Source organism: Saccostrea echinata, unplaced genomic scaffold (assembly GCF_033153115.1).
Source record: "Saccostrea echinata isolate AGI-Se365-2 ecotype Australia unplaced genomic scaffold, CSIRO_AGI_Sech_v1 ptg000001l, whole genome shotgun sequence".
Classification (NCBI taxonomy): Eukaryota; Metazoa; Mollusca; class Bivalvia; order Ostreida; family Ostreidae; genus Saccostrea; species Saccostrea echinata.
Window position 1 is genome coordinate 42,710,001 of NW_026889750.1, and position 53,221 is coordinate 42,763,221.

At 34.1% G+C, this 53,221-nt stretch overlaps 1 protein-coding gene across 1 annotated transcript; it reads left to right on the forward strand.

Moving 5' to 3' along the window:
* The first annotated feature begins 6,785 nt into the window (after window positions 1–6,785).
* LOC133192029 (chordin-like) lies at window positions 6,786–35,037 on the forward strand. Its single transcript, XM_061327868.1, has 11 exons — window positions 6,786–6,986; window positions 11,394–11,512; window positions 27,466–27,556; window positions 27,792–27,964; window positions 28,215–28,311; window positions 28,579–28,620; window positions 30,874–30,971; window positions 31,817–32,027; window positions 32,217–32,525; window positions 33,709–33,807; window positions 34,537–35,037. Exons 1-11 carry the CDS (start codon window positions 6,932–6,934, stop codon window positions 34,680–34,682), a joined length of 1,440 nt encoding a protein of 479 aa, XP_061183852.1. The 5' UTR covers window positions 6,786–6,931; the 3' UTR covers window positions 34,683–35,037.
* Window positions 35,038–53,221: the final 18,184 nt, after the last annotated feature.

Genomic DNA, 53,221 nt, shown 5'->3' on the forward strand with positions numbered 1-53,221 from the left:
GACAATTATCTATGTAGTTTTTGGAGACTATGTCTTCCAACAATCTGTCGGAAATCCCATGGGTACCAATTGCGCCCCTTAATTAGCAGACCTATTCTTTGTATTCTTATAAAGCAGATTTTATTCAAAATCTTATATACATGAGAAGAAGAAAACACTTGCTGTGGCATTCAACTCGACATTTAGATATATCGGCGACACATTATAGATTAACAATAATTATTTCCATTTATATGTCGACTCGATATATCCCAGTGACCTTGAAATATAAGATACCATAGAGTCTGACACATCTGTTTCATATTTGGATATTTTACTAGAAAGAGACATTAATGATAACCTCACAACCAAACTTTATGATAAAAGTGATAGTGATGACTTCAACTTTTCAATCGTCAACTTCCCTTACTTATGTAGCAATATACCCTTATCACCTGCACATTGGGCTTGTGTCTCTCAGTTGATTCGATACGCAAACGCATGCTATACGTACCAACAATTTCTTAAACGAGGCAACCTATTGACAAAAAAGTTGATGAAACAAGAATACCATCAGTCTCGTTTAAAGCTATCATTTCGCAAGTTCTGTAGTCGAAACAATGACAGCAAATACAATCTATCATTAAGTCAAATGCTGACTGCCCTTTTTCAAACTAATTGTTAGGCCATTATTTACACGCTGAATTTTAAACGGATTTTTCCGTTTTCTTGATCATGACGGTTTGACCAGTCGGCAGGGGATGCTCACTCCTCCATGGTACCTGATCCCATCTCTGATGTTTGCTCTGCTCCTGATTTGTATTATTTGAATGGACTTTTGAGCTTGAATACTGTTTGTTATCTCCATATTTTACTGAAAACTGATTGAGTCCTATAGTCCCATAGAGTGTTTTTTTTTAAATACTACTAATGATAACCTGTCGACATTTATCCATATCAATACTAGTATCTTGATGTTCCTCTCTCAATCAATTAATTAATTTGAAGTTTGCAAGCTGAAATATACTCTCGTTTTTTAGACCTTGATCTTTTTTTAATGATCCAAAATCTACGTTCTTTTTTAGCTCACCTGAACCGAAGGCTCAAATCAGCTTTTCTGCTCAAAATGGGTTTGTTGTCTATATATCGTCGTCGTTGTCATAAACTTTGTACAATTTCATTTTCTTCTCCAGAACCATGGGTCAATGTCAGCCAAACTTGGCAAAGAGAAGGGCATTCAAGTTTGTTAAAATGAAGGACCGAACCTTCTTCCAAGGGGAGATAATTTAGAAATAGTGAAAATTGGTTAAGGTCATTCTAAAATCTTCTTAAGAACCCTGGGGGTAAATTGGGCCTGAAATTACATAACTTTCGATACGATATATCCCGGTGAGCTTGAGATAAAAGATACTACAGAGTCTGACACATCTGTTTCATAGTTGGATATTTTACTTGAAAAAGACGTTAATGGTAATCTAGCGACCAAGCTTTATGATAAACCTGACGACTTTAACTTTTAAATCGTCAACTTCCCTTACTTATGCAGCAATATACCTTCATCACCTGCATACGGGGTTTATATCTCTCAGTTGATTCGATATGCAAGAGCATGCTCTACGTATGTACAATTTCTAAAACGAGGTAAATTATTGACAAACAAGTTAATGAAACAAGAATATCAGCAGTCTCGTTTAAAGTCATCATTTCATAAGTTCTATGGTCGATACAATGACCTTGTCAGCAAATGTAATTTATCACTGAGTCAAATGCTGACTGACGTTTTTCATACTAATTGTAGTCGCCCGCGTGGCGCAGTGGTTAGAGCGTCTGCTCTAGAGTCGCGAAGTAAGGAGTTGATCCTTACGTCGCGGGTTCGAATCCCACTGTGGGACGTGGAGACCGGTCCTTCGGATGAGACCGTATAAACCGAGGTCCCGTGTCGCAGTAGGTGCTGGCACGAAAAAGATCCCTCACTGCTCAATGGCCGTAAGTGCCGAGTATAGGACAAAATTTGCAGCTCTCCACCGGCAAGTGGTGGCGTCTCTATATGAGTGGAAAATTCTCGAGAGGGACGTTAAACAACAAACAAACAAACAAACATACTAATTGTTCGGCCATTATTTACACACTGAATTGTCGACGGATTTGTCCGTTATTTCCTGATCATGACAAGGAGCACACGGCGGGTGTGACCGGTCGGCAGGGGATGCTCACTCATCCATGGCACCTGATCCCACCTCTGATGTTTTGCTATTTTGTATTGTTTAATGGACTTCTGAGCTTAAATACTGTTCGTTATCTCCATATATTTCATTTCAAAGCACTATATCACAAATAACTGCCATTTCTATAATTCTCACCATCTGAAATCACTAAAACTGTAGATGTTCTCGACCAACATTTATGTAGTAAATTTGAAGTCTGTGCCCAAGATAACAAATAAGTATATTGTATGTAAATGCGTTAACAAATGAACGGACATGACGATTAAGACAGGGCGTCTGCATTCAAGACCTTTATTATTACTTTTTGTTGCAGATAATGATGACACCAGTAATGTTAACTTCCAGTAGTATATCATATGTCGGAGAAGCAGTAATTTTCTTACGAATATAATATCTGGTAAGTTTCTGAAAATTCCATGATTTTCCGGCATCGGTCATTTCTGGTAAAATAAAACTACAATGACACTATTAATAATCAGTAATAATGCTCTGTAATTTCCTTAAATTTTTATCTTTATCTGTAAAAGTCGCAATAATCACAAGAATTCGTATGATTCCGCTATATCACCGACTTTTTTTTCTCAATTAGTGACTCAACTTCAGTATAACTTGAGTTCACTGTACTGGTCCTGGTGACTAAAGTTCAGTACAACTTGAGTTTGACTGTACTGGTGCTAGTGACTACACTTCAGTATAACATGAGTGTGAGTGTACTGATTTAAGTGACTACATTTCAGTATAACTTGAGTTTGAGTGTACTGGTCTAAGTGACTACACCTCAGTATAACTTGAGCTTGACTGTACTGGTCCTTGTGAGTACACTTTAGTATAACTTGAGCTTGACTGTACTGGTCCTAGTGACTACACTTCAGTATAACTTTAGTTTGACTGTACTGGTCTTAGTTACTACACTTTAGTATAACTTGAGTTTGACTGTACTATTCTTAGTGACTATAGTTCAGTATAAATTGAGCTTGACTTTACTGGTCCTAGTGACTACACTTCAGTTTAACTTGAGGTTGACTGTACTGGTCTTAGTGACTACACTTTAGTATAACTTTCTTAATAAGTGACTACACTTCAGTATAAATTGTGCTTGACTGTACTGGTCCTAGTGACTACAGTTCAGTATAACTTGAGCTTGACTGTACTGGACGTAGTGACTACACTTAGTATAACTTGAGATTGACTGTACTGGTCCAAGTCATTACACTTCAGTATAACTTGAACTTGACTGTACTAGTCCCAGTGCCTACACTTCAATATAACTACCTAAATTAGTGACAACACTTCAGTATAACTTGAGCTTAACTGTACTTGTCCTAGTGACTACACCTCAGTATAACTTGAGTTTGACTGTACTGGTCCTTGTGATTACACTTCAGTTAACTTGAGCTTGACTGTACTGGATCTAGTGACTACACTTCAGTATAACTTGAGCTTGACTGTACTGGTCTTAGTGGCTACACTTCAGTATAACTTGAGCTTGACTGTACTGGTCTTAGTGACTACACTTCAGTTAACTTGAGCTTGACTGTACTGGTTCTAGTGACTACACTTCAGTTTAACTTGAGTTTGTCTCTACTGGTCCTAGTGACTACACTTTAGTATAAGTTGAGCTTGACTGTACTGGTCCTAGTGACTACAGTTCAGCATAACTTGAATTTGACGGTACTGGTCCTAGTGACTACACCTCAGTATAATTTGAGCTTGACTGTACTGGTTCTAGTGATTACGGTTCAGTATAACTTGAGCTTGACTGTACTGGTTCTAGTGACTACACTTCAGTATAACTTGAGTTTGACTGTACTGGTCCTAGTGACTACACCTCAGTATTATTTGAGTTTGACTGTACTGGTCCTAGTGACTACACTTCAGTTAACTTGAGCTTGACTGTACTGGTTCTAGTGACTACACTTCAGTATAACTTGAGTTTGACTCTACTGGTCCTAGTGACTACACTTCAGTATAACTTGAGCTTGACTGTACTTGACCTGGTGACTACGGTTCAGTATAACTTGAGCATGTCTGTACTGGTTCTCATGACTACACTTCAATATAACTTGAGATTGACTGTACTAGTTGTGTAACTATACTTCAATATAACTTGAGCTTGACTATACTGGTTCTAGGACTACACTTCAGTATATCTTGATCTTGTCTGTACTGGTTCTCGTGACTACACTTCAATATAACGAGCTTGACTGTACTGGTCCTAGTGACTACAGTTCAGTTTAACTTAAGCTTGACTGCACTGGTCTAAGTGACTACACCTCAGTATAACTTGTACTTAACTGCACTGGTCCTCGTGACTACACTTCAGTATAACTTGAGTTTGCCTGTACTGGTCCTAGTGACTACGCTTCAGTATAACTTGAGCTTGACTGCACTGGTCCTAGTGACTACACTTCAGTATAACTTAAGCTTGACTGTACTAGTCCTAGTGACTACACTTCAGTAAAACTTGAGTTTGACTGTACTGGTCCTAGTGACTACACTTCAGTATATCTTAAGCTTGACTGTACTAGTCCTAGTGACTACACTTCAGTATAACTTGAGTTTGACTGTACTGGTCCTATTGACTACTTTTCAGTATAACTTGAGCTTGACTGTACTAGTTCTAGTGACTACACTTCAATATAACTTGAGCTTGACTGTACTGGTCTTAGTGACTACACTTCAGTATAACTTGAGCTTGACTGTACTCGTCCTAGTGACTACAATTCAGTATAACTTAAGCTTGAATGTACTGGTCCTAGTGACTACACTTGAGTATAACTTGAGCTTGACTGTACTTGTCCTAGTGACTACACTTCAGTATAACTTGCGTGTGACAGTTTCTAGTGACTACACTTCAGTATAACTTGAGTTTGATTCTACTGATCCTAGTGACTACACTTCGATATATCTTAAGCTTGACTGTACTGGTCTTAGTGACTATTCAGTATAACTTGAGCTTCACTGTACTGGTCCTAGTGACTACACTTCAGTATAACTTGAGTTTGATTGTACTGGTCTTAGGTGACTACACTTCAGTATAACTTGAGCTTGACTGTACTGGTCCCAATGTCTTCACTTCAGTATGACTACACTTCAGTATATCTTAAGCTTGACTGTACTGGTCCTAGTAACTACACTTTATTATAACTTAAGCTTGACTGTACTGGTCCTAGTGACTATTTAGTATAACTAGAGCTTGATTGTACTGTTTCTCGTGACTACACTTCAGTATAACTAATAACTATCTATAATTCATATTCTGTACGCCAGAGATAAAAGGCATTAGTATAGAGATAGCCAAAATAATGTTTAGATGTAAGAAATTTTTAAAAATGCAAGAGATGGAAATTCGTTTAAGATGGAAAGTTTGGAGTTTGAATCCTGTGTAAATTAAAATTGAAGAATTGGAATTGGGCGACTTCCTCGAATAGGGAGTGAATGATGCAACGATACACCATGTATTTATCATTTGTTAGTATACTAGTACATAATTTATAAAAGCGAGATAATACCAAAAAAAAAACTCCTATACTACATAGCATTTTCAGTAGTTATCTTTCTTTGTCCATAAATTTCTTAAAAAGCTGAGAAGTGCACCCCTCTCCATTCCTCATCAAGTCAAGCAACGAAATGAATAAAATATCGTGATTAAAACCTTTAATATTTCTACAAAAATAAAGGTTTAGTAGTGACTTTTGTAAAATAACACAACGCAACAGTAACCCAAGAACACACATCCTGTTCTCTGAGTGTTTACTTTTTGAAAAATATCCAAATATCTTTCGCCTTCGAATTTTATCTTTTTGATCTTCTGATTTTTATTATTTTTTTTAAATATTTTCCCAACAGAAAAGAAAAATTAATAAATAAATCTAAAATGTGAAGAAAATAATCATATACTGTATTCACTTTAAAAATCCAACCATGTTTACTTCTTTATCTTTTAGTTCCCTTCTTGTAGGAAAAATATTTTTTCATTCCAATGCTGCTTACTCTAAATTATTACTTATTTTGTTTTTAAAACAAATGTCTATGCTAAATTTCGAAAGATAGTATTACAAAATCTCGTTAAGTTAAATGATTTCAGTATATTAGGATAATTGTATAAAACCCGTAACGCCGACATTTCCTTATATACATATTAAATAAGAAAAGATCCATTCGTGGGCGCCAGGCAATCGACGGGATGTTAAAAAATCACTTTATCATCACAGTTAGCTCGTAGATTTACTAGACAAATCGGTCTTTTATTTCTATACTGTTAAAGTTAGGACTAATACGATAGTTTAACGTTATTAAATGGAGTCCTAATAAACAAGTGCGCGTCAAATTTTTAAAAACAGACACAGCAATATAAAGACGCCAGCAAGAAAAAAATCTGTGTATGGCGAAGTTTGATTGGAAAATAAATGCCTTAATTTATCTTTGAAAATTTAGTTTGGGTATTGGGTTTTGGACCTCCCTAGGCGGGCAGTCACGTGACCAATGGTGATTGGCTCTTCTGAATTTCAATTATCTCAATATTAGAAGAAAAGTTTTTCAGGACTGTGTGATATATATATTCAATAGAGTATTTAGCGATTTAACTCCAGAAAACACTGCATATGACGGACTGTGTTCATAAGGTCCCCAGTATTTAGTTAACAGGTCCCGTTGGATACATAGGACATGCCTGACTTTTTCCATGTAGACCTAAACTGTATTTGTGGTTCTTTTGTTTAGATAACATGTGGAAAAGCTTAGCGGTTATAACAATTATCATTTGTGGAATAATTTCTACAGGTAAGGTATTTTTTTATATCTATAATGTAGCTTCCAATTTCAAAAGATATTATCAGTCTATGTAATGATCATATCGAATTTAAAGCTTTTACTTAAAGTGAAAAGAATCTTTCTTCTTCTGAAGTTTAACTGACGATTGCTATCTTAAACACAGCTCTTACTCTCAGCAAGTAAAACCTGCGAAGTCAATTGCTCTGTTGATGTGTTTTATGTAGGAATCATCAATTGAAATCGAATAGCTTAGATTTCTTATGGATATGATGATCAGAGAAACAGATAACACGGAGGTTTATTGGCTGAGTGGCTGAATAATACGATTGTTGGTTCCCTTCTATAGTAAACGAGGAGAGATTTTGATTTTTATTCTATAGATTTCAAGTGAAAGCATCTGTGGAAGGAAATTTTATCGGCTTTCAAAAGACAATGTACAGAAACATTATTCACGCACCTCTTAACTGGTTGTCACCCCTGAATGGTGATTATTTGGCATCCGTCAAAGTAACTCGTTTTTTTTTCTGGCTTTTCTTATCTGTGTCGACTTGAAATTAAAATTATACAAAAAATATTTGAAAAATATACTCTTCCGCTAACGAGCTTTCTCTTTCTTTTCTCAAACATTACATGTATGCGAATAACTTATGAACGCATAAAATCCTTTCTATTGCCCAAATAGAAGCTGATTTACTAGGTATTCTGAATACTTGTTTGCCTCTTTCGATCTCCTTATCAACAAAAAGAATTATATGGAAACTGCTAAAGCGTGTTTGACATAAGCTTTTTGCAATAATACATCGACAATATAATAAACGAACGCTTCGCACTTCTGAAAACACGCAGAATCTATTCAGATTATTTGATATATGGGGATTGGGGGGAAAGGCTAATTCAGGGAAGAAAAATGTCTTGAACAATAAAACAGTAATTTGGAATAGCATTACACTCCTGTCTAGTCTGGAGCAGAGAAGTAGCTTTTTACCTATTTTTTTACCTATATCGTCAGTCGTGTTTTTTGGTAATTAGCCGATCAGAAGATAGTCTGAGGTTCCTGCACGGTGTTTACGGACGCTATACACGGTGTATTCCCTATTGTCTGACGACAATTTAACTTGTCAATCGATCATTAGAGGTAATTTATCGGCTCCAAAAACCAAATTTACTTATCGCACTCATAATTATAACATTGCCACTTTATAGTTTAATTAGTGTGAGAAGATTCCGCAAAAATTTTAGTTTTATTTTGAAAGACTGCTATTCATTCAAGAAAACAGAGACTTTTCAAATTTTGAACACGTAGGAAGAAGGTATACATAGTATAATGTCATATTACTTTAAGAATAAAAATGTTTTATTATTTCAAAACGTTTTATATTCAGACTTTAATTTACTCAGATTTTACCCCCAATAAACTAAAATGTTGTTTTTTTGCAACAGTCCCATGAAGAATGTCATTGGTAGGTGGGCTTGTAATTCATTTCTAGACACCGAGAAATGATAAATAGATTGCAAGGACTCTATAACTATTTTCAAAGTCGCCAGTTTTTCGCCAAATAAAAACTAAATGTTTCTTTTCGTACATTAGTGCTATCTTTAACTTTAATTGGTCGATATTCTTCGAGGCATCAAATTAACTTTAATTTATTGCCTTTTATGACAATCTCAGTAACAAAGATATATTTACTACCAGTGAATAGTGATATACTTTGTGTAATGCATCCAGTTTGCTTCATGATAAAACCTTACAAGGAGTTTCTAAATCATTCCAGTCAGTCGCTGTTACTTGAAGAATTTATTTTTAAGTGCCCAGAAAATGTTTTCAAAACATCAAATCGTTATTTTCGGTAGTAAATATTTAAAATAAGTGAAAAGAAACAGACGAATTAAAAAAAAAAGTCATAAAAGAATTTCAAGTATGTACTCTGAAAATTTTCTCAACATGTAATTATTACAAAATCCTATTATATATGAAATAAAACGTCTATATAAGCAAAGGTTCATTTTAACAAAATATGTAGAAAAATATGACTGATAAATTATAATTCTTATAAAATTCCGTTCAGAATACATTGTTTTGTCTTCCTTTCTCGGTTAAATCTATTTATTTTTTCATCGCAGTGTTATATATTTCTTTTTGATGGCGCTTTTTCTAGTAATTGTTCTTTAGCGTAAATTGATTTTTCTAATTCGGTTGACACTCGATATATATAATTTTTATGAAATTTTCTGGTAAATACACATATTAACACTATGATGAATAATATTGCTTGTTTTCCCTTGACCTAGACGGATGGGCATTTTTTAATTGATTTACAATTGTATTCAATATTATCTAGTGGCAGTAGACCCTCAACAGGTAAACATTATCACCCCCATAATAAGTCTGTTTACCTGCTTATAAAATAATCAGAGTGCATGCCATGAAATGTCATGTTAATGCGATAAACCCATACTCGCGATGTTATCGATCAAGGCTCAGCCCAACATCTCGCTCAGAGAGCGCCCTCGTGACCAACAGACGAGAAGAAATTCACACCTGGCGACGTTTCCCTGGAGTCGCGTGCTTCCAATCGTCTGCCAAACCTTTTGAAATTGTCGTATTCTGTCCGCCATCCCTATCACTACTCCATGGCCCTTGCTGTCTCGAGTGGGGGACCGACTCTAATCAACGGACGATTGTTCCTTAGACAGATTACACACACAAAACAAAACCTTTTAATTTACTTGGGTTTAATTCCCTAACTCCTTCGCTCTTAAGCCCAGCCCTGTCTCAATTTGACGTAAAAACTTGCGTTTTATCAGTTCCGGCATCTGCCACTATAAGTCTAGAACAATTACCAAAAATGTTAATACATTATCTAAACAATGCAAACATAAAAAAAGAAAATAAAAAGGATCGACCAGGTGACCAGTGTTTTATTTACATAAATTGAAAAGATCATATTTTATCGGAATGGGCATCTAAGAGGCGACGTTTTCCTATCAGTAAGAACGATAAGTAATAGTAAGACTAGTCTTTGTCATTGATTGGCGCGATAACGAATCTTTTTGTTTAAGATTTGTGTCTCAATGAGGAGACTCTTGCTGACATTAGAAATATGTCCGAAATTTTACTCCTCTTATAGCTGGTGTATTTTAAATTCACTTTTTAAAGGGTATTTTACAAAATGTAACGAAGCGGACAACTATGAATTATTGCATACAGACAGGCGGATTTCCTAGGTCATTGGTTCTTTAAACTCATTCAATAATGTTACAATTCCCATTTTAAAAAATAATTTATGAAAAAGTCACGCCCAAATATATTTAATATAGATTAAATAGCAATCTTTTAACCAAAGATTGGAGTTATTTACTAAGATATAATCAAGCGAAACCGATAGGCCTAAGTCAAACTGACATTGAATATCATTTTAATTCAATGAAAGATTTAATAAATAAAATAAGTCGAAAAATAGAATTCAAAAAATGCTGATCAATTTACCGAAAATCCTATCAAATTCAATAACAGTCTTAAACATAGTATACTTCGGCCTCAGTAACACAATATGGGAAGGTCCAGTTTTCTGGAGGGCGGGGAATCACAGGGCTCTATATCTTAAACATCTAAGAGAATTTTACCCGTTTTTTCCTTTGTTCCCCACCCAACATAAAAATATTGACCTGAATTTTATTGGTAATTCTTGATAATTCATGCTCCCCTCGGTTTCTCCCTGTTCATCTTTTAAAAATAGAGAGCGAGCTTTTTCCCGGGAAAGGTTTCTATACGAGTGCACGCGACCTTGTGTATGTTGTAACCGGAAGGTGATGAGGTGCGTTGGAGTAAACCCTGCTGTTTATGTCGTAAACTTAACACATTATAACTTGTTATTACGGAGCAGGTTTTTTATTCAAGCCTTTGTTGTGTTAAGACACCGACTAACAGTCGGCAACACTAGTGTACAAAGTTCAAAAGTTTGTGTAAATGCATTCTGCCATTGCATTGATTGATCGTTCAAATTCTCGTCTGCTCTCACGCAGAGAGAGCTCGGCGCTGCTGGCGCCCCCACGCGCCGATCCGTTCAAATTTAGGTGATTATTTTTAAATTTATAAAATCAATTATAAAAATGTCCCTGTTACAGAATGACAAGCATCAAGAGTCTTGTGTAATTGATCTTCTCTGGAATCAATAAAGGAATTTAAAAACGAACATCAATTCGTAATTCAACACTTTAAAAGCCTGTCATTGTGAAAGCGCTTTTGAAATATGTTAACAAACGAAGTTTTACAACAGAACACAATACACCTACATGAAAATAAACAAAATAAACGGTATTCAATTTTTCAGAGACAAAACAGAATAGTTTTATTCAATTCATTTTATCAATAGGTGATATTAAATAATTAAGTTGAATTTCTTTTCTTTTTTCCAGAGGCCGCAAATTGCACAGTGGATAACAAGCATTTTTACAAAGAGGGCGACCATTGGAACCCTGTAAAGGATTCTCAAAAGATAGGCGCGGGTTGTGTGAACTGTACCTGCTTTCACGATGTAAGTTTCCTTCAGATGAACAGTCAATTTTATACCCAACTGACTTCATTCAAACGCCGATTACCCGTGCGTCTGCGCCATTATCCTCGATTTGGCGGGAAGCCGCCTCGTGTCGTCGTGAAATCGTGAGAAAGTCTGGCTCAATTCGGCGTTTGTTTGAGCGCCTCTTTCTCACAAAGAGACAGAGGATTATGACACAAATTTGTGATTTAGAAAACAAACAAATTTTATCGTGAATATAAAAATATCATAATTAAACCTGGCGATATGAAAAGTTGGTCTAAAGTCGCATGTCTGCACCGCTAAATATCTTAACTATATTTCTTTTTATGAAACCATTGAAAAATTAATGAAACGACATAGTTCATATTTACTAGTTTGTCTGAGAACAAAGTGTAAATAAATACTTGAAATCAAATTCATAAAAGGTTATGTGAAAGATCAAAAAAGCTTTCATCAACATTTATCTGTTCAAATTGACCATTTCATGAAAAGAAATGTGGAATTTTTATGTTTACAATTTTTCTTTTCTTTTCCCTCAAAAATAATATTAATTTTTTTCCCCCGAGATAATCAGCAAGATTTTTTTTTATCTCGATATGCAGAAAACAAGAAACAAAGAGACGCGTCATGAAATACTTTTTGATATAAATTACATTTATTGTGAAAACTTGTCTGTAACTTACTGTGAATACTTTCTGAAATCAGTGTAACTTATTGTAATTTCTTGCTCTTATCAATGAAAATTATTGTAATTATTTTCTGATATCAATGTAACTTATTGTAAATACTTGCTCTTATCAATGTAACTTATTGTACTTACTTGCTCTTGTCATCGTAACGTATTGTAATTACTTGCTCTTATCAATGTAACTTGTATTTTTTTCGGATATCAAGGTAACTAATTAAGGTCTTCCGACTTCCTTCGGAAGACCTTATTGTTTTCCGTCTGTTTTCTATTATTATTATTATTATTATTCTTTTTTTCATAGTTATGGCGATATCTCAGCTGTGAGTGAGCAGATTTCAGAGATTTTTTCGCGGAAGATGCATCATGTAAATATCTCCAGACGTGTTTTTCATTTTTTCAAAATTCACTTCTGTTCGCGATTTTTGGGGAAATTTGTATTTTTTAAATGGCATTTTGTCCAGAATTTTTCTCGACAACGGCTAAAGATATGAAATTGAAACTCAATGAATAAATAGAACATCAAATTCCAATATGGGGAACGACCTTTATTTTTCGTCGTCGGCACTTCCGGTCGCAAACGGAAGTGAATTCAAAAAGTTCAATTTTTCAACTTTTTTGTTTTTCAATATTTTGCTTTAGGATTTACAAGGTTTATAGAGTGTTTTACAAGAATTCTAAATATGTATTCAATATTTTGATGCGTGCATTTATTGCAAAGATATGACCGATCCAAACTTTGTCCCACTGTCTGGGGTTCGAATCCTTCTGGAGGTAGTTAATTTTTTTTTCTTTGTTTTTCTCTTTTTTTCAGTTGCTAATGGCTTCTCTCTCTTTAAAAACATGTATGGTAGTTTTTGCTGATTTTTAAAAGCTTTTTTTGTCAGAGATTCTGTAGAAAACCTTTCGACATATACTGAATATCTTTGCATCTATAATATGTCCTTCTAAAACTATTTTAAGGATTTCATTCTTGTCCCCAAAGCTTGACCCATTCAAAAGTTGTCACCCCTTTTGCAATAAAACCTTGTTATCGCTACTCCTCCGAAACCGTAAAGCGTAGAGATTCCAAGCCTTCAGCAGTGTCTTCGACTCATTTAATACTCTCTTCATTCTATCATTGCAAAAGCATTCTTTGGTCCCTTGTATGAGTTACTGCCCCTGAAAGTTTATGCTGCTTACATTTAATGAACCTTTTTTAAAACGGTGTATCCTAGAGACATGGGACCAACTGCATCGGCATGTTTGACTTTGACCTTGAAATATAGGTCAAGGTCAAAGTCATTTAAAAACATAAGAAATTCCTTATATATGTGTAAAATAAAGCAATTCACCAAATGACCTTGAACTTTGACCTTGACCTTTAGCCTTGACATTGGGTCAAATGAAAAGTAAGGACATGCATCCAGCTCCAGTATCAGGTAAAAACATAGAAAGTAAAGATTTCCTTGTTTTGTTTTTTTTTTTTTTTTTTTTTTTTTTTTTTTTTTTTGTTTTTTTTTTTTTTAAATGAACTTGACCTTTGATCTTGACCCAAAGGTCACAATCAGACTTAAAGATGTGAAAGTAGTTACAATTCTTAGTTTAAAAGAGGCATAAAATAAATAATTCATTCCCCCCCCCCCTTCTTAAAAAAAATCACATCAACAACAACGTAGAATATTTCTGTAAAATTCAAACCAGACCTCGGATCGACAACATACTTGGTACATATGTAGTATAGACCTCAGAGAAACTTTCTTGAGAGTTTTACGGTGAGTCTTATAAGTTTATAGAAGTCATGAAGTTTCACGGCAAGAACTGCAAGTTCTGTTGTGTATGAAATTAAAGTGCAGGTGAACGAAGAAATGATCTAAACCTTTTATCGGCTATTTCTTCAGATGTCGTTAGTAGCATTCGATTTTCCTGATATGGTACGACATTTTAATACGAAGCATTCTCTCTTTCTTTTACATTTGGAATTTATTTGATTTTTATTTAGAATTAATCAGTTTCCAGAAATAGCGATTTTCGGTATATTAAAAACAGTTCTCGCTTTCATTGTCGTGTTTCCCTTCTAAAAATGCATGTTGGGAGTTTAATTTGTGCTACACATATTTAATTTAACCCAAAGAAATGCTTATTTAAATGTTTCATATTTATTTCAGGATATTCAGTCAGAAATGTTAAAATCCGAACCCGATCTTTTAAGCTTACAACTAAGCTATTTTCCAAAAATTCAGCATGCTCACAATATCGATGAATCGGGCTACAGTCCATTAATACATTTTCATTAGGGAACAGTGTTAACGTTTTCTCACGCACACCCGTCCCTTTTTATTAAGGTCTTCCGACTTCCTTCGGAAGACCTTATTGTTTTCCGTCTGTTTTCTATTATTATTATTATTATTATTCTTTTTTTCATAGTTATGGCGATATCTCAGCTGTGAGTGAGCAGATTTCAGAGATTTTTTCGCGGAAGATGCATCATGTAAATATCTCCAGACGTGTTTTTCATTTTTTCAAAATTCACTTCTGTTCGCGATTTTTGGGGAAATTTGTATTTTTTAAATGGCATTTTGTCCAGAATTTTTCTCGACAACGGCTAAAGATATGAAATTGAAACTCAATGAATAAATAGAACATCAAATTCCAATATGGGGAACGACCTTTATTTTTCGTCGTCGGCACTTCCGGTCGCAAACGGAAGTGAATTCAAAAAGTTCAATTTTTCAACTTTTTTGTTTTTCAATATTTTGCTTTAGGATTTACAAGGTTTATAGAGTGTTTTACAAGAATTCTAAATATGTATTCAATATTTTGATGCGTGCATTTATTGCAAAGATATGACCGATCCAAACTTTGTCCCACTGTCTGGGGTTCGAATCCTTCTGGAGGTAGTTAATTTTTTTTTCTTTGTTTTTCTCTTTTTTTCAGTTGCTAATGGCTTCTCTCTCTTTAAAAACATGTATGGTAGTTTTTGCTGATTTTTAAAAGCTTTTTTTGTCAGAGATTCTGTAGAAAACCTTTCGACATATACTGAATATCTTTGCATCTATAATATGTCCTTCTAAAACTATTTTAAGGATTTCATTCTTGTCCCCAAAGCTTGACCCATTCAAAAGTTGTCACCCCTTTTGCAATAAAACCTTGTTATCGCTACTCCTCCGAAACCGTAAAGCGTAGAGATTCCAAGCCTTCAGCAGTGTCTTCGACTCATTTAATACTCTCTTCATTCTATCATTGCAAAAGCATTCTTTGGTCCCTTGTATGAGTTACTGCCCCTGAAAGTTTATGCTGCTTACATTTAATGAACCTTTTTTAAAACGGTGTATCCTAGAGACATGGGACCAACTGCATCGGCATGTTTGACTTTGACCTTGAAATATAGGTCAAGGTCAAAGTCATTTAAAAACATAAGAAATTCCTTATATATGTGTAAAATAAAGCAATTCACCAAATGACCTTGAACTTTGACCTTGACCTTTAGCCTTGACATTGGGTCAAATGAAAAGTAAGGACATGCATCCAGCTCCAGTATCAGGTAAAAACATAGAAAGTAAAGATTTCCTTGTTTTGTTTTTTTTTTTTTTTTTTTTTTTTTTTTTTTTTTGTTTTTTTTTTTTTTAAATGAACTTGACCTTTGATCTTGACCCAAAGGTCACAATCAGACTTAAAGATGTGAAAGTAGTTACAATTCTTAGTTTAAAAGAGGCATAAAATAAATAATTCATTCCCCCCCCCCCCTTCTTAAAAAAAATCACATCAACAACAACGTAGAATATTTCTGTAAAATTCAAACCAGACCTCGGATCGACAACATACTTGGTACATATGTAGTATAGACCTCAGAGAAACTTTCTTGAGAGTTTTACGGTGAGTCTTATAAGTTTATAGAAGTCATGAAGTTTCACGGCAAGAACTGCAAGTTCTGTTGTGTATGAAATTAAAGTGCAGGTGAACGAAGAAATGATCTAAACCTTTTATCGGCTATTTCTTCAGATGTCGTTAGTAGCATTCGATTTTCCTGATATGGTACGACATTTTAATACGAAGCATTCTCTCTTTCTTTTACATTTGGAATTTATTTGATTTTTATTTAGAATTAATCAGTTTCCAGAAATAGCGATTTTCGGTATATTAAAAACAGTTCTCGCTTTCATTGTCGTGTTTCCCTTCTAAAAATGCATGTTGGGAGTTTAATTTGTGCTACACATATTTAATTTAACCCAAAGAAATGCTTATTTAAATGTTTCATATTTATTTCAGGATATTCAGTCAGAAATGTTAAAATCCGAACCCGATCTTTTAAGCTTACAACTAAGCTATTTTCCAAAAATTCAGCATGCTCACAATATCGATGAATCGGGCTACAGTCCATTAATACATTTTCATTAGGGAACAGTGTTAACGTTTTCTCACGCACACCCGTCCCTTTTTATTAAGGTCTTCCGACTTCCTTCGGAAGACCTTATTGTTTTCCGTCTGTTTTCTATTATTATTATTATTATTATTCTTTTTTTCATAGTTATGGCGATATCTCAGCTGTGAGTGAGCAGATTTCAGAGATTTTTTCGCGGAAGATGCATCATGTAAATATCTCCAGACGTGTTTTTCATTTTTTCAAAATTCACTTCTGTTCGCGATTTTTGGGGAAATTTGTATTTTTTAAATGGCATTTTGTCCAGAATTTTTCTCGACAACGGCTAAAGATATGAAATTGAAACTCAATGAATAAATAGAACATCAAATTCCAATATGGGGAACGACCTTTATTTTTCGTCGTCGGCACTTCCGGTCGCAAACGGAAGTGAATTCAAAAAGTTCAATTTTTCAACTTTTTTGTTTTTCAATATTTTGCTTTAGGATTTACAAGGTTTATAGAGTGTTTTACAAGAATTCTAAATATGTATTCAATATTTTGATGCGTGCATTTATTGCAAAGATATGACCGATCCAAACTTTGTCCCACTGTCTGGGGTTCGAATCCTTCTGGAGGTAGTTAATTTTTTTTTCTTTGTTTTTCTCTTTTTTTCAGTTGCTAATGGCTTCTCTCTCTTTAAAAACATGTATGGTAGTTTTTGCTGATTTTTAAAAGCTTTTTTTGTCAGAGATTCTGTAGAAAACCTTTCGACATATACTGAATATCTTTGCATCTATAATATGTCCTTCTAAAACTATTTTAAGGATTTCATTCTTGTCCCCAAAGCTTGACCCATTCAAAAGTTGTCACCCCTTTTGCAATAAAACCTTGTTATCGCTACTCCTCCGAAACCGTAAAGCGTAGAGATTCCAAGCCTTCAGCAGTGTCTTCGACTCATTTAATACTCTCTTCATTCTATCATTGCAAAAGCATTCTTTGGTCCCTTGTATGAGTTACTGCCCCTGAAAGTTTATGCTGCTTACATTTAATGAACCTTTTTTAAAACGGTGTATCCTAGAGACATGGGACCAACTGCATCGGCATGTTTGACTTTGACCTTGAAATATAGGTCAAGGTCAAAGTCATTTAAAAACATAAGAAATTCCTTATATATGTGTAAAATAAAGCAATTCACCAAATGACCTTGAACTTTGACCTTGACCTTTAGCCTTGACATTGGGTCAAATGAAAAGTAAGGACATGCATCCAGCTCCAGTATCAGGTAAAAACATAGAAAGTAAAGATTTCCTTGTTTTGTTTTGTTTTTTTTTTTTTTTGTTTTTTTTTTTTTTGTTTTTTTTTTTTAAATGACCTTGACCTTTGATCTTGACCCAAAGGTCACAATCAGACTTAAAGATGTGAAAGTAGTTACAATTCTTAGTTTAAAAGAGGCATAAAATAAATAATTCATTCCCCCCCCCCCTTCTTAAAAAAAATCACATCAACAACAACGTAGAATATTTCTGTAAAATTCAAACCAGACCTCGGATCGACAACATACTTGGTACATATGTAGTATAGACCTCAGAGAAACTTTCTTGAGAGTTTTACGGTGAGTCTTATAAGTTTATAGAAGTCATGAAGTTTCACGGCAAGAACTACAAGTTCTGTTGTGTATGAAATTAAAGTGCAGGTGAACGAAGAAATGATCTAAACCTTTTATCGGCTATTTCTTCAGATGTCGTTAGTAGCATTCGATTTTCCTGATATGGTACGACATTTTAATACCAAGCATTCTCTCTTTCTTTTACATTTGGAATTTATTTGATTTTTATTTAGAATTAATCAGTTTCCAGAAATAGCGATTTTCGGTATATTAAAAACAGTTCTCGCTTTCATTGTCGTGTTTCCCTTCTAAAAATGCATGTTGGGAGTTTAATTTGTGCTACACATATTTAATTTAACCCAAAGAAATGCTTATTTAAATGTTTCATATTTATTTCAGGATATTCAGTCAGAAATGTTAAAATCCGAACCCGATCTTTTAAGCTTACAACTAAGCTATTTTCCAAAAATTCAGCATGCTCACAATATCGATGAATCGGGCTACAGTCCATTAATACATTTTCATTAGGGAACAGTGTTAACGTTTTCTCACGCACACCCGTCCCTTTTTATTAAGGTCTTCCGACTTCCTTCGGAAGACCTTATTGTTTTCCGTCTGTTTTCTATTATTATTATTATTATTATTCTTTTTTTCATAGTTATGGCGATATCTCAGCTGTGAGTGAGCAGATTTCAGAGATTTTTTCGCGGAAGATGCATCATGTAAATATCTCCAGACGTGTTTTTCATTTTTTCAAAATTCACTTCTGTTCGCGATTTTTGGGGAAATTTGTATTTTTTAAATGGCATTTTGTCCAGAATTTTTCTCGACAACGGCTAAAGATATGAAATTGAAACTCAATGAATAAATAGAACATCAAATTCCAATATGGGGAACGACCTTTATTTTTCGTCGTCGGCACTTCCGGTCGCAAACGGAAGTGAATTCAAAAAGTTCAATTTTTCAACTTTTTTGTTTTTCAATATTTTGCTTTAGGATTTACAAGGTTTATAGAGTGTTTTACAAGAATTCTAAATATGTATTCAATATTTTGATGCGTGCATTTATTGCAAAGATATGACCGATCCAAACTTTGTCCCACTGTCTGGGGTTCGAATCCTTCTGGAGGTAGTTAATTTTTTTTTCTTTGTTTTTCTCTTTTTTTCAGTTGCTAATGGCTTCTCTCTCTTTAAAAACATGTATGGTAGTTTTTGCTGATTTTTAAAAGCTTTTTTTGTCAGAGATTCTGTAGAAAACCTTTCGACATATACTGAATATCTTTGCATCTATAATATGTCCTTCTAAAACTATTTTAAGGATTTCATTCTTGTCCCCAAAGCTTGACCCATTCAAAAGTTGTCACCCCTTTTGCAATAAAACCTTGTTATCGCTACTCCTCCGAAACCGTAAAGCGTAGAGATTCCAAGCCTTCAGCAGTGTCTTCGACTCATTTAATACTCTCTTCATTCTATCATTGCAAAAGCATTCTTTGGTCCCTTGTATGAGTTACTGCCCCTGAAAGTTTATGCTGCTTACATTTAATGAACCTTTTTTAAAACGGTGTATCCTAGAGACATGGGACCAACTGCATCGGCATGTTTGACTTTGACCTTGAAATATAGGTCAAGGTCAAAGTCATTTAAAAACATAAGAAATTCCTTATATATGTGTAAAATAAAGCAATTCACCAAATGACCTTGAACTTTGACCTTGACCTTTAGCCTTGACATTGGGTCAAATGAAAAGTAAGGACATGCATCCAGCTCCAGTATCAGGTAAAAACATAGAAAGTAAAGATTTCCTTGTTTTGTTTTTTTTTTTTTTTTTTTTTTTTTTTTTTTTTTTTTTGTTTTTTTTTTTTTAAATGAACTTGACCTTTGATCTTGACCCAAAGGTCACAATCAGACTTAAAGATGTGAAAGTAGTTACAATTCTTAGTTTAAAAGAGGCATAAAATAAATAATTCATTCCCCCCCCCCCTTCTTAAAAAAAATCACATCAACAACAACGTAGAATATTTCTGTAAAATTCAAACCAGACCTCGGATCGACAACATACTTGGTACATATGTAGTATAGACCTCAGAGAAACTTTCTTGAGAGTTTTACGGTGAGTCTTATAAGTTTATAGAAGTCATGAAGTTTCACGGCAAGAACTGCAAGTTCTGTTGTGTATGAAATTAAAGTGCAGGTGAACGAAGAAATGATCTAAACCTTTTATCGGCTATTTCTTCAGATGTCGTTAGTAGCATTCGATTTTCCTGATATGGTACGACATTTTAATACGAAGCATTCTCTCTTTCTTTTACATTTGGAATTTATTTGATTTTTATTTAGAATTAATCAGTTTCCAGAAATAGCGATTTTCGGTATATTAAAAACAGTTCTCGCTTTCATTGTCGTGTTTCCCTTCTAAAAATGCATGTTGGGAGTTTAATTTGTGCTACACATATTTAATTTAACCCAAAGAAATGCTTATTTAAATGTTTCATATTTATTTCAGGATATTCAGTCAGAAATGTTAAAATCCGAACCCGATCTTTTAAGCTTACAACTAAGCTATTTTCCAAAAATTCAGCATGCTCACAATATCGATGAATCGGGCTACAGTCCATTAATACATTTTCATTAGGGAACAGTGTTAACGTTTTCTCACGCACACCCGTCCCTTTTTATTAAGGTCTTCCGACTTCCTTCGGAAGACCTTATTGTTTTCCGTCTGTTTTCTATTATTATTAAGGTCTTCCGTTTCAGACGGAAGACCTTATAGTGATTCTACTGTTTCTTTTTATTATTATTTTTTTTTTCCCCTTTTCTTGTCGGAGCGTTTTCTCAGAGATGGCTGGACGGATTTTCTTGAAATTTTCAGGGATGATAGAGAATGAAAATACCCCTAGGCGTTTTTTTCATTTTTTCAAAATTCACTTCCGGTCGTCAGATATGTCCGATTTCCGTTTTTTTCAAAAATATTTTGTCCCAGTCATATCTCAGAAAAGGTAAGAGATTAAGACACCAAACCTATACGGTTAATAGATCTTGAGGAGTAGGCAAAACCATTTGGGTTAAGAGCGTCAGCCGTCACTTCCGGTCGTCACAGGAAGTGATCAAAGAAATCGAAATTTTCAACTTTTCTTTTTTGATTTTTTTCTTTCATTACATTGTTGCATCTTATTTGTAGATTCGAAATATGTTAGTCTTACCGGAACCAAAAACGTCAACTTCCGGCTATAAGTGAAAAACTGCATAATTTGAGTATTTTACTTTCCCATAAATATTTTTTATACATAATGTATTTGAACTGATTTTTGAATATGTTATCAAGACTGCAAATGTCTAGAGTAACGTCAAATATCTTTGTAAAATTCACTTCCGGTCGCGCGTTTAAATGTCCGCAAAATGAGAACTTGTCCGAGTGAGATCTCAGAAACGGTAAGAGATTTAGACACCAAACTGATAAGAGTATTAAACCTTGAGAAGTAGACAAAACAATTTGGCTTAAGAGCGTCAGTCGTCACTTCCGGTCGTCACAGGAAGTGACCAAAGAAATAGAAAATTTCAAATTTTCTCTTTTGAAATAAGACTTGCATCATATAATTGTATCTTTTTCACAGTTACGAGATGTCTTGGTTCCACCGGAAACAAAAAACGACAACTTCCGGTTTTAAGAGAAAAACTACATAATAGGGGTTTTGAATTTTCCCCAACATATCGCTTATAGATAGAGTTCTTTAAATGATTTTTATATATGTTATTGAGACTGCAGTTGTCTAGATTGACATGAAATATCTTAATAAAATTCACTTCCGGTCGCGTGTTTTCTTGTCCACAAAATGAAAAGTTATTTCAGCGAGATCTCGGAAACGGCATGAAAGTAAAACACCAAACTTGTAGGAGTAATAAAACTTGGTGAGAAGGCAAAACACATAGGGTTAAAAGCGTCAGCCGTCATTTCCGGTCATCACAGGAAGTGATCAAAGAAATCGAAAATTTCAACTTTTCTTTTTAAAATTAAAATTTTCATCACTTTATTGCTTCCCTTTCGCTGTTTTAAAATATGTTAAATTCCACCGGAAAAAAACTTTAAACTTCCGGTTTTAAAAGATAAACTACGTTATTTCGTGGTTTAGCTTTCTCATAAATATCACTTATAGATAAGTAATTGAAATGTTTTTTTGTTTTTTTTTTTACATATGCTGTAGATACTGCAAAAGTCAAGAGAAAATTCAGAGATTTTTATTCAGTTCACTTCCGGTCGTGTGTTTTCTTGTCCTCAAAATTAGAATTTGTTCTCACAATTGTTCGGCAACAGTAAAAGACTGAACTCTAAAACTTTCAGGACTTATAGTCAGTCATCAGTTCATTTGCTTGGTGTAAAAATCGTGTGTCGTCATTACTTCCGGTCGTGAGAGGAAACGAAGCAAAAAAGTATTTTTTAAGTTATTTTGTTTCTACATAAGTTTTAGGCTAATACCGACGTTGGAAAAGACATGTTCATGCAAACAGGAAGTCGTATAACGGAAGACCTTCTCATTACTAGTAATGAGTTTCTAGTTATTATTATTATTCTTTTTTTCATAGTTATGGCGATATCTCAGCTGTGAGTGAGCAGATTTCAGAGATTTTTTCGCGGAAGATGCATCATGTAAATATCTCCAGACGTGTTTTTCATTTTTTCAAAATTCACTTCTGTTCGCGATTTTTGGGGAAATTTGTATTTTTTAAATGGCATTTTGTCCAGAATTTTTCTCGACAACGGCTAAAGATATGAAATTGAAACTCAATGAATAAATAGAACATCAAATTCCAATATGGGGAACGACCTTTATTTTTCGTCGTCGGCACTTCCGGTCGCAAACGGAAGTGAATTCAAAAAGTTCAATTTTTCAACTTTTTTGTTTTTCAATATTTTGCTTTAGGATTTACAAGGTTTATAGAGTGTTTTACAAGAATTCTAAATATGTATTCAATATTTTGATGCGTGCATTTATTGCAAAGATATGACCGATCCAAACTTTGTCCCACTGTCTGGGGTTCGAATCCTTCTGGAGGTAGTTAATTTTTTTTTCTTTGTTTTTCTCTTTTTTTCAGTTGCTAATGGCTTCTCTCTCTTTAAAAACATGTATGGTAGTTTTTGCTGATTTTTAAAAGCTTTTTTTGTCAGAGATTCTGTAGAAAACCTTTCGACATATACTGAATATCTTTGCATCTATAATATGTCCTTCTAAAACTATTTTAAGGATTTCATTCTTGTCCCCAAAGCTTGACCCATTCAAAAGTTGTCACCCCTTTTGCAATAAAACCTTGTTATCGCTACTCCTCCGAAACCGTAAAGCGTAGAGATTCCAAGCCTTCAGCAGTGTCTTCGACTCATTTAATACTCTCTTCATTCTATCATTGCAAAAGCATTCTTTGGTCCCTTGTATGAGTTACTGCCCCTGAAAGTTTATGCTGCTTACATTTAATGAACCTTTTTTAAAACGGTGTATCCTAGAGACATGGGACCAACTGCATCGGCATGTTTGACTTTGACCTTGAAATATAGGTCAAGGTCAAAGTCATTTAAAAACATAAGAAATTCCTTATATATGTGTAAAATAAAGCAATTCACCAAATGACCTTGAACTTTGACCTTGACCTTTAGCCTTGACATTGGGTCAAATGAAAAGTAAGGACATGCATCCAGCTCCAGTATCAGGTAAAAACATAGAAAGTAAAGATTTCCTTGTTTTGTTTTGTTTTTTTTTTTTTTTGTTTTTTTTTTTTTGTTTTTTTTTTTTAAATGACCTTGACCTTTGATCTTGACCCAAAGGTCACAATCAGACTTAAAGATGTGAAAGTAGTTACAATTCTTAGTTTAAAAGAGGCATAAAATAAATAATTCATTCCCCCCCCCCCCTTCTTAAAAAAAATCACATCAACAACAACGTAGAATATTTCTGTAAAATTCAAACCAGACCTCGGATCGACAACATACTTGGTACATATGTAGTATAGACCTCAGAGAAACTTTCTTGAGAGTTTTACGGTGAGTCTTATAAGTTTATAGAAGTCATGAAGTTTCACGGCAAGAACTACAAGTTCTGTTGTGTATGAAATTAAAGTGCAGGTGAACGAAGAAATGATCTAAACCTTTTATCGGCTATTTCTTCAGATGTCGTTAGTAGCATTCGATTTTCCTGATATGGTACGACATTTTAATACCAAGCATTCTCTCTTTCTTTTACATTTGGAATTTATTTGATTTTTATTTAGAATTAATCAGTTTCCAGAAATAGCGATTTTCGGTATATTAAAAACAGTTCTCGCTTTCATTGTCGTGTTTCCCTTCTAAAAATGCATGTTGGGAGTTTAATTTGTGCTACACATATTTAATTTAACCCAAAGAAATGCTTATTTAAATGTTTCATATTTATTTCAGGATATTCAGTCAGAAATGTTAAAATCCGAACCCGATCTTTTAAGCTTACAACTAAGCTATTTTCCAAAAATTCAGCATGCTCACAATATCGATGAATCGGGCTACAGTCCATTAATACATTTTCATTAGGGAACAGTGTTAACGTTTTCTCACGCACACCCGTCCCTTGTTATTTTATATACTCCTTGCAAGTTCAGGAACTATTTCCTTTTACGGAACTTCTTTCTTCCCCTACCGATTCTAAAAATACGCTTGTATTTATTCTATAGTCTTAAACAATTAAGTTACTCAATTTTATCGGAATGTGTAGCGCAGTGGTTAGAGCACCTGCCTTTCAAACCTAGGGTTTTGAGTTCGATCCCAGCTGGAGGAGGATTTTTTTTTTTTTTTTTTTTTTTTTTTTTTTTTTTTTGCTTTTTTTTTTTTTTTGGCATTTTTCTTTTTTTCGGCCTAAACGACACGAAAACACTTAAAAAGGTGGAAAGGCCTCTAATTGTTCTCTGAACAATTAGTTTACTTTTTATTATTAAGGTCTTTCGATATATATGATAAGATATGAATATGAAACTTGCTGAGGTGATAGAGCATCAAATGTAGATATGTTGATCGACCATTATTTTCCATCGTTCGTACTTCCGGTCGCAAACGGAAGTGAATTAAAAAATGTTAAATTTGTAACTTTTTTGTTTTTCAATATTTTTCTCTGGGATTTACATGGTTAATCGAGAGTCTTCTAAGAGTTCTAAGTATGTTTTTATCATTTTGATTGATGCATTTGTTGCAAAGATATGTAATACAAAGATAGATTACATGATCAGTACGTACTGGTCCCTGCTGACAAAGCAGGTAACAATATTGTCTTTGTTTGTAAGACTCATTATATTAAATGTATTTTAGAGGAACTTGGATTTAATTCTACAAGTGGTAATCCAACTTATACTCATAGTTCCCTTTCTAAGGAAGAACTTCTTCAAAATCATATGTCAGTTTTGAATATTTTTAATATTCCAAACAACCAAGATGAATTCGAATTACCATATTTATATTGGATTCCGAAACTTCATAAAAATCCTTACAAACAAAGATACATAGCGGGTTCCAGTATATGTTCAACCAAGCCTCTATCTTTACTCCTCACTAAGATATTAACAGTGGTGAAGGTAGAAACTTCAAGAGTACTGTGCAACAATATATTCGAGAAGTGGTGTAAATCAGATGTGGATACTTAAAAATTCCAAGGAACTTTTGGAAAATTTGAAATCACAAGATTTTACCAAAATCAACAGCTTTAAAACTTACGACTTTTCAACTTTATACACAACCATTCCCCACGATAAATTAAATTCCAGGCTTTTTGATATCATTGACAGCTGCTTTTTCAATAAAAATGGAACTCGTAAATATACTTACCTTGTCATTGGTCATTTGCAAAATTATTTTGTTAAAAACATTCTGATTGTACACACAAGTACTCTGAAGTTGACATTAAAAAGATGCTTGAGTTTCTGATTGACAATATCTATGTGGTTTTTGGAGACCAGGTCTTCCAACAATCTATTGGAATTCCCATGGGTACCAATTGCGCCCCGTTATTAGCAGACCTTTTTTTGTATTCATATGAAGCAGAATTTGTCCAAAATCTTGTACGTGAAAAGAAGAAAACACTTGCTGTGGTCTTCAACTCGACATTTAGATATATCGACGACGTATTGTCAATTAACAATGGCTATTTCCATTCTTATGTCGATACGATATGTCCTGGTGAACTTGAGATAAAAGATACCACAGAGTCTGACACATCTGTTTCATATTTGTATATTTTACTTGAAAAAGATGTTAATGGTAATCTAACAACCAAGCTTTATGATAAACGTGATGACTTTAACTTTTCAATCGTCAACTTCCCTTACTTATGCAGCAATATACCTTCATCACCTGCATACGGGTATATATCTCTCAGTTGATTCGATACGCAAGAGCATGCTCTACGTATGTATAATTTCTAAAACGAGGTAAATTATTGACAAATAAGTTGATGAAACAAGAATATCAGCTGTCTCGTTTTAAAGTCATCATTTCGTAAGTTCTATGGTCGATACAATGGCCTTGTCAGCAAATACAATTTATCATTGAGTCAAATGCTGACTAACGTTTTTCATACTAATTGTTAGGCCATTATTTACACACTGAATTGTCGACGGATTTTTCCGTGATTTCCCGATCATGACAAGGAGCACACGGCAGGTGTGACCGGTCGGCAGGGGATGCTCACTCCTCCATGGCACCTGATCCCACCTCTGATGTTTGGAGGTCCGTGTTTGCTCTGCTCCTATTTTGTATTGTTTAATGGACTTTTGAGCTTGAATACTGTTCGTTATCTCCATATCTTTCATATGTCCGATCCAAACTTTCTCGTTTTGTTGCGGGTTCGAATCCTGCTGGGGCGGGAGATTGTTTCTCTCTTTTTTCAGTTGTAAATGATATTTTTCTCTGTGAAGACATGTATGATAGTTTTTGCTTAATTTTTAAAGCTTTTTTAACAGAGATTCTACAGAAATCCTTTAATAATCATGATCTATGTTGAAAGACTGTGTTACATAAACGCGAACAAAAAATACCTTCAATAAAGTATTAAATGAAGTGAGGTAGCACAGCGATCTGGAGAAAAGTTCGGTCGGAAGACCACTTGTTGCCCTAGCAACAAGAAACGCATCTAGTTGTAATTATTTTCGGATATCGGTGTAATTTACTCGGTATGTGGTTTATAAAGTGTTTTCACAATCTAATAAATACATGTATTTGAATAACTGCATCTTTCATTAGAAGTAATGATTCTTGATTTTTTTTTCTTTAATAATTAGAATAAAAATTGCATTCAATAAAATATTTTGTTTCAATAGAACACTGTAACCTGCGACAAAGTGGAGTGTCCAATATTAAATTGTGAGACCCCTAGATATCCAGTGGGGGCCTGCTGTCCAGTGTGTGAAGGTGACCACCTCTCTTTCTATCTCTCTTCGATAGGTTTACGTATCAGATTTATTATTGTACAGTTTTTCATTTACTATTCGAAAATTACAGTAGAAATAGATAATCTATAAAATTAGTGTGCGTCCATATATGCATATGTTCTAAATAATTCAATAAGTTGAAGTTTGTGTTGTGGGGCGATGGCTGTGTAGAAATTTCTGGCCTGAAATAGCTATCCCGCACTATTTTCACCTAGATCTAAAAAACATCATTCCTACAGTAGCGCCGATTGACGATGGGGAGGCGGGAAATAAGGACCGGAAGTGCCACTTTGAGGGAAGGGTCTATCAACACAACCAGTTCTTCTCCAACAACAATACACATATCACCCCCACCAGATCTGACCAGTGTGTCAACTGCATTTGTCAGGTTTGTCACAAAGAGAGAGAGAGAGAGAGAGAGAGAGAGTGATTTAAAAAAAAAATCACTATAGAAGCTTGTACATATATTTGTCTTCGAAAAACATTTTATATCAAAGATCGAGTACAGCCTAAAATTAAAAAGATAAAATTTAATAAAATATACTTGTATGTGTATCACTTAAAAGTTGAATAGGAATGTTGAAACCTTATAAAGCTTCATTTTTATTTTTTTATTTTTATTATTATCTTTTTTTTAGTCTGGACAAATTTACTGCTTTCTGAAGACGTGTGTAATCAGACAACATTGTAGCAATTTCTACCAGTCCCCAGATACATGCTGTCCAGTTTGTGTTGGTAAGTAAATATCGATTGCTTTTCATCTAGATATTAAAATATATTTTTTTAATTTTACACATGTAAGTCAATAAAACATGTCGATGAAACATCACTGCAATAATCGCATTCTAAGCTCACAGTATGTGGAATACTTTTTGAAACAAAATTACTGCACTGACCATGACATAAGTCATTGAAGGAGATTGTGTCTTCCTACTAATAAACACATACAAAGAGATTTTTGAAATGAAATATAGGATAATCGTGGGTAATTTTTGTCTCTAGATATCAAATCAAAAGATAGATTAGAAAGGCGGAGACCAGAAGGTATGTGGGTCTGATTTCTGCAATAGGCAGTCTAGCCACGGCTATTTTTCTTCTTCTTCCATTCCTTTTGTAGATTATATATATACATTTTAAGTAACATTTAAACCATGTAAAAAAAAAAAAGCAAAACCCAACCTTTGTTATTTAACTTTCAAAATCTCAGAAACTAACTGTTTATTTTACTTTATTTGTAACAAAATCAATTTAATTACTAAATGATATGGGTAAATATTAAAACGAGAGTGAATATAACCATTCTTTTCCTTCTTAATTAATAATTAGAACAATTCATTTATATATATACTAACATTTATAACACAGAAAACTCAGTTATCAACTAAAAATAGATTTGATTTTTGGAGGTTTCGTAATTTTCAAAACTCAGGCTGATCTAGATTTGATCTGTTGTTTACAAATTGCTTGAATACTTTGTCTTATTTTAACTAATCCATTCAAATTATTCATACAAAGACAGAAAATTTACATTTATAAAATAACCATCCAAACTTTTTTTTCATTTACGTATCGTAAGCTAGTGCAAAGCTCTACCTCAAAGAAATACTAGCCTTTTTCTTATTGTTTTAAAGATTATCTAATTATTTAATGGCCGGTAAAAAAAAAAATCAGATACAAATTTACCCGTTTTGATCTCTTGAATATATTGCTCTTATGCCAACAAAGGCAAAGTATTCATGTTTTTTTTTTGTTTTCTGTTATGTTCAGTGTATAAAGGAAGCGTATTTATATTTAAGGAGAGACTGTATGGGTATTTTTAAACACGATTACGTTCCATATCTTATAGATATAATCGCTCGTAAACCTCTTAGCAATTTTAAGAGTAGTCACGTGACTATAAGCATCTGGCTTCTCACTTCATTTCTGAATAGAAATGGCCGCCAAATACTTGGTCAAATTAGCGTTCTTGATACTGGGAGTGTTTACATTCTTAGTATTGTCGGAAAATCCAGAGGGTAAGTTGAATTTATTAATGGCCATGACTTTTTCATGTGAGTCAGTGTTCGATTTCTTAACTCTGGTTCAGAATCTTGCTGCAGTAAATAAATATTGGTTGGGCCCTCCATAACGGCAGATCTCCCATAGGAAGCATTTCTTTGAGCAGAACGCTTCAAAATCAGATTATGTACAGTTTCAAGGATGATTTGAAAACATTGAATGAACATTCATAGTCAAACTACAGACAAGAGGGACTTCAGAATGCAGACTTTAAGAGTTAGCAAAAACTCAAGGTCTTGGTTTTCTGCTGTGTTTCTTATTTCACTCTGTAAATTCGTAGTCCTACTCTTTCTTAGAAGGAAGCTTTAGAATACACAATTTCTGTCCGTACTGTTATTTTCGTTTCTCTTTTGGAGTGTTGTAGTGCTGTACTTTTAGCAAGGCTGTCATTGGTCAGTTCAATAGAGTGCTTCGATAGGTTCTCCAGTATATCCATGAGAATCGATACATTACACATGCATTATAAATTTTATAGTATAACCAAGAAATGCAAGATTCAGCTGTAGATTTAAAGAAAGCAGGTGTCCTAAATTCTTTTCGCATTGCATTGTCTTGCAGATTTGGCTGACTTTAAGATACATGTATTAAACTTTCAAAGTTATATTGTACGAACTTTAAGACGTATAGTCTGTCTTATCTAAAACTGGATTACAATTTATTCAACACATAACACTAAAATATTCATTTGCTCACCTTCAGGTTTGCATAATACAAAAGTTTCTTACTGGACTACTATTTCAATTTATGCGGATTAAAAACCTTCCTTAGGGTTTGTGTTGTTAATCTAGTGAAATATCGATAAATCGATACATTATATATCGTTATTAAAACTTATCAATGACAGTCCTAACTTTTAGTGATTAAAAAAAATATGCAAGTTGTAGTAGTTTCCAAGGAAGGCTAAAATAATTTGAACATTTATAATAATATCGATCTATAAAATATTAAAATTATTAGTTAATATTTGGGTGATCAATTTATTTACAATGTATATTTGATTAATGACTTGAATTATGCAAGGTTCATTTAATTAAACAGACCTTTAATAATTTCCTTATATTTTAAAGAAATTATACTGTTGATATGTATCCAGTAGGTTGTATGTACATGACTACAGTATTTAATTCATCTTTTACAATTAAGATCCAATATTAACCACCATGAAATATATGATGGTAAATTCTGCTAAAAATATTTAGTTAAAATAGTAAAAATTTCATATATTAATCTTTTTAATAGACTGTATAGATGGCAAAGGAGCTCTTAGGAAGAATTCAACTAACTGGAAACCGGAAGTCGCTGGAGAAAAAGATCCCTGCATTACGTGCACGTGTCTGGTAAGACTAAAAGACGGAATATCCTCAACCGAAACCGTTAATAAATGAAATACATAATGTAGATGTGTATACTGTTAAAATGTCAAAGCCTAAGATGTTAATAAATGAAATAGATTATGACATTGTCAATTCCAAAGACGCTAATAAACGAAATAGACGTGTCTATTGTAAAATTGTCAACGCCAAAGATGTTGATAAATTTAAATTGACGTGTCCACTGTTATTAAACTGTAATAGTCAAAGCTAAATGAAACAGACGTGGCTATTGTAAAATTGTCAGTCAAAGATGTCAACAAATGAAATAAACGTGTCCACCGTTTAAACTGTAAAAGCAGAAACTGTTGTTATATGGAGAGAGATAAAACAACAACAACAAAAAATTTCCTCTGTAATGAAACACATCTGAATCTTATACATAGAACACGAATCTTAAATTCAGACTGCGTTCAAAGAATTAGTCTACAGCAGTAGTATGGATGACTGATATTCGAATTTGGTTTCGTTTGTTTGTATGCTGTTTAACGTCCCTCTCGAGAATTTTTCACTCATATGGAGACGCCACCACTTGCCGGTGGAGAGCTGCAAATTTTGTCCTATACTCGGCACTCACGGCCATTGAGCAGTGAGGATCTTTTTCGTGCCCGCACCTACTGCGACATGGGACCTAGGTTTATACGGTCTCATCCGAAGGACCGGTCTCCACGTCCCACAGTGGGATTCGAACCCGCGACGTAAGGATCAACTCCTTACTTCGCGACTCTAGAGCAGACACTCTAACCACTGCGCCACGCGGGCGACTTGGTTTCGTAAATCAAAAGATAACTGCAGTTGTGTGTATTTTACAGAACGGAGCGATTACATGTGAAAGGGAGCAGTGTCGAAGATTACTCTGTAAGAAGCAGTATCGAGTGAAGGGACAGTGTTGTAAAACATGTGATCGACCAATAAAAAAAGTCAAAGGGGTGTGTAAAAAAGACAGGGAGCGACGAAAGAAAGGCAGAAAAAATAAACGAAAGAACAAAAGGAAAAACAAGAAAGGACGAAGCAAGCGAAAGGGTATTGACTTTTCATCAAAATATAGAATAATTTCCTCGAAAATTTAATTGTAACCTATTCCAAAATGTTACGTTTTTTTACAGAACTGAAAATACGTCAGACCCGCAGGAAATAGCAAAATTACGTCATTAAAAATGGCATGATATACTGAGACTGTATTAAATCTTCTTATTTCAATTTTCATTACAGGTGGTCGTAGAAATAAAAGGAAAAATAGAAGAAGACAAAGAAAGAAATCAAAGAAATGCACAAAAGTTAGACATAATTCCACGATGGTTGATAAACAGTGCCCTTCAATACTACCACTCGCTTTGCCGATAGATGGCGCTCTTCCATGTCATTTCAACAAATTGTGTTTACCAGCAAGGACTGAATTTATTATTTACCGCCTTAAAATTAGCGGGAAAGAAAACGGAAAAGACAATGACACTATTGTTATTGCATTTGATAATGTAAAATCTCAAATGGTGGAAATCTGGAGATATATTGTTCACAAAGGTTCGATTATCGTTCTTTTTCTTCTCTATTTCTACTCTAAAATTTCGAACGGTAGCTAGTTAACCATAGCCAAAGGTTATGGGTTTATCAGCATTTTCTTTGTTTATAAATGCTGACAAATGAAAGGTTGTTACTTTGATTGAGAGTAACACTTTACAGATACATGTACATTGCAAGAAATTACAACTCATTACCGCTACGTAAACAAAGCTGTCTACGAGGTATATCATATAAGTATGCATGACACAGAACATGAGTTTTATTCAAAATAATTTATTCACCATGTAGTTGAAGCACAGTAAATAATTAAGTGTGAATACTATTTAATATACATGTAATTCATTCAGCATGTATTTACAAATTTCGAGAAAAAAATAAAACTTTATACTTTGTACGTGTACAAGATGATGGCTAAAGGAAGAGAGATTTTTGCGGTTAAGTATATATGTAGCAGTAATGTGCAATATTTTTTCAGCGGTAATGAGTATGTAGCGGTAATGACTATTTTGAAAATGTGTACCCTTTTGATTTATATAGTTCATCTCAAAAATATATAATAAACATATATACAGAAAAGAGACATCCATTACATAAGTATTTCAATATTGATACAATAGATTCATTACAACCATGGCAATAGTCTTTAAATGATTTCCAAGAAAACAGTATACGTTACCAAAAAAGTATTTAATGTGAAATATACCTCGAGTCAGGTAGATGAAAGCATCTAAAATTCATTAACTCGATGGACCTGTGCACAGGTTAATCTATAATAAAATACAGTTATATTAAAGTTAAAGTATAATAATTATTGGTTCTAAGATCAGTATATACATCATGACTCAAATTGCAGTACAGGAAAATAAAGCAAAAATTGGAGTTGGAGAATTGATCTTTCTTGAGGTTTAAGTCATGTACAAAACTTAGACAGTCATGATTATTTTGTCATATTTTAAATGTGCTGGCCAAATCTCAAATATTTTTTTGTTAATGAATGTACGAGTATAAGATATATTCTTACTATTTACTATTTAAATCTTACGTTTGAGATATTAATCTCCAATTTTTAGAGAATATATCAAGCCAATTCTTTTTAAAAAGCGGATACCTTTTTCCTCTTCCTTACAGATAATTAACCAGTGTAGGATTTTAGCAGTGTTTATTTATTTATTTTGTATTTCAGATAAAATAAAAGAGAGAAAAGATCCAGAAAAATGCTCCTCCTATTCTTTTAGACTTCAGATACAAAATTCAAACGCCATTCTTGGGGCTGCCAGTGCAAGTAAGTAAAGATCTCTTCATCTAATCTACATATAAAGGCAAATTTTAAGCCTCTTGTCAATGTTATAGCATGGAGGCTGGTAATTGCCATGTTTTGTTGATATGCACCTTATATCACTTTTCAAGCTTTTTAAGGGTGGAGTGTCTGTTTAACTGCCGCAGGCGCGTAGTTTTCCTGGATTAGCCAACATTTGTCTATCTACATCATTTATTTCTGCTATCAATAAATATACAAATGTAATGCAGTATTTTCAAAGTAAAAAAATCGCTGTATTTGGCGACTGAATTATTTAGTGAAATTGATTTTTAATTTCAATCATTGGCAGGATAATATCTGAAAGAAAATCAAAACAGAGGGTCTAAGTTATATTAATTTATCAATTATTTACCGTTTATCTCAAGAATTGTTTTCCATTTTTATTTATCTCTCTTTAAATCTTGTCTGAGTAAATATTTCCCCTTTGTTTTTGCGAGGATGATTTAACAGAATGCAATGTTAATTCTACAGTGGCTCCAACACAGCTACGGGAATTAGAAATTAGAATAAGGTTCCCTTCATACTGGTACAATGTTTTCTGGCGTAATTTTCGATAAAGACATGCATTCTACAAAAATAAATAAATAAATAAGTGAGTGAAAGTCTCAGCACAGTGAGTGACATTGCCTGCTATGTTCTCCTATATGTCAATAACATAAGAATTTGACAAATTCTTGTACATATATTCCACAGAGTCGGTGAAAGACTTCCAACGAAAGCTTAAAAGAGGACTGAAAGGCTGTGAGAGGAAAAAGAAGGGGTGCCGGTTACGGACAGTCCGCAGGCAAATGATATGTTTTGAAATGGAGGATATTGATGTGCCCACTTGTAAAAACTAGAGAGGACGATTGAAATTTATGACCAAGTGGTGTCTGAGCATTGACACTTCTCAGAGTGAGGGACTGTTGATTCTTCCAGTGATCAACGTGCATTTCCTTGGAATCACGTGACAAATGATATTGACCATTGTCCAGTGAAAAACCAGAGTATCCGTATCATCTGGTAGACGTTACTGACTGCCGTCGTTGTTATTGCTTGTTAATTTGACTTTGTTAATGATCGGGTAAATGACATTTATAATATTGTTTATCATCTTTTCTTGTAAATATTTTACTGTTATATTTTCTACATAATTCACTTCACATGTTTGCCATTATATATTTATCATGTCATTAAATTCAATTATTTCAAGAAGTGTTCCATTGTAAAGGTAAAAATATCGTGCATTATATGTTATACATCTCAAATTGTAGGATAGAAAGGAGTCTCGTATCAAACAGTGGGTAAATATATCTGTACACATTGGTTCTAATGGAGATATAGGACACCAGAAACAAAGTCAAATAGATGAAAAACTTAACAAAATTGATAATCTCTTGGTGGATCTTACATTCAAATATTCAAAACACACCATGTACATCAGGAAAAAACCCTTCTTTCAGTTTAAAACAAGATGTGTTTGTGAAACACTGATGCCCCCGTATGGCAACTTATAGCGAAGGTTAAACTTTCTCAAATGCAAATCAAATATGTTGGTACCCAAAGTAAGGTCTTGTACCACGGAATATACTTGTAAAATATGAAAGCCCTAGCAGTAACCATTGGAAAGATACGGAAAAGGTTAAAAAATTTCAAAAGTAAGTCAAACATCAAGGTCAAGGTCAAAATAAATGGTGCCCAAGGAAAGGCCTTCTCACAAGAAATACACATGTGAAATGTGAAAGCCAGCACCAACCATTGAAAAGTTTTGACCAAGGTTAAAATTTTTCAAAAGTAGGTCAAACTCCAAGGTCAAGGTCAATGGGCTATGATTGTTGGTATCCAAAGGAGGGTCTTGTCACAAGGATTAAACATGTGAAATATGAGAGCCCTAGCGTCAACCGTTCAAAAGATATGGCCAATGTTAAAGTTTTTCAAAAGTAGGTCAAACTCCAAGGTCAAGTACTAAGGGTCAAAGTTGTTGGTATCCAAAGGAAGGTCTTGTCACAAGGATTACACATGTGAAGTATTAAAGCCCTAGCATCAAAGTTATGGCCAAGGTTAAAGTTGGGAAAAATTTCATATTTCACATGTGTATTCATAGAAATGAGACCTTTCCATGGATTTAAATATTTTTTAACCTTTTGACCTTGACCTTGACCTTGGAGTTTGATCCACTTTAAAAAAAACTCTAACATTGAACATAACTTTGGAACAGTTAGTACTAGGGCCTTCATATTTCACAGGTGTATTTCATGTTACAAGGCCTCTCTTTGGATACCAACAATTTTGATTTTTGACCTTGACCTTGGAGTTTGACTGACTTCTGATAAACTTTAACCTTGGCCATAGATTTGAAAAATTGGTACTAGGGCTTTAATCTTTCACATACAGATGTACATGTATGTATTTCTTATGACAAGGCCTGGGTACCTATGATTTGAACTTTTGACCTTGACCTTGGAGTTTGACCCACATTTAAAGCACTTTAAACTTTGCCATAACTCTTTAATGATTAGTGCTTGGGCTTTCATAGTTCACAGGAATATTCATTGAGAACAAGTCCTTTCTTTGGATAACAACATTTTTCATCCCTTGACCTTGGAGTTTGGCTTGCATTTGAGAAACTTCAACATTCCTCAAAAGCTGTCATACGGGGGCATCAGTGTTTCACAAACACTTCTTGTTTTTTAATTCAATGTAGAACTACTCGTACATGAAAAAAATGAACTTGTACAAAACACTTAAAAACTGTACACGTGTACGAGCAACTGAAGCAAACTTGCAAAACACATAAATTCGAGGTCGGTTGTGTGCTTGCATGGAAATACTCTCATTGGTTGTGATAAGTCATTATTTGACAGAGATGCATGAAAAAAAAAACAGAAAAATTCAAACGTACATGTATTATTTGAATGAAAAGGTAAAGAAATGAAGGGGAAGATTGATTGACAGAAATTCTAGAATTATTCACAAACATTTTAATCTCTTTCTAATAATCCTTATTCCTTAATTTTGCAAGTGGCATGTTGGGGAGTGTTTTCGATTGCATGACACTTGGGTTTCCGCATTGGTCTGACATTTTAAGGTGGCCTTAATCTAATGGAGGCGGTTGCTCTTCACACACACACACACACACCCTCACCCTCACACACACACACACATTAAATCTGTAATACGCAAAGAGAGATAAATGCAAGAATTGATCTTGTTTATGAATTCGGATTATCTATAGATGATTTTCCATCAAGGTGATTTAAGCAAGAGTTATTTCCTATGGCTGCCACATTGTAGGTCAACACCCCCAGATCCCTTCATTATTCAACCAAGTTATACTGGGCACTGAGGTGAAGATAACACTGTTTTTCTTATGAATATACGTTTGTTAAAGCTTCTTTTAATTCATAATTTCAATATTGTAAATATTTTTTACCATATATTTTTGGCATGCGTTTTTACAATTGGTTGTTCAAAGAGGAAAATTCACTACTTTGACCTACAAGATGGCGGCCAAGGGGAATAACTCCGAGGAAAAAAATATGTCATACGAAAACCATCTATAGCAGGGCCTGGGAAGGGGCCGCGCCATGCGCCATATGCGCATACTGTCGAAAAATGGCGCAATGAAATAATGGTGCGCAGCGCCATGCGGCGCGCCCCGCAAAATGCGAGTATGCATGTTTTATTACTTTGTAAGTTCATCGCAGTCCACACTATCTGTATTCTTCATTGAGGTTAGATGGAATCTGTAATGTATTATATAATAAAATCGGAACCATCATTCGGCATATTGACATCCACTGGCAAAGAAACAGTTTTTTTTCATGTCGTTCGATTCGCAAGTGTCAATTCGTTTTCGATGGTTGACCACAGCTTTACGAAAGTCACGCACATGGAAAATTTATATACCTTACAATGAAAAACCTTTTTCGGCGAAGTCCACTTATTTTAGCCTGTCCCGTGATCTCTAAATCGGCATCATTAAAAAATGGTGCTTTTGGTTTAAATATAATTTTTCTAAATACTAGTTGGTTAGAATCTAGATGACGATTGACTGAAGTTCTTAGAAACGGAAAAATCATTTGCACTAGTCATGCAATGTCATATGACTTGTCAATCCCTATCGCATTTTTCTTTTTAATTTTCCTAAATTTTGTTGAGATATCAGAGATATATGCATTATCCTATAGCATCATAATATGATTTATTCTAGAATGGCCCCAATATATTTCCCCTTGGCCCCTTAAATTTCAAAATGGCCCCATCATTTTATGAACAGTGGGGCCATTGGCCCCACCTGTTGCTTGACCTTCCCAGGCACTGCTATAGTCATGCATGTTTTAGTAGCAAACTTTACACACTAAGTAGAAATATTACACGACTAAAACTTGTGACGATAGAAATAAACAAAATATAACGTGTCAAATATCCTGGTACCCAAAGGAAGGCTTGTCACGAGGAATCACATGTGAAATATGAAATCCATAGCTCCAATAAATCAAAAGTTATGGGCAAGGTTAAAGTTTTTGCGGACAAACAGACACCAGTGGGAATACTATAGTATATAGCAAATGTATGTCCGATTATATGTAAATCCGAAGATCTGTGGTTTCTTCATTTTGATGAGATGCTTTTACAATACATGTTGTTGTTTCTTCATTATGATGATGTGCTTTCGCATTATATTCTGTGGGTTTTTTTTCATTATGATGGGGTGCTTTTCATTATATGCTGTGTTCATATGGAGTATGGCGGATTGCCGATTGCGTCACCTTTCAAAAGATTATTTAATGTAAAAATGCCTTTAATTGAAGTGTGTTAAAATCTAAATTTCTTGTACTGAGCTGCAAATTCTGACCTATACTCGGCACTCAGGGCCATTGAGCAGTGAGGGATCTTTTTCGTGCCAGCACCTACTGCGACACGGGACCTCGGTTTATACCGTAGCAAGGGTTTCAAAAGTTGGGGGGGGGGTAACTTCTAAAAAAAAAAGTCTGACAAGCAAAATAAATAAATAAATAAAAATAAGAATAAAAAAACAACTAATAACCTTTACCAAATCATGGATGGAATTTACCAGTGCTCGACCTTACAACAACAAAAAGTGTGTGTTGGGGGGGGGGGGGGGGGGCAGCATCTAAACTAATGAAAATTTACTTAGCAAAATGGAGAGTGTAAATTACACATTTTTTAAATACTCCGAACTGTTGTATGTTTGGAGGCTTACAATAGCTAACAAGACTGAAATTTGTTCGGAAAATCATATTTATTTTTAAATATATTCTAAAAGTTAAGTCCCTAATGATAAATTTCATTTAGTTCAGAAGATCTTAAAAGATTTTGTTAAACTCAAAAATCCCTGCCTGTTTTCATTGTGTGTTTGTTGCTTTATTTTGTACACATGACTCTCACTCACGTTCTTGTATGTTGTATTTTTTAATTTCTTGAACTATATAATTAATTGAACTATGACGCCTTGATATATACTGTCCCTCATACACCACTGATTGTTGAGTGAACGTAAGAAACGATCATGTAACTTGAAGTATGAAAAAGGTGCTGCAATCGGAAATCCTCCATGCTCTATATAATATGAGCACACGAGTTTAAGAAGTTCCGAGTGATTACCTCGTCATGATGAAAAACACAGCAAATATTGAAAAGCAACTCATCAAAATGAGGGAAAAACAGAATATGATGCAAAATAGCCTCTTCATATGGAAATAGCCACAGCATAAAATGGAAAAAGCACCTGAACACAGTGAAATAACATCAGCAAATAATGCAAAACTATATTATCATAATTAAGAAACCCAGCATATAATATAAAGCACCATCTTGTCATAAAAACCAATCATTTAAGACAGCGGCGGCGTTCCTATAAAATGTTATAGGTTTTCTGTATTATAAACAACCAAAAGAGAGAAGGCAATTTAATTTGTTATTCCTGAGTTACATTTGCTACGTATCTGTCCTTAACCATATATTTCGGTCATTTGCTCCCACTTACACTAGACAAAATCTCTAACACACCATGCGTACTCGGCACATATGTAAATCCAGTTGACATCTTGCCCAATCACGTTGGATTTGCCGATGTCATGGTGTCAACATTAGACCCTCATTTTACCTTCTTGCCCGCAAACCAATTTTTCGAAGCCGATTGTGCACTGCTTTTGCACATATGAAGTTGGTAGCTACATTATGTACTTATGGTAGTCAGTGAGGTTGCAACAACGGTTTATCGCCGTTTCTCTGATGGTAAAGAGTGATATGTCTATCACATCGCCTAGAGGTCATCCAGCAATTTGGTATCCGGTCCACTATACTTCCGGTTGCCACAGCTTTAAGGTGCAATCTCTCAGTAACTGTGCAGTGTATATTTAATGCCATGGCCTTCCATGGAAGACATTTTCATATTTATAAATCTAGTTGCAGCATTTTTTTTTACTAGAAGAAACAAAAATATTTCACTTGATTTGTTTATTTCAGAAGTCTTTCAAAAGAAACACGCAGAGACCATACTATTTGTCTTACCATGCTCTTTTATGGTCAAATCCCGTATAAGGTGCAAGAATTTTTCTGAGTTTTTAATAATGCAAACATAAAGAACACAAATCAAGAGAAGAAATCCTCCATGGAGTGTGAGCACGATTTCATGCATTTCTAAGAAATCGTTTCGCTTCATTTAACATTGCATTCATCATTCAGTTTGACCATTTAAATGCCTAACAATTAACTCTTAACATAAAATTCAGAATAATAAGTTTGGAAAAGGTAATTATTAATCTTTCATGATGGTTTGTTAGCAATTTTGTCTAATGTATTCCCGGGAAATGGGACAAGTCCCTATGGAATAAGAGAGCAATAATATTTTATCGCTAAATGTTTTATTCAACTGATGAAAAAATTCAATGTCAGCCAACGGTTGTTATTTGTTTAATATTTGGAGCTACAAATTCTATGGATAAATCTGATTGGCTAACTACCCGAGTGTTACTTTGAAAGAGTACAGTTTGCTGTTTGCATTACTAAATGAACCATTTAACAACAATGTCTTCTCTGACCATTTCTCTGGTTGGTATTATAAGTTCAGTATTGTGTATAACCAGATATGAGGGAGGTGCTCAGAGTAACGACACTGGTAAGACGTTTTACGGTCCCCATCTTTGCCATATTAAAAATAATTATCTTGTAAGATATCAAGTTGGAATTTTCCTTAAGTAAAACTTCTAGAAAGGTTAAAAATTGCGGAAATGCTGCATTAATTATCATGGCTATATCAGTGTTAATCAAAATGCTCATGTATTTCAGTATCTTGTGACTTCGAAAGGGATACATGTGAATGGGAATCCCCGAAAGGTCTGGTAAATTTAGACCAGCAGATCGGGGTGTGTGGAATAAGAGGGGACCGATATAGATGCTTTCTTACCAAAACCTTTCAGTACAGACCTTGGTTTCGAGGCAATATTCAATTGATGCAGCTGGTCTTAAAACGTGAGTAGCATATAAACTGCTTATCTCAGTGAAAAGTTTTACATTCATGTAATTAAATTCATGTGATTAAAAGAAATTTTAAAACAAGAACCGTCATATAAGAAACACAGAGAAGCTGCTCAAATGCAGCGGGAAAAAATAACTATACAATACAGATCTTGTCTTCCAAAGGAAAGAGCTAAAGCCATAAAATGATTTGGTCATTTTTGACGTTTCCTGGCTCTTGTTATTTTCATTTTATTTATATTAATTATTCTAATGGCAACTTTGTGCAACTGCAGTCAAACCTGGATTTGAAAATGAAGATATGAAATAAAAAAGGATTTCGCAGATCGCTAAAATGATTTACTACCTGATACTATAGCATTTGCTGCTTTCATATGTGTTTATATATCTAAAGTACCGAAGCCAGATTGCTTCTGTTTTAAACGTGTCACATAAAGCAAACTATATCATGTGTTATTGTGAAAACTCTGTTTAAACTCTGTTTTCGAAAAGTGAAATTTTATTTCATACAAGTATTCAATGTAGTTAATGAAATTTTGGTTTCTAAGTACTAGTACCTTGAAGTTAGTACTTTGAGATATGTAATGGTTTGAAAAAAGTCACAATACATGCACACATAATGTATTTTTTTGAAGTAAAGTTGTTCTAGCACTACTTCATCTAATTTCTGAATGACCGTTTTCTGTTCTGGTTTGTACTGGAGTGATTTTTGAAAATAAGAGGACAAACTATATGAAAGGATACATAGAATTTGGTAGAAAGAGGTTTTTTCTGCTAAAATCAAAGTATTATCACCTTAAATAAAATTATTAGTGAAACAAATTGTCACGACGTGTAAAGACGAATAATGACCTCCATAGAAAAATGATCTGGGGTCATCGAAAAATGACCCCCTTGCTGTAGAAAAATGTAATTTTTCTTATAAAAAAGAAACCATAGAGTCAGTTTTCTACATGTGAAACCTATAAAAAATTGACCCCGTTGAAAAATGAATCCCATCCCAAGAGAGTGATACAAAGTTGAAAAGAGATGATTGGTTCCAAGGTTTGAGTCTCAAAAGGTAGTTCTCTTGCGTTTTTCTGATTAACACTGGACGAACGGGCAATTAATTAAAATATATTTAACAGCATTACATGTTTTTCTTTTTATCAAATCTATTGTGTTCTCAGCATATAATTAAAATTCCACAATAGATACGTTACAGTGGCTAGTGGTTGAAGTTATTCTGTCCGCAAAAACGATAGGTCAGGACGACATATTGTTATCGCTAAACCTATTACTTTGTCCGAACATTTTCTCGGAGATGACTTGGATAAACTTAATGAACTTTTCGGAAATGACAATCATCAACTCTAGACGTTAATTAAATATTTTGATTTTTCAAACTGACAACCGTTGCCATGAAAAAAAGTCAAAAATGTTCTCACGGTGGGTGTGACCGGTCGGTAGGGGATGTTTACTCCTTCATGGCACCTGATCCTATCTCTGATGTTTTTAGAGGTCCATGTTTGATCTGCTCCTGATTTATATTTTTTCTGAGGACTTTTGAGCTTGATTACTGTTCGTTTTCTCCATATTTGATTGTACAATCTATATGAAACTTCACAAATGCATTTACATTTCAGATTTTTAGCTCACCTGAGCCGAAGGCTCAAGTGAGCTTTTCTGATCACTTTTTGTCCGGCGTCCGTCTGTCTGTCTGTAAACTTTTCACATTTTCGACTTCTTCTCAAGAACCACTGGGCCAATTTCAACCAAACTTGCCACAAAGTATCCTTGGGTGAATGGCATCATTTAAAAATCTTCTCAAGAACCACTGGACCAGGAAAGATGAAACTTATATTGAAACATCCTCAGATAGTGTAGATTCAAATTTGTTCAAATCATGACCCCCGGGGGTAGGGTGGGGCCACAATGGGCGATTAAAGTTTTACATATGAATACATAGGAAAATTCTTTAAAATCTTCTTCTAAAGAAACAGCAAAACCATGATTGGTCATATTAATATGGAAGCATCCTCAGGTAGTATAGATTCAAGTTTGTTCAAATTATGACTCCTGGGGGTAGGGTGGGGCCACAATGGGGGATTAATGTTTTACATAGGAATATATAGGAAAATTCTTTAAAAATCTTCTTCTCAAGAACAGCATAGCCATGATTGGTCATATTTATATGGAAGCATCCTCAGGTAGTATAGATTCAAGTTTGTTCAAATCATGACCCCCGGGGGTAGGGTGGGGCCACAATGGGGGATCAAACTTTTACGTAGAAATATATAGGAAAAAATCTTAAAAAATCTTCTTCTCAAGAACAGCAAAGCCATGTTTGGTCATATTTATATGGAAGCATCCTCAGGTAGTGTAGATTCAAGTTTGTTCAATTCATGACCCAGTGGGTAGGGTGGAATCACAATGAGGGATCAAAGTTTTACATAGAAATTTATCGGAAATTTTTTTTTTTCTCAAAAACAGAAAAGCCAAGATTAGTCATACTAAAATGGAAGCATCCTCAGGTAGTGTAGAATCGAACACTCGGAAGCAACTTCATTGAGCGGAAGATACTTGTTATTAGTTAAGTTCTATTTCTTCTGCGTTCCAAAGGTTCCCAAACTGATTTTAAATATGATGAATTTCTTGAAGCAATAATTGTAAGCCCAGTAACTACCCTCACATCAAATAATTGAACTTTTTCGAGTTTTCAATGTCTGCCTTTGTGCATCCAGACCAAACTAAAACAGAACCGATAAAGGATATATACATTTGGGATAAAATATCTCTTGACACAGTAAATTTTAGCTTTTTGAGTAACCACAGTTTTTGAAAGCTTTCTTTACAATGGTATCGATGTGATCCGACCATCCTAAGTTTGAAGACAGCAGCATCCCAAGATGTTTATGTCCTGTGACATTCTAATTGGCATTTTTCAAAAAATAAATTAGAAAAATGTTGCACATTTTTTTAATGAAAAAATACTCGTACATCTTCGGTTTTCTGTGGGTTTAATTTCAACAACCATTTCTTTGACCATTCATCTAGTAATCTTGGATCATAATTAAGATTTTCCTCAATAAGATTAAAATTATCTGAACATTCTTGTAAAGAATTGTCATCGGCAAATACATGTAATGTCATTAGATGTCATATTTTCAGCCACATCATATACATACAATCAAAATAACAATGGACCGAGTACTGAGCCCTGAGGAACTCCAGCTTTTACATGTCCTACAGACAAAAAAAAGATTTCTATACATGACTTTTTGTGTTCTGTTGTTTAAATAACTATCAAACCAATCTAGCATATCACCATTGATTCCATACATTTTTATTTTGTAAATTTGGCCTTTATGCCAGACTATATCAAATGCCTTGGATAAATCACAAAACACCACAGGGTTTGACATTAACTTTTACAAATACTAGACCAGTCGGGCTACTTCCCATATTTTTTTATTAACCCTGACCATAAAATCACTAGCCTTGACCAAAGTTGCAATTTTTTTTTAATCGAGAATTTTAATGAAGTTAATTTGAAACCATATTCAGATCTGTTCACCCATATTATTTGAGTATTTTTTATTTGATTTGTCAGTGTGATTTGGCATTTGCCAGCAAGATTTCACAGTCCATCGATTTTACATATGTTACTAGAGAACAACTACATTTCTGATTACCAAAACATGGTTTAATAACAAAGAAAAACATCATATTTTTCTTTCTTTCGAGGGATTATTGTCATTTTTGAAACCACCGCAACATCACTGAAGTGTTTGAAATCTTTCTCTTTTTTAGCTTGTCTATTACAGCGGTGGCTAAACATATATAGTGTCATGCGGGGATTTTTTTTCCCTCATACAGCGATGGCTTCGGACAAATAAGAAAATTTCTTACATAGATTTTAGATTATTTATTTGAAAGAAATGGGAGTTTAACAATTGTTTTATCAACACGACCAATCTGTCTAGTTCACGTACATTTTACACGACCGGACCACTTATTTACTAGACTGGGTCGGTCGGACGTGCCTTAATGTCAAACCCTGCTTGCACCATGCAGCAGAATTCACCTTCATCAATACTTTTTACAATACAATGGTATATTTCTAAAAAGTGATACACTGAAGAATGGCCTGGTAGAAATCCTGCTTGATATTTATAAGAAAGATTATTTTAGGAATGACTCTAATTCTTGGCCAAATTATTCGAGTATAACCTGGTTTGGGTCAGTTTACGCTTTATAATCCGCGAAGCGGATTATAAAACAGCATCTGTTCCGAGTTACAGGTTTGGGTCAGTTTACGCTTTATAATCCGCGAAGCGGATTATAAAACAGCGTAAACTGACCCAAACCAGGTTATACTCGAATAATTTGGCCAAGAATTAGAGTCATTCCTTATAATTTAATTCTAAAATCATTAAACAACTGTGGGTGTAAAATTTCGTTGCTTTTTATTAGTTCAAATTTGCCGCTCAATAATACAACCCTAGTAACGGAAGTGATGGGAAGCAAGGGGAGGTAAAAACTGATACATAGTCCTAGCAGCCATGTTTTTTGTTTGCATGTGGTAAGATCCGAGTTACTGTTTCAAGCTAAAGGTACATTTATTAAATCTGGAATTTTCCATGAATCCCGAGGACTGGAAATTAGAGGACTGTATGCATACAGATGATTCAGCTGGTTGTCAGGGGGTGTGTCCCCATACCAAACCAGGTTATACAGAAATAATTTGTGTTCCTTTTTGGATATTAACCAATCAGAGGCTAGAATACAAACAAAATTAAATTATTTGAATGTAGATAATTATATACATGTTTAAAAATAATTTCAAATAATTTAATTTTGTTTGTATTCTAGCCTCTGATTGGTTAATATCCAAAAAGGAACACAAATTATTTCTGTATAACCTGGTTTGGTATGGGGACACACCCCCTGACAACCAGCTGAATCATCTGTATGCATACAGTCCTCTAATTTCCAGTCCTCGGGATTCATGGAAAATTCCAGATTTAATAAATGTACCTTTAGCTTGAAACAGTAACTCGGATCTTACCACATGCAAACAAAAAACATGGCTGCTAGGACTATGTATCAGTTTTTACCTCCCCTTGCTTCCCATCACTTCCGTTACTAGGGTTGTATTATTGAGCGGCAAATTTGAACTAATAAAAAGCAACGAAATTTTACACCCACAGTTGTTTAATGATTTTAGAATTAAATTATAAGGAATGACTCTAATTCTTGGCCAAATTATTCGAGTATAACCTGGTTTGGGTCAGTTTACGCTGTTTTATAATCCGCTTCGCGGATTATAAAGCGTAAACTGACCCAAACCAGGTTATACTCGAATAATTTGGCCAAGAATTAGAGTCATTCCTAAAATATTTTGCTTATACAACTCAACAAATAAACTGGTCTATAATCTGACATAAGAACAACAGATCATCGCTGTATCCTCAATTTAGCTCAGGAGAGCATTTTGTCCCAAGGGCCTCTTGATTTATAATTCTTCATCTTTTTAACCAAAAAGAAAAATACATCCCCAATAATATTCAAGGGGTCATTATTCTACGGGAGCATTTTTTTTACGTAGGGTATGCAGATTTTAAGGGTGATGCCACTATTTCTACAAGCAAAAGGGTCATTTTTCGACGTCAAATAAAGACCGGGGGTCATTTTACGACGTCGAGTAATGACCCCGGTCATTATTTTACGGGAGTCATTATTCGTCTGTACAACGGCACTTAGAAAATTTACAATTTGCAATTTGTGGTTTCCCATCAAACAGGAACTAATTAATCAATATTTAAATGAATTATTGATTACGTTCACTTCCACTAGTAGTTTAGAGGGTTATAATGATTGGATTGAAATACATTCTCATGTGTAATGATATTGGATGAATTATAAATTAAATGATATAGCAAATAATGGTGTATAATTTAAGAGCTATTTATTCTGTATAGGGTAGAATTCTTCGTCCTAATTAACCTATCAGAGAAGAAACCCCTTTGTTCAAAGATAAGGAAATCTATCAAATAATAAAACCCCAAGTCCTTCTATTAACTGCAATGAAATAATTTCTACTAAATAATTAGTTTTACTTAAAATAATATAGGTTCAGAGGCACCTGTTCGTATTCGTAAAGCTGTTGGGAAGATCAACAATAGCTTTGTCCTTGGTTCTAGAAGATTAAAGGGTTACAGCTCTAGTCAAACGAATGACGTACTTAGTGCCGAAATCCCTCTGTCCATGGAGCACAGATGCCTTCGCTACAAATATTTGGTCATTGGAAATTCATCAGGACTTGTAGTTGCTTACATCAGTAATTACCTTCAGCCATTTGATTTGTTGTATATTTTGAGTACACACAGTAGTTCCTCTGTGATGAAGTTTCGCAGCTCAGCAGTCACCCTTCCCATTGGAGTAAAATTCAAAGTGAGTAATCCCAAAATAATGTAATAGAACATAAGAATTTGCAAATTCCTTGGAATTGTCCTTAATAGGAATTTGTATTTGTAAACAATTTTAGAAACTTTTAAGTATTCCTAAAAATATGCAATATTTACCTTAATTGTTTTATTATGAAGGGTCGTTTTAATATTTATTCTCATAAAGTGATATCACATTTTTGAAAAGGTGATATCACCTATATGATTTGAAATGGTGATATCACCTATTCGAACAGTTGATATCACATATTCAAATCAAATGGGTGATATCACGTATTCAAATCAAATGGGTGAACAAATCAACAGTTCGAATAGGTGATGAAATATGTGGAGCTGACGAACAGTTTTCGAGCTCAAAAGTCCATTAAACATTACAAAATAAGAGCAGAGCAAACACGGACCTCTAAGACACCAGAGTTGGGATCAGGTGTCATGGAGGAGTGAGCATCCCCTGCCCACCGGTCACACCCGCCGTGTGCTCCTTGTCATGATCGGGAAATGACGGAAAAATCCGTCGACAATTCAGTGTGTAAATAATGGCCTAACAATTAGTATGAAAAAAGTCAGTCAGCATTTCACTTAATGATAGATTGTATTTGCTGACAAGATCATTGTATCGACCATAGAACTTACGAAATGATGACTTTAAACGAGACTGCTGATATTCTTGTTTCATCAACTTGTTTGTAAGTAACTTACCTTGTTTTAGAAATTGTTCATACGTAGAGGATGCTCTTGCGTATCAAATCAACTGAGAGATATAAACCCGTATGCAGGTGATAAGGGTATATTGCTGCATAAGTAAGGGAAGTTGACGATTGAAAAGATAAAGTCATCACGTTTATCATAAAGCTTTGTTGTTAGATTACCATTAACGTCTTTTTCTAATAAAATATCCAAATATGAAACAGATGTGTCAGACTCTGTGGTATCTTTTATCTCAAGCTCACCGGGATATATCGTGTCGACATAAGAATGGAAATAACCATTACTAATTGACAATACGTCGTCGATATATCTGAATGTCGAGTTGAAGGCCACAGCAAGTGTTTCATCTTTTCACGTAAAAGATTTTGAACAAATTCTGCTTCATATGAATACAAAAATAGGTCTGCTAATAACGGGGCGCAATTGGAACCCATAGAAATTCCAGAGGATTGTTGGAAGACCTGGTCTCCAAAAACCACATAGATATTGTCAATCAGAAAGTCAAGCATCTTTTTAATGTCAACTTCAGAGTACTTGTGTGTACAATCGGATTGTTTTTTAACAAATTAATTTTGCAAATGACCAATTAAAAGGTAAATAAATTTACGAGTTCCATTTTTATTGAAAAAGCAGCTGTCAACGATGTCAGAAAGTCTGGACTCTAATTTATCATGGGGAATAGTTGTATATAAAGTTGAAAAGTCGTAAGTTTTTAAGTTGTTGATTTTGGTAAATTTTGTGATTTTAAATTTTCCATAAAGTTCTTTGGAATATTTTAGTATTCACATTTGATTTACACCAATTCTCGAATATATTGTTGCACAGTTTCTCCTTCACTACTGTTAATATCTTAATGAGGAGTAAAGAAAGAGGCTTGGTAGAACATTTACTGGAACCCGCTATGTATCTTTGTTTGTAAGGATTTTTATGAAATTTCGGAATCCAATATAGATATGGCAATTCAAATTCATTTTGGCTGTTGGGAATATTAAAAATATTCAAAACTGACATATGATTTTGAAGAATTTCCTCATTAGAAAGAGAGCAATGGGTATAAGCTGGATTACCACTCGTAGAATTAAATCCATGTTCCTCTAAAATACACTTTATATAATGAACCATACAAACAAAGACAATGTTGTTACCTGCTTTGTCAGCAGGGACCAGTACGTACTGAACATGTAATCTATCTAATCCCTTTTTCCCCTCTGAATTATTGAATACAGAAGGATAAATGGTTTTCATACTGCCCCTCAATCGTTTAATGCGAGATTTTAACATAACATATATCTGATACATTTAATTCATTCTGACAAAGTGTCAAGGTCTTCTTTTTCATGTCTGACCCAACACCTGGCGTAATCCTCTACAGAATCCATAATATGCATGAAATTACGGATCGGGGTTCCCTATATTTAGGACCTTTTTAAAATTAGTGATCTAAGGTCCTCATTATTAACTATATTTACGTCACCAGTAATAACGTGTCCAGCAGGACTATAGTTATAAGATGAAGAAGAACATGAACACGAAGGAGGATTATGTGATAACATCTGTACATTTTGAATAGGTGATATCACATTTGAAGAGGTGATATAACCATTTCAAACTATGAATGAAATAACAACTGCTCCCAAGACTATATATGTACTGCATACATTTACTCCATACTGTACATCTAAGTAACAATGTCAGTTTCTTTGTGCATTAGAATTATAACAGAGAGAAAGTATCAAGAAATATATCAAAACTGACAGCTAGTATCATGTACCTCCATCAACTATTTCATTTCTCATTATTTCATATTAATGTATCTTCAATTTAAGGTCGTGTATCGAGCTTTGTTTACAAGTCCTAGTTATATGTATGGACTTGTATTACTGGACGACATTTCTATCAGCAGTGGAATTTGTGGTATGTACCCCATTCAAAATTTAACATTTGTTATAAAACACACACACACACACACAGAATAATGATGATGCTTATATGTTTATGTTTGTGTACGTTTTTTCAGAGATTTGTGGACCAGATGAATTCAGTTGCAAAAGGGTCAACGAGGAATGTATTCCGTTTAACAGGGTTTGTGATTTGAAGTCAGACTGCTTACTGGGAGAAGATGAATTAAGATGCGGTATGTATTTTTATCTGATTTATTATCATTTACTCTGCCTATAGTAACACAATTAGAGTAATGCTAAGTTGGAATCTAATATTAAACTCATACAGAGTTCGTTGTTACATTTATGTTTTAATATTAAAATAAAGTTAGAAATTGAGATGATATATAATATTTTATTCGTCTAAGGAATTCAAAGCGAAGGAGTAGGATAATATGTACAAAAAATTCTGAACCTTTTTCTTATTAAATCTGGTACAATTTCTTATTTACGCAAATTTTTGTATACACTCAATAATTATATGCAAATATTTTACAGAGAAATTTATGGCATGTCAAACGTTGCAATATTCGATCTTTTCCATTTGTATTGTATAATTTTTATTTGTATTGTATAATTATTCAATTGTATTGTATAATTTTTCATTTGTATTGTATAATTTTCCATTTGTATTGTTTAATTTTTATTTGTATTCTATAATTTTCCATTTGGATTTTATAATTTTCCTTTTGGATTGTATAATGTTTATTTGTATTCTATATTTTCCATTTGTATTGTAAAAAAATCATTTGTATTGTATAATTTTTCATTTGTATTCTATATTTTCCATTTGCATTGTATAATTTCTTATTTGTATTGTATAATTTCTTATTTGTATGCGATAATTTTTCATTTGTATTGTATCCGAGGGTTGCTTATTTATTTCGTTACGAAGGATGTCATTGGTCATAAAATTTAGTCTGTATAAAGGTCTCAGGTGCCCAACATAAACACTAGTCTGGTACCCTTCCCACAATTCCGATTGCGCACTCTCTACAAACACAAACTCGGCTCCTCTATTTGCAGTGCATGCTAAGGGGCGGACCATTTGATTCTCGGGGGTGTCGAATCCGATTATTTATTTTCATTCTCTTGCAGGAAAGAATATTTATTTCCAATATGACCAGAGACACGGAGAAAAGGAAAAGAAGAAAATTTGCCCAAACCCGAAAACTCAGTTTTTTTGGGGGGTGGGGGTAGGTACCACCACTCAAGGTCAATTTATTTAATATTTTCTCAGTCAACATTTCTAAGAACAGATTATTTATTTGCCATCTTCCAGCGCTCCCTAGTCGCCCGCGCGGCGCAGTGGTTAGAGCGTTCGCTCTAGAGTCGCGGCGTAAGGAGTTGATCCTTACGTCGCGGGTTCGAATCCCACTGTGAGACGTGGAGACCGGTCCTTCGGATGAGACCGTATAAACCGAGGTCCCGTGTCACAGTAGGTGCTGGCACGAAAAAGATCCCTCACTGCTCAATGGCCCTGAGTGCTGAGTATAGGTCAAAATTTGTAGCTCTCCACCGGCAAGTGGTGGCGTCTCCATATGAGTGAAAAATTCTCGAGAGGGACGTTAAACAATAAACAAACAAAAAAAACCAGCGCTCCCTTTTTAAAATCCAATGACCATCTAACATGCACGCAAATACATAAGCCGCCGAAATATGGCTGAAATATTGCCGACTCGGCGTTAAACAATAATCAATCAAGCAAGCAAGCAAAAACATATGAGCCCAGTTTGCTTTGAGCACCCGGAACATCTTCAACCCGACACAGGCTGAAACTTGACTAATGAAATCCTTCGTAACGAAACAAATAAACAATCCGCGGATACAATACAAATGAAAAATTATCGCATACAAATAAGAAATTTTACAATACAAATAAGAAATTATACAATGCAAATGAAAAATAATAGAATACAAATAAAAATTATACAATACAAATGAAAATTATACAATACAATTAGAAAATTATAGAATACATATAAAGATTATATAATACAAATGAAAAATTATACAATACAAATAGAAAATTATACAATACAAATAAAAATTATACAATACAAATGGAAAATTATACAATGCAAATGGAAAAGATCGAATATTGCAACGTTTGACATGCCATAGTAATGCTATATGTCTTGTCAAATTCCAAACCAAAGCTACATTGACCAATTACAAATAACTTTCCCTAGCTGTCTGAAGTATTCAGAAAAAGCGAGGACCTATCCCGAAAAACACTAAAAAAAAATCTTTACAGAAACGTTTTTGTTGGTTTTGTTTGTTTGTTTTTTTTTTCGTTTGATCATAATTGTTTTATTGTTGCACTTCCTGAAAAAAAGAATTGAATACGCTTTCATACGGTCATGTGTAGTACAGAGATATTAAACATTAAATAAATAAATAAACAAATAAACCAACAAAACGAGAAAACATAAGTACTTGTGTTGTATTGTTTAAACATCTATACTTATAAATTAATAAATTTTGCAAATAAACTCCGAAACGGGTGCACCAGAGTTCTTACTAACTCCTCTAAGAATACACTAGATACAAGATGATGTCCGTAAACTATATTTAGATTTCACTCGCATAGTTCGTATCGTACATTAAATTAAAAGTCTACCCTCATTTTCTATAAACAGCCATGAAATAGCAAAAACATGAGTACGGTGGCGTTTCCGGTTGGCGGATCTAAGTTACTGGCAATTTTTAATGACACTGACAACAAGCAATCGTTTATTTATTTCATAAAACGTCATCACTGAATTATTCAATCAAAACTTGATTTAAATGATATAA

Excerpts from the sequence above, each read along its gene's own strand:
- LOC133192029 (XM_061327868.1), top strand. The coding sequence starts at position 6,932 with ATGTGGAAAAGCTTAGCGGTTATAACAATTATCATTTGTGGAATAATT. Across the intron at positions 30,972-31,816 it reads GCATTACGTGCACGTGTCTG|AACGGAGCGATTACATGTGA; the intron begins GTAAGACTAAAA and ends TGTATTTTACAG. Across the intron at positions 33,808-34,536 it reads TCTTGGGGCTGCCAGTGCAA|AGTCGGTGAAAGACTTCCAA; the intron begins GTAAGTAAAGAT and ends TATATTCCACAG.